Source organism: Rhinatrema bivittatum, chromosome 2 (assembly GCF_901001135.1).
Source record: "Rhinatrema bivittatum chromosome 2, aRhiBiv1.1, whole genome shotgun sequence".
Lineage (NCBI taxonomy): Eukaryota > Metazoa > Chordata > Amphibia > Gymnophiona > Rhinatrematidae > Rhinatrema > Rhinatrema bivittatum.
In genome coordinates this window covers 536,660,104-536,732,192 of record NC_042616.1, presented here as the reverse complement: position 1 = coordinate 536,732,192, position 72,089 = coordinate 536,660,104, and the positions used below count along the sequence as shown (strand labels likewise).

Below are 72,089 nucleotides of genomic sequence, written 5' to 3'. Positions count from 1 at the left end.
TACCCCTAGTAAGTCCGAGGAGGCTGAGTAGCTGAGGTAGAGTAACCTTTGCTTACTCGCGGAGGCAGAGTAGCTTGGAAAGTCGAAGCAAGTCCATAGTCATTCCTTGCTAACTCGATGTGTTAGCAAAATCTAAGACCTTAAATATCCATCGCGGGTGACGTCATCTTCAGGGTCGCCCACGAGGTTCGCACCATCGTCTGTACTTCAGTCGGGGCAGCGCCGTGTGTGCGCCCCTAGGCCTCCAGGAAACATGGCGGTTTGCAGCGACTAGCCAGTCCGGGGATGCCAGAGGACTTTGGCAGAACAACGCCTTGGCAGCCAATCTTTCCATGGACGAAGAGGGAGGCGCCAAAGAGGTAAGGAGAGGGCATCGGGAGCCGATGGACACAACAGAAACAGCAAGCCATTGGCATACATTTATCAAAGTAGTAACTGTTCCAAAAGCAAAAATCCCAAATAAGAAAACTATCAGGGTGAACCAAAAGTAAACAGAATGCTGACTCAATGTCCACTTTGGCCAACAAAACCCCCCATCCACAATTACACACCAACTGAACCACAGAATCAAAATTCACATAGTACATTGTACAAAATTCCCTGGAAACAAAATTATTCACAGATTGAACCTCAGGGAAGGACAAATTGTGAATCAAAGAAAAGGCTTCAGGCTTCCTTTTTGGCACCACCGCTAGAGGAGAAAAAAATCATCCACAGAAATGGGGGCATCTGAAATGGTCCTCCAATCCTATCCAATCACAACTCGTCCCCCAATTTATACTCCATCACATCAGCAAACCTATGCATGGAACCAGAATTACTTCCCTCATCAAAGGGCCAACATAAGGAATCCTAAATCCACAACTGAAACCTTCATCCAAAATCACAGTAGCCTCCATCAATGGGTAAAACTGCAGCAATGCACGCACCTCTTCCACAACAATCAGAGTAGGAACCCTGCTGAAAACAGCGTCACTTAGAGCTACCCACTGATCCTCCAAACCCCAGTGGGGACATTTAGAAGCTGGTTGATTTGAGGAACAGAAGGAACACAAATGCTTAAATTTACAGTCCTTAAAGGAACATCCAGATCTGTTGAAATGCAAACAGACATCAGACTTCCCAGCAGAACTCTGTCTTGAACCAGTGGGCACCCATGTACCCTGAAAATGCTTACCAGCTGACATAGAGACAGTTGCAGAAGCAAGGTTACTCCCCCATTGCTCTCTTCATCATCTGTGTGAACCATAGGCTCACATCCTGAGTGTCTCAGAACATGAACTTATTCTCCTCCATTTTGTCCTGAAAACATTCATCATAGTTGAGTCAAGTCTAACCATCATAATCCTTCTGGGCATGTATAATATTGTTAGCATAAGTCAACAATGCCTCATACAGGGAGGGATGATAAGAACATAAGATATGCCATACTGGGTCAGACCAGAATCCTGTTTCTAACAGTGGCCAATCCAAGTCACAAGCACCTGGCAAATACCCAAATAGTAAATAAATCTCAAGCTACTATTGCTCATTAATTAATAGCAGTTTATGGATTTTTTCTCTAGGAACTTATCTAAATCTTTTTTAAACCAACTTACACTAACTGCTGTAACCACATCCTCTGGCAATGAATTCTAGAGCTTATGTGCTGAGTGAAAAATATTTTTCTTCGTATTGACCAATCACACTAGCCAAGTGCAGAAAACACCTATTCCATTTCAAAATTATCCGAGGCACCCTCTGCTCAGTACCCTGAATGTTCTTCTTCTCGTTCTTTTTCTTCTCCTTCTTTTATTTCTCCTTACTACCCATTCTTCCCTCAAGCAAGTAGAAAATCAATATACTTCCTCTGCCATATCTTTTTCCAATACGATTGTGACAAACTTTTCCACAACTCCAAAAGTGCCATCAGAGCTGGAGCACTCCTCTCCACAGCATGATCAGCAGAAAGGGCATTCTGCACAGGACTAGGATGTGAGGAGGAAAAAGAGGAACTATAAGAAGAATCCAAGCTCAACAAACTTGAAGAATCCTGAGCACCCCTCTGTCTCTGCTTCTTCTTAACCTTCAATTTCACACCAGATGACAACTTACCTTCCACAACAGACCCCTTCTGCCCCTCCCACACCCCCACCTCTCCTCTAGATACTGAATTTACCACACCAGACTCACCAGACACTGAAATATTCAGAGGCACCACAGACCCCAGCACAAACTGATCCACACCCTACTACACATTATCACAACATTGAGCATCCTGCTTCACCACACCTGAACAACCTCTCTATTCCTCCTGCTGCAATGTCCTCGGAAGCTCAGTCATAACATTTGTCTCAACACTATGTGGACCAATCTGTAAAAGTGTATAAAACAGGCACATTCTTCCCTCCACCTGCCACAGCCCCCAGAAGGAAAGAAGGTTCCCATGTCCAGGCAACAAGAGGCCCACCAACCAAAGAACTAGCCAAGCCCACAGACAAAACATCATAACCAGTGGGCTGCATCCCAGGAAACGAAGACTCCTGCCCAACAGTACCACCCAGGAAATTGGGCCAAAAACCAGGTTCACCAGCCACTCCACCATAGAAACTACAATAAGATGCCAGTGGACAGTCAGATCCTGGACCTCCCAATCAACCCATCGAAGCATCAAGTTCAGAGACCATCCCAACAGCAGTACCAGCAAATTGCTGTACCTCAGAGGCAACAGCGGATCCAGTCATCACCACATGTGCCCCAGTCTCTTCTCCCACCTCCCCAGCAGGAGAGAGCACAGTTAACACCCCTGTAGCAGACCTGGACAACCCAGTTTGAAACACCCCCCCCCCCCCCCCACCAAGCCCAGTCTGCTCTGCATCCAGTGGGCCCAAAACATGCAAGGCCAAACAAGCAGTGCCCCGACACTAAAGCAAAACAGTCCCCTTCTTATATGGCCCCCTTTGACTACACCCCGTGCTAGACAATTAACACCGCCCTCCTCACATGTTGCTCTGCAGCAGAAATGGCGACCTCCAATCTCCCAGCACCCGAAAAAGGAAACGCAATAGAGTCCTGACCAATAGCGCTAGCCAGAAAATACTCCTATGCTTGCACCATAAGCCTCCCCTGCCCTTGCACAAACCCCCATAGGCCACCGCAAAGATGATCTCTTTATGCAGATTATAGCCTTGTTGATCTTTCTTGTCATGTTTTTCATTTTGGGTGTCAGATTCATGTTAGGTAGTCTTTCACTCTCCTCAACCCCAGTGGAGGAGTAGTCTAGTGTTTAAAGGAGCAGGCGGAGAACCTCAGAAGCTGGGATTTGGATCCTACTTCTCCTACAGATGGTCCTTGTGTCCTTGGGCAAGTAACTTCACTCTCCATTGCTTGAGGCGCAACTTAGACTGCAATTTCTCTTGGGCATAGAAATAACTACAGTAACTAAATTGTAAATTGTCCTAAGCATGGATTTGGAAAAGGCAAGTAATTAACTCTAAAATCCAAATCTATTTCCATATAGGCGAGAAGTTCAACCATTAATTCCTTCATCTCCTAATCCCTCTCTCTTGCCTTTCCTCTTCAGGCTGCTTTCTTTCCTGCCTTATATTGCTTTCTAGGGATGTGAATCGTTTTTTCACGGTTTAAAAAAATCGTCAGATATTTTTTAAATCGTCAAAAATCATTAGAGTCACGATACAATAGAAATTCCCCCGATTTATCGTGAAAAATCGTAAATTGGGGGAGGGGAGAGGGCGGGAAAACCAGCACACCAAAACAACCCCTAAACCCACCCCGACCCTTTAAAACAAATCCCCCACCCTCCCGAACCCCCCCAAAATGTTTTAAATTACCTGGTGGTCCAGTGGGGGGGTCCCGGCGCGATCTCCCGCTCTCGGGCCATCGGTGCCATTTTGGTTGCCACTAATAAAAATGGCGCCGATGGCCCGATAAAAAAAAAAAAACACCCGACCCTTTAAAATGACCCCCTTGACCCCCCCAAAACCTTTTAAAATTACCTGGTGGTCCAGCGGGGGCGCGATCTCCCACTCTCGGGCCATTGGCTGCGTTAATAAAAATGGTGCCGATGGCCCTTTGCCCTTACCCTGTGACAGGGCAAAGGTAGCACCGGCGCCATTTTGAATATTGGCAATATGGCCTGAGTGCAGGAGATTGCTCCTGGACCCCTGCTGGACCCCCAGGGACTTTTGGCCAGCTTGGGGGGGCCTCCTGACCCCCACAAGACTTGCCAAAAGTCCAGCGGGGGTCCAGGAGCGACCTCCTGCACTCGGGCCGTATTGCCAGTATTCAAAATGGCACCAGCGCTACCTTTGCCCTCACTATGTCACAGGGGCCGACTGTCGGCCGACGGTCGGCCCCGAGTGCAGGAGGTCTCCTGCACTCAGGCCGTATTTCCAATATTCAAAATGGCGCCGGCGCTACCTTTGCCCTGTCACAGGGTAAGGGCAAAGGGCCATCGGCGCCATTTTTATTAACGCAGCCGATGGCCTGAGAGCCGTTGATCACTCCCTGCGCTCCCACTGGACCACCAGGTAATTTTAAAACCTTTTTTGGGGGTTTGGGAGGGTGTTTTGATTATCGGATCAGGCGCAGCCGATAATCAGAACTCAAATCGGGCTGGGCGATAAAATTTTAAGATTTGGATCGGAACCGGAACCGATCAGATTCCGGTTCCGATTCACATCTCTGTTGCTTTCAAGTTGCTCTATTCTCATTCACTTCAGTCTCATCCATTACCTCCTACAATTGTTCTGGCTCATGATTTGCACCATTCTCATTCATCAACATCTTACTCCTTACCTCCTCCACTTGCTATTGGTTTTCCAATGCCTTTCTTCCAGTGTTCCTTGCCTGCTCCTTTACTGATCCAGCACTTCTTTTCTGACACCTCTCTCCAAATCTCTTCAGTCTCAATTTCTTTTTCTACATCAGCCATTGTTTTAAAATGTTATCACTTACAAACTTTTCTTTAACTTTTGCTATTAAAGATCTTAAATTTTGGTCATTTGCTTTTGAATATTATTCCTCTTTCCTCCAGTGTTTGCTATGCTCTCTTTATGAACCTTCTTGATTTAAATATTGGACTGCGGAAAAAAAATAGCAATACATTATTTCTTTTCTTCAAGGGTCCACATAACTATATCTGTTGCGCATGAAGTGGACCCATGGCCTGGGCAGAGTTGGTCCAGCCCTCCGGTCGGACCTGGAGGGTGCCTGCCACCAGGAGGCAGAGTACAGGAGGAGATGATCTCAGATGGGCCTCGTAGGATCTCAGATGAGACAGTTCAGGATAGGCCCACCACCACAAGGGTGCGCGGTCGTTGTCCACGGAGGAAGGCCGGAGGTCATGGGAGGCCAGCAAGAAGAGTCCATAAGGAAAGCAAGGGTTGGTAACAAGAGATCAGTCCAGAGTAGTCAGCCAAGGCAAGGTTAGGTTCCAGAAGGCAATCAGCGTAGTCAGGTCACAGGCATAGGTCCGGGCAGACGACAGGCAAGAATGGTCAAGGAACAGGAAAAAGGTCAATACCGGGAAGACAGTCCAGGGGTACTACCTTGGAAGGCGAGACATGGAAGTCACTGAAGACACAAGGATGCTGGAACTGAAGGTACTTGGAAAAGACACTGAAGACACAAGGACACTGGAACAGATGGCACTTGGATTAGTAGCCACCAGAGTGGCAACCTGGTGAGGGATCAACCAGAGCAAGTGTTCCTCCAGACATGGGTCCCAGCCACCACAGAAGTGGACGCTGGATGGAACGGAAGTCCCAAGAAGCAGTCAACCAGGACATGGGATACTGTTATAATTAGTGAGGTTTGGGTGGACCCTTGGACACTGTGGCAGCTGACCATGCCCACAGGGGGCAGTCCCATGAGGGGCCACAGGTCAGGCTCAGCTTAGGACACACAAACACAGAGATTGATCTTTTATTAAACAATGTGGTGAAGCCATCAGAGGTGGCAGATGTGAGTAGTTGAAGTAGCCTGGCTGGGCTAGTATCCCTCAGGCGCTGGAACAGCGACTCCTCCGGTAGCAGTGCTGTAGTGGAAAGAACTGAGAATAATGAGTACAGTGGAATAGGCACAAAGCCCCAGTATGGAGAACCCCAGGATAGGGTGAGCAGGCCCTCGAGGAGCAAGTACCTGATCCCTGAGAGCTGAGAGGCTTGAAAGTAATGTACTCATACAGCAGTTCCACGTAGGAGATGGCACCAGGGCTGGAACGGAGGCAGGCCCTCAAGGAGCGAGTACCTGGTTCCAGGGAACAGCTCTGAGGTGAAGATGGTAGTACTCACTGATGTTGAAGATAGCGAATCCTTCCAGGCAGAAGAGAAGGTAGAAGCAGGCAGTGAGTCAGGGAACATGGGCCCTCAAGGAGTGAGTACCGGTTTCCTGATAGTGAACTGAAAAGCAAGTGAGGCCACCGAGGAGCGGGTACCCCATTAGTGTTAAGAGTCCAATGGTATATTGGAGGCAGAGTAGCTGGGTACGGAGAGCGAATCCCATCCATAAGAATCCCCTTGCTAACTCAAAGGCTAGCAAATAAAGTAGGCTTTAAATATCCGGGCAGAGTGACATCATCACAGGGGGACACCCCTGAGGTTCACGCCAAGTAGGAAATAAGAGTGAGGGCCGTGCGGTGTGCACGCTCTAAGGTACAGGCGGAGCATGGTGGGAGGTAGCGCCCAAGCCGGTCCAGGGATGCCAGAGAGGACGGCAGGCAGATGCCGTGGCAGCCAGGTGTCCATCAACAGCAAGAGGAGGTGCAAGGAAAGAAAGGTAGGCGGAGTGAAGCCGTCGGGAAGGGACAGTTGCATCAGATATGGAGCAACACTGAACCAGGAGTAGTGGAACGACCCAATTCCAAGGCGAGGACTGAATGTCCACGGAGCCCTTTTATAGGGCTAGAAGAGGAAACTCCCTGGGAGGAGCTTGGAAGGAATTCAGGAGCCACACCTGCACTGTCCATTTAAAAAGGGAGGAAACGCGGCCTCGCCCCCTAGGAGGAAGGGGGCAAGACCATGGACAGTGGCCATGCTGCCGCTGCTGCACCCTGTGGCAAGTCCGAAAAGGCTTGGAGTAGTTGGAGGACCACTCAGAAATCACCATTGCGTTGGTGGCCTCATGGGCGTGCAGGTCAGTGGAGGATCCGAGGCTCCTGACTCCCAGACTTGGACTGTTCACACTGCAAGGGCACACCTTCTCCTTGTTCCATGCTGGAGAACTCCCAGTTGCGCTCCATCCTATCGTCAGCATAACAGGATTTCCAAGCCTTGAGCATCCTGAGCTCAAAGCCGACACAAGCTCCAACAGAAATGCCAAAGCCTTGTGCCCGGTGGGACTACCCTTGTCCCAGGTCCTGTTCTGGACTCCAGAAAAAAAATGTTGAACTTTCTCCATGACCTGCTGGAGGCGCCAGCTCTTCTGATAGTACGATCTGCTGGAGGTACCAGCCGACTGGTTTCCACGACCTGCAGGAGGCGCTTGCATCCAGACTTTCTTGATCATTCCCAGGTTGGGTTTCTATGACCTGCAGGAGGCACCTGCGCCCCACCTGATGTTTGCTGCCATAGCCTGATCCCACCCTGGATTCCTATCCATGTCTTTTTCCTTGTCTTGTTGTTCTCTTTTATTTCTCTTGTTCCTTGCTCTCTTGTTGTGTTTCTTCTTGTTCTCTTGTTGTGTTTCTTCTTGTTCTCTTGTTGTGTTTCTTGTTTTCTTGTTGTGTTCCTTGTTCCCTCTTACTCCACTGTTCCTTGTTCCCTGTGCTCTGCTGTTTCTTCTCTTGTTCCTGTGCTCCACTGTTTCTTGTCTTGTTTCTTGCTCCACTGTGTGTCTTGTTCTTTGCTCTGCTGTTTTGCTTGTTCTTTGCTCCAGTGATTTGCTTGTTCTTTGCTCCGTGTTTCTTGTTCCATTCCATGTTTCTTGTTCCATTTGCCTGTTCTTGCTCCATTTGGCTTTCCTTGCTCTGTGTTTCCTTGCTCCGTGTTCTCTTGTATATTCCCCTGTTCTGTGTTCTTTGTTCCGTCTCCTTGTTCCTTTGTGCGTTCCCTGGTTCTGTGGTCCCTTCCACGTTTTTCTTCCTATGACCTGCAGGAGGTACCTGCACCTTGCTCTCTGTTCCAGTTGCCTGATCCTAGACCTCCCAAAGGAGGGAGGGGACCCCCTTTGAGGGGGGGTGGGGGTGCTGTTGCGATCCTGCTTTTACCTTCGGCCCAGAGGCTGCAAAGCAGGGGCCTTTCCCGCAGTAAGGTGCTGCCTCAGTTCCACAGCCCGGAGGCCACAGAAGCCCCTGCCTTGCCTGCAACCTGGAGCAGCCAATGTCCTCGGCACGCCGCAGCCTGGCAGGCCTCAACCTCAACCTTGGCTGTGGCTGGTGCCGCCTTCAGCATCTTCCCCGGCAGCCAGACGCCATCACTCCTCGTTGGGACCTGCACTGAGGCCCAGCTTCCTCCACTCCATCTCATATCTTCACAGCGGCAGCATGGCCACTGTCCAGGGTCCTGCCTCTTCCTTCCTAAGGGGTGGGCCCGAGCCTTCCTTCTACATTTAAAGGGCCAGCCAGGTGTGGTCCATCTGAACTCCTCCCAGGGAGTTGCCTTCTTCCAGCCCTATAAAAGGGCTCTTGAGTAAGTTCCAACTTGCTTCAGCAAGGGGCTAGTCCTCCCAAGGACTTCTCATCTCCAGCTCCTAACCAGGCATCCTGATCTTCGTCCATGGGCTTTCCAATATCTTCCTGGTCTCTGTCCTGATGTTTTGTGATCCTCCTGATGTTCCATGATGTCCCAAGTTCCATAATGTATCTGGTCCTAATGTTCCAGGTTTTGTAGGACCCGTACCTCCAGAGTCTCCTTGTTTTTATCCGTGCTTCCAAGTTCCAAGTGGGTCTATGAACAGAGTTATCATAACCTATAGTAGGGATGTGCAGAAGGGACGGATTTGTCCGATTCGGTATTTGTATTTGTCGGGACCCAAACGTTGCATCCGTTTTCGGGGGAACCTGTTTCATCCATTAGTTACATACGGTATTCGTTTCCCATTAAAGTTGAAAAAATCCCCATCCCAACCCTTTAAATTTAATTAACTACAACCTTCCTGACCCCCCCCAAGACTTGACAAAAGTCCCTGGTGGTCCAGCGGGGTTCCTGGAGTGATCTCCTGCACTCGGGCCGTCGGCTGCCGGTATTCAAAATTGCGCCGATAGCCTTTGCCCTTACTATGTCACAGGGGCTACCGGTGCCATTGGTCGGCCCCTGTCACATGGTAGGAGCACAAGGTGGTGCCGGCCATTCATTGCTCCTACCATGTGACAGGGGCCGACCAATGGCACCGGTAACCCCTGTGACATAGTAAGGGCAAAGGCTATCAGCACCATTTTGAATACCGGCAGCCAACGGCCCGAGTGCAGGAGATCACTCCAGGACCCCTGCTGGACCACCAGCGACTTTTGGCAAGTCCTGGGGGGGTCAGGAGGGTGGGAGTTTTATTCGTTAATGATACATTGCATTTGTGGGGTTTCGCCATACGTTTCGGGAACCCACGAATGCAACGAATAGGGTCCTATACGTTGCGGATTGCGCATTCGTTCAAAACGAATGCATATCCCTAACCTATAGCTATACTAAGGATCTTCACCTGAAAGGCCTGTACTATCATTACCAACATCATTAGCCTTAGTGCTGAAGTTGAGGGTGGGCACCTTTTTTATCCTGGGCAATGTGCAACTAATATGAATTTTTCCTCTTGGTTCCTGAAAATCACAGCCTCTTCCTTACTTCCACTTTTGCTAAGATAAAACTCATGCACCTGTCTTTGGTCCTCTGGAACTACTCCTAACCCTAAAAACTAATTGAAAGCGTCAGCCAGTATAGCTGCCAGGACTTCTCTAAGTTCTCTTAATAATCTCAGATGAATCCTATCAGGTCCCTTTGCTTTATTTATTTTAAGTTTAGCTAACCCCTCACAAACACACTTTTCTGAAAATATTTTGAGGTTTTCTTCACTTCATTCTTATTAGTGTATGTTTTCTGTGAACCTAATCCTGGCCCTTTCTTAGTAAACATCAAACAGAAAAATTTGTTAAGCAATGTTGCTTTTTTTGTCAGTCTCTACATCTTCCTCCAACTCTCCTCAAAATGTCTCACAATGTTGTTTTTGCACTTCTTCCTTTCTCTCATATGCAAAAAAAAGGGTGAAGGCCAATATATAAAACGGAGTGTCATACAAATGTTTGTTTAAAATCCTATGAGATTCTAGGTCCATATTTTTGCTTTAAGTTTTCTTATGCTTTTTTTTTTTTAAATTCTTTGGAGTGGCCTACCACATCTCCTTATCTCTGTGGGATCAGGCTAGATGCCATAGAGGGAGAGATCTCTGTGGGTGGACTCTGCTGGGCAAGATAAGAAGTGGAGCCCAGCTGGGAACAAGAAGCCCCTACATCTCCAAGTAGAGCTCCTGAACCCTCTCTTTAAAAGGCAATGGCGGATGTGCTCTACCGGAGGTAATCAGGCTACCTTTGTGTAAACTGGAATCTTGTACAAAGGAGACTGGAGTAAGTGTGGAGTGTGTCTCCAGCCTGACGTTTTGCTCTGCTATCCCACATATGTGTAGGCATTGTTTTGGAAACACCACTTTTTGAATTGCAGTTGAATGATGACTGGAAGGCTACTGTTGCAGGTATAACATGTCAAAACTTTGCCAGGGTCGATCGACAGTTGTGGAAGGAATTGACAACCATTCCACTTTCTAGTTAGTGTATAGATTGAGACATTTGAACTGAGCTAAATATTTACTCACTTTTGGTAGGAGACTTCATATGTTTTATTTGCATAAAATGACAACACAAAAAATAAGTACTGACAAAAGTCTTTATTTTGAGATAATCACTATCTTGATATATGAGTGCTGGATCAAATGTATATGGCTACTTGTCTTGTTTGTGTTAGCAAGCTCTGCTGTTTTGTGACTAAAAGTGCACTATTTATGATACCAGTCTCAGCTTGTCACTAAATGCCTGGTTTAAATATTATTTCATTTTTTCCCCTCACCTTTTCATGACCTTTAAGAAGGCTCTTCAGGCACACTTGTTTAAGCTGGCATATAGTACTAAAGTGTAATCCAGTCCCTGCTTGCTTTTTATTGTGATATTATTTTACCTTTGTCCTTTAATTTATTGATGTCGTCATCATACTGCTTGTTGTACATTTTATGAATGCATTTTATACCCCACTTTGAACTATGGAATAGCAGGTAGCAAATATTTTAAATAAATAAATAAAATAGATATGAGTTTTTGATGTGAGTGTTATTTTTCGGTTTCCTTTTGTGGGAGTAATTGCTTCCTCCTATCACTAACATATCTGTATTTGCTATTTTTTCTCCATTTTCATCTTTACTCTCCTGGCTACTTTCCCAGCTTCTCTTATCTGTTCCAGATATTGTAGCCTATCTCCCTATTTCTATGATCCTTTCTAGTTTATGAACGCTAACCTTGTTTTCCTTATCTTTTCAGTTATTTTAGAAAACCATCACAGTCTCTTTTATTCTGTTACCTATATTTAATTTTCTAACAGAAGATTGAAATTACCTAGCAATATAGCACCTCCGCTTTCCTAGGAAAAGGGGAATATCCTCCATTAAATCTCCTTCCATATCTTCTGACTGTGAAGGAGTTATGTAGATTAGAGATATTGAGAATGTTGGGTCATATTGCTTCAACAGTGCACTTGCATGGCACATCAATAAATCAGTCAAGCCTAATGCACCCTAAAGTCACAGTGAAATTAAGCCAGCCAAGGACTAAGGGAGTGCACTGTGACACTGAACAGCTTAACATCGCCCTATCTTGGGGGCTTTCCCATGCCGGTCTGGCTTTGAGTTTACAGTTTCAAATTTCACTTCCAACCAAGGCTGGGGAGTTCATATTCAGAAGCTTCACACCATGGGGCCTGAGATATATTTCATAAAACTCCACAGGTTGCAATGAACATTCTTTTACCATGAACTTTGTACAAATTTCAAAGGGAATGTTCATCCATACGTTTCCTTTGAAAATGGCTATGGATGCTAAATATTGGGGAATTTTGCCCCTGCTTTTAGAGCAGGCACAATTTTACTGAAAAGTAATATGTGTAGATATGAAACTTCAGTTTGCATGCATTATATTCATATTCAGTCCAAAACATACCCTTTGGAACACTTCCCCTGATACAGCTAAAAATACCTGCACTGTGGATCAAGAGAGGACAACTTTCAGTCAGCTAATTAACTTGAGTAAATTTCTGTTTAGCAAAGGTAAAAGGCTTTGAAAATGGCCTTCAACAAATTTGTTTTAACTACCAAATTGTTTTAACTACCAAATTGCTTATCAAATCTTATCTTTTGGTTGTACTGCTACTTTAAGGACTCACATAAATATATATACATGTATATATATATATCTATCTATATATACACATATCTATATATACACAGAGAGAGAGAGCAAAAAGTAAGTTACTGGTTCTTCCCTAAATTTTAGGTATATATCTAAAAAACTACTAAATATATGTAATATACCCAATTGTCCTTCTATCAAACTTTTATATAAATCTTTTATTTGGTTCTGCTACAAAATTTATACTTTTAAAACTTGCACATTATAATGTCCAACCCCTTCTTTTAAACCATGCATACACACCTCATATATACCAAACACACTACACTAAGGCCCACACCATCAAACACACTTCTAAAAGTCAAACTTTTATTATCATCCAATATATATAACACCTTACAGTTTTCACAGGGTAACATACTATGCATAAATTATCACATTATCTCAACATAGGCCCAAGTTTAACAACATAAGAACATGCCATACTGGGTCAGACCAAGGGTTCATCAAGCCCAGCATCCTGTTTCCAACAGTGGCTAATCCAGGCCATAAGAATCTGGCAAGTACACAAAAGCTAAGTCTAACCCATGCTAATGATGCTAGTAATAGCATTGGCTATTGTCTAAGTCCACTTAATTAATAGCAGGTAATGGTCTTCTCCTCCAAGAACTTATCCAATCCTTTCTTAAACCCAGCTATACTAACTGCACTCACCACATCCCTTGGCAACAAATTCCAGAGTTTAATTGTGCGTTGAGTGAAAAAGAACTTTCTCTGATTAGTTTTAAATGTGCAACAAGCTAACTTCATGGAGTGCCCCCTAGTCCTTCTATTATCCAAAAGAGTAAATAACCAATTCACATTTACCCATTCTAGACCTCTTATGATTTTAAACACCTCTATCATATCCCGCCTCAGCCGTCTCTTCTCCAAGCTGAACAGACCTAACCTCTTTAGTCTTTCCTCATAGGAGAGCTGTTCCATTTCCTTTATCATTTTGGTTGCCCTTCTCTGTAACTTCTCCATCACAACAATATTTTTTTTGAGATGCGGCTACCAGAATTGTATACAGTATTCAAGGTGAGGTCTCACCATGGAGCAATACAGAGGCATTATGACATTTTCCATTTTATTCACCATTCCCTTTCTAATAATTCTCAACATTCTGTTTGCTTTTTTGACTGCCACAGTACACTGAACAGATGATTTCAATGTGTTATCCACTATGACACCTAGATCGCTTCCTTGGGTGGTAGCTCCTAATATGGAACCTAACATTATGTAACTATAGCATGGATTATTTTTCCCTATATGCATCACCTTGCACTTATTCACATTGGTTGCCCAATTTTCCAGTCTCACAAGGTCTTCCTACAATTTATCACAATCTGCTTGTGATTTAACTGTTGTACTGGGAGGTGGACCCTTGGCCTAGTGCAGGATTGGTAGGCTCCCTGGTCGGGCTCAGAGAGCACCTGCCACCAGGAGGCGGAGCACAAGAGGAGACAGAGGCTAGCTGGAGCTTTGCCACTAGCAACCTGGGGTTCCCGCGGGTTGAGCCCTTGGTTTCCCGGACTGCCTGTTCTTAGGTGGGCCTTGCAGGATCTCCTTGAGAGAAAGTTCAGAGGTGTGACCACCCAGGATCAAGGGTGCACGGTTGATGTTTAGACTAGAAGTCCGGGGTGCCAGAGAATGCCAGAAGAGAGTCTCTGAATGTATGGCAAGGATCAAGAAAACAAAGAGGTAGGCGATCTATGATACCGTCAGGTGAACACAAAAGGAATAGATGCCGTTATCTTTTCCAAATACTTTATTGATGCAGAGACGTTCCAGATAAATTGCCCTTGCTTTTGCAGTTTGTAAAGGAGAAAAGTTTAAAATCTGTATTACATCCAGGTATCTTTAAAGAATTAGTCTTCATATTTACTTTGCATACTATGCAGTTCCCACATGGGCGGTGACCTGGCGGTCTTTTATCATAAATGATTTTCCTGGGTAAAGCAGAAGGTGCCAAGATATCTTTGAGATTCTTATCTTTCTTGTTGGCTATCATGATCCCTTTATTCTTAAAAAATGGTAAAACTTGTACTATTGGCCAAAACTTCCTCAGAATGGTACTAATTTGATAAGACAAATGTGTAAACGTGATAGGACAAACAAAGCGATCCTTAGCTTTTTCAGATTTCTTTCCTACTTTCAATAAGGCTCGCCTATCTTGTTTTTTCGCCTTATTTAAACCATTTTGTACAAATTGTAACGGATAATCTTTTTCTAGAAATCTCTGTTTCATCTGTGTTGATCTTTCATCAAAAATTTCTTCAGTTGTGCATAAACGTCTAAGTCTCAAAAACTGTGAATAAGGGAGGTTTTTCAACAAAGATCTGCTGTGGCTGCTGGTGTAATGTAGCAATTTATTCGTATCGGTAGTTTTTCTGAATATATCAGTGACAAATTTACCATCTACCAAAGATATTTGTATGTCTAAGAATGAAATAGATGAATTACTATGATTCATAGTAAACCTGAGATTGTGATCCAATGAATTCAACCAGTTAAAAAACTCAATCAATCTCTCCATGCTTCCTTTCCACAATAAAAAAACATCGTCGATAAATCTTTTCCAAAGGAGTATGTTATCGTTAAATATATGTGATCTTAAATTGACCTTTTCAAATTGTGCCACATAGAGGTTTGCTACCGAGGGTGCCATCTTAGACCCCATTGCTACCCCTTTAATTTGTTGATAGATTTTCCTATCAAAACTGAAAAAAATTTTTGTCAATGCCAGTATTGCTATTTCATTCAAAAATTCACATGGAATCCGCTTATGTATTGTGCGAGACTGAAAAAATTGAGTCAAGATCTCTAATGCTGCAGCTTGGGGTATATTCGTATATAATGACTCTATGTCTAACGTTACCATAATAATGTCATTTGAATCATCGGAAATCTCCACTGATTCTAGTGTGAGAATAAAATCTGAAGAATCTCGGATATAGCTTGTTGTTTCTGAAACATATTTTTTAAGGAAAATATCTAAAAATGAAGAGAGTGGTTCTAATAGAGATCCTATTGCTGATACTATCGGTCTCCCAGGGGGATCTGTTAAAGACTTATGTACTTTGGGTGGAATATAAAGAGTGGGCATAATTGGATTATCCACTTTAAGATAGCTTATTTCCTTATTGGTAAGAAAACCTCTATCGTTTGCAATCTTTAACAAAGTATCTATTTCTCCTTTTATTGTATTTGTTGGATCTTTGTCAAGTTTGAGATAGAAAGTTTCATCTAATAATTGCCGTTCCACCTCTTTAATATAATTTACAGTATCCATAATGACTATGGAGCCTCCCTTTTCTGCAGATTTGATCACGATGGAACTATCCTTCTTCAAATTATTCATGGCTTCTCTTTCTTTTTTAGTTATATTAAAAAATCTTTTGTTCAATGTCTTATTTTCCATCTTCTCAATCTCTTGTAAGATGAGACTCTCAAAGGTTTGTATCACAGGATTGGAGGTTCCAGGAGGTATCCAATTACTTGATTTTTTAATCACTGAAATATCAGTATATTCTGTTTCTTTGTTTGAAAAGAATTCTGCAATCTTAAGTTTACGAATAAATTTAAACAGTTCCACCCTGGTTCGAAATGAATTATAGGAGGGAGTGGGAATGAAGGATAGGCCTTTGTTTAGTATTTTGATCTCTTCTTCATCTAATGATCTGGAGGATAGATTAATCACTCTGTTTTCTTTTAATATTGGAACCTCCGATCTTGATATGTCTGAAATCGGTTGCTGTAACTGCCTCTTCTCCCCCTCCCTCTCCCTCTCCCTCTCCACTCCCCTCGCCCCCTGAAAAAAGAAGTCGAAGGTTTATTTACTAGGGGTGCCTCTAACTCTGAATCTTTTCCTTGATCTTTCACTGAGTCTTTCCTCCAGAATTTCCCAATTTCTTTAACTCTATTCGATGGTCCTTCTTTATTATTAGTGGTAAATAGGGATACAGAGGCATCTAGATCTGCATCCGTACTGCTTCTTACACGCTTGGCATTTCTGTCTAGATTCGGACTATCTTGTTGTCTCTTTTCTTTCCTTTCCTCTTTACTGTATGTTCTGTTGTCATTATTAATACCATAATCTTGTTTGTTTTTATTATAATTTTGCTTATTTGAATATTGCCATGAATAAATTTTATTGCTTTTATAATCGTCCTCATCTCGTTTAAACTTATCATATTTCATTGTTTTCAAATCTTTAGTGAAATTATCAACATTTTTCTTATAATCCTCGTGTATAATTTCAAAACACAAGTCATGTTTTTTTAAATAATTCAATTGTTCATCTAGTTCTCCTTTTAGTTTTTCTTCCCTTAACTTAGATGTCTTAATAATTAATATCATTAGGTCAAGGGAACATTTATTGAGAATTGCTTCCCAACAATTCATGAACGTAGAATCATCACGAAACATGCTTGGTGGTTTATTTATTCTTAAACCTCTGGGAATGCGTTTATACCGGCAGTAGTCCAGCAATGTAGATGCGTGTAATGAACTTCTTATTAAACCTTTGCTGATGCTAATCGTTTGCTCCCACTTCTTGATGAAGTCATCGAAAACATCATCTTGTTTGAAGAAAGGTTCTGGAGGCAGGAGATCATTCAATTCGCCATCTGTGAAACTAAGTACGTCTTTCCAAGGCGAAAAAGACATGGCCCTCAACAGGGATGGTCCAAGAAAACAAAGAGGTAGGCGATCTATGATACCGTCAGGTGAACACAAAAGGAATAGATGCCGTTATCTTTTCCAAATACTTTATTGATGCAGAGACGTTCCAGATAAATTGCCCTTGCTTTTGCAGTTTGTAAAGGAGAAAAGTTTAAAATCTGTATTACATCCAGGTATCTTTAAAGAATTAGTCTTCATATTTACTTTGCATACTATGCAGTTCCCACATGGGCGGTGACCTGGCGGTCTTTTATCATAAATGATTTTCCTGGGTAAAGCAGAAGGTGCCAAGATATCTTTGAGATTCTTATCTTTCTTGTTGGCTATCATGATCCCTTTATTCTTAAAAAATGGTAAAACTTGTACTATTGGCCAAAACTTCCTCAGAATGGTACTAATTTGATAAGACAAATGTGTAAACGTGATAGGACAAACAAAGCGATCCTTAGCTTTTTCAGATTTCTTTCCTACTTTCAATAAGGCTCGCCTATCTTGTTTTTTCGCCTTATTTAAACCATTTTGTACAAATTGTAACGGATAATCTTTTTCTAGAAATCTCTGTTTCATCTGTGTTGATCTTTCATCAAAAATTTCTTCAGTTGTGCATAAACGTCTAAGTCTCAAAAACTGTGAATAAGGGAGGTTTTTCAACAAAGATCTGCTGTGGCTGCTGGTGTAATGTAGCAATTTATTCGTATCGGTAGTTTTTCTGAATATATCAGTGACAAATTTACCATCTACCAAAGATATTTGTATGTCTAAGAATGAAATAGATGAATTACTATGATTCATAGTAAACCTGAGATTGTGATCCAATGAATTCAACCAGTTAAAAAACTCAATCAATCTCTCCATGCTTCCTTTCCACAATAAAAAAACATCGTCGATAAATCTTTTCCAAAGGAGTATGTTATCGTTAAATATATGTGATCTTAAATTGACCTTTTCAAATTGTGCCACATAGAGGTTTGCTACCGAGGGTGCCATCTTAGACCCCATTGCTACCCCTTTAATTTGTTGATAGATTTTCCTATCAAAACTGAAAAAAATTTTTGTCAATGCCGCTGAACGACCTCCTGCAGTCGATCTCCTGCCGGCGCCATTTTCCGTACGGAAAACGATTTGCGGCAGGAAATCGCTCCCGGACCCCCGCTGGACCCCCAGGGACTTTTGGCCAGCTTGGGGGGGCCTCCTGACCCCCACAAGACTTGCCAAAAGTCCAGCGGGGGTCCGGAATGACCTCCTGCAGTCGAATCATGTTGGTCTATGGCCGCCGCCATTTTGCACCGCCATTTTGCAAAATGGCGGCGCAGAATGGCGCCGGCTGAAGACAACACGATTCAATTGCAGGAGACCGTTCCGGACCGCTGCTGGACCCCCAGGTAATTTAAGGCATTTGGGGGGGGGGGGTTCGGGAGGGTGGGGGATTTAATTTAAAGGGTCGGGGGTGGGTTTTAGGGTGTTTTAGTGTGCCGGTTTTCCTGCCCTTCCCCTTCCCCCGATTTACGATTTTTTGACGATAAATCGGGGGAATTGGTATTGTATCGTGGCCCTAACGATTTTTGACGATTTAAAATATATCGGACGATATTTTAAATTGTCAAAAAACGATTCACATCCCTACCAAGGAAGGCCCAGTATGACTGGGTGTGTGGAGTGTTTCAAGACGTACAAGAATATTTCTTCCTCGTGGAGGGTTCCCTCGGTGAGGCGGAAGGCCACCATGCAGTGAGTGATATGTACGGGGACATGTTCCCCTTGGATAGATGTGACGTGAAGAGGTACCTCTAGGAGTTGTATGGGGATTTTCAAGAGGTTGATGATGTCGTCCATGATGAAGCTGCCACTTGCTGCAGTGTCGACAAGAGCAGTGGTGGCGAAGGAACGGGACTCAATGGAAATGGAAACTGGAAGTAATAGTTGGGGGCCAGTGACAGTAGCGCCCAAGCTCGGGACCCCCACCAGGCTTAGACCTTGAAGTTTTCTGGACGGACCAGACAGGACTGCCTCAGGTGTCCAGAAGCACCGCAGTAAAGACTGAGGTCCTGCTTCTTGCGCCGAAGATGCTCTTCAGGAGACAACTGCCCACGGTTGACTTTCATGGGTTCCTCGATGGAAGGAGGTGGTGCCAGTAGAGCCTTCAACTGAGGTCTTGGGGCATGTGCTGGACATTGAGCAGGAGGCCAGGATTCCTTCACTTCATGGTGCCATTGCTGGAGGCAATGGCCAATTTTCCCAGCGAGGGAAATCAGGTCCTCTAGAGACATAGGAATCTCACGAACAGTGAGCTCATCTTTGAGAGTGGGAAATAGACTTTCTAGATAGAATGCCCGGAGGCAATCATATTGCCATCCCAGTTATGTGTCCAGTGTCCGGAACTCTACCATAAACATGGAGAGGGATCTTGAGCCTTGACGGAGGTGGAGAAGGTGATGACCCGCAACCGCCTGACAATCAGGATCTTCAAAGGTCCGCTTGAAAGCGATGATTAACTGGGACAATTGCATGAGAATGGGGTCTGAATGCTCCCAAAGTGCAGAAGCCCATGCTAGGGCCATCCTTTCTAGACAAGAGAGGATGAAAGTAATTTTTGTTGATTCCTTCAGGAACAAGGATGGCTGAAGGGCAAATTGAATGAAGCACTGGATGAGGAAGCCTCGAGGTGGAGCAGACAGCATCAGTGATACTCTCGGTAGCAGGGCAGAATTTATGCCCACAGGATTTGCCAATGCTGCATCCTGCATTTGAGAGTGGAGTTCCTCCACAGAAGAGGCTAGAGTCTCTATGGCTCATCATTGCTCTTGGATAGTTGTGGCCAGACCCTGAATGGTCCATGAGGTGGGAGACTCCGCCAGGTCCATGGCCTATGCAACCTGTTGCGCCAGGAGGTTGACCCTTGGCCTAGTGCAGGATTGGTAGGCCCCCTGGTCGGACCCAGAGAGCGCCTGCCACCAGGAGGTGAAGCAAAAGAGGAGACATAGGCTAGCTGGAGCTTAGCCACTAGCAACCCGGGGTTCCCTCGGATTGAGCCCTTGGTTACCCAGGTCGCCTGGTCTTAGGTGGGCCTCACAGTATCTCCTTGAGAGAAAGTTCAGAGGTGTGCCCACCAGGATCAAGGGTTCGCGGTCAATGTTCAGACTAGAAGTCCAGGGTGCCAGAGAAGGCCAGAAGAGAGTCTCTGAATGTATGGCAAGGATCAAGGCCAGAGTTAAGGTAACATGGTCAGCCAAAGCAGGGGTCAAATACCAGTAGTCAGTCCATGGATAGTCAGCCAAAGCAAGGGTCAGGTTCCAGGCAGCAGTCAGAGGTGGTCAGGGATCAGGCAGAGGTCAGTTCCAGGCAGTGTGCAGATGTGGTCAGTAATCAGGTAGAGGTCGGTTCCAGGCAGCGTGTAGACGTGGTCAGTAATCAGGCAGAGGTAAAATTCAGGCAGCGATAAAAGTAGTCAGGAACAGGCAGAGGTCAGTACTGAGAAGACAGTCCAAAAGGTACTACCTGGGGAGACAAAGGAACAGGAGGACACTGGAACAGAAGGACACTGGAACAGAAGGACGCTGGAACAGTAGGATGCTGGAACAGGACTGGAACAAGACTAGAACAAAGACTGGAAACGCAGAAGCAAACTAGAAATCACAGGCGTGATTGACCTGATTGCCAAGGCAAGGAAGTGATGGCAGGGACTTCCTCTTGTACAGCATTCAATCAGGGCACTCCGCGGAGCTGGGACCTGCCTCTGGCCCTTTAAGGGACCGGGAGGTCCATGCGCGTGCATCTAGGGGTGGGGCCAATGCCATGGAGGATGCTGAGCCTTGCCGTGAGGCCTGGATGGAGGTGGAAGGCCCGGCGATCGCCGCCGCGAGACGCCAAGGCCTGGTGGTACTCACTGCTGCAGCTGGAGAGGATGATCTGGGACCCATGGAGGAGTTTGTGAGGTGAGCAGGCCCGGGTGCGGGCCAGACGTGGATGGGACGCGCAACATTAATTACTCTGAATAATTTTGTATCATCTGCAAATTTGATAACCTCACTTGTTGTATTCCTTTCCAGATCATTTATAAATACATTGTAAAGCATGGGTCCCAGTACAGATACCTGAGGCACTCCACTGCCCACTCCCCTCCATTGAGAAAATTGTCCATTTATTCCTACTCTCTGTTTCCTGTCTTTTAGCCAGTTTGAAATCCACAAAAGGACATTGCCACCTATCCCATGACTTTTTACTTTTCCTAGAAGCCTCTCAGGAGGAATTTTGACAAATGTCTTCGAAAATCCAAATACACTACTGGTTCACCTTTATCTTCATGTTTATTAACCCCTTTAAAAAAGTGAAGCAGATTTGTAATGCAAGACTTGCCTTGGGTAAAGCCATGCTGACTTTGTTCCATTAAACCATGTCTTATTATATGTTCTGTGATTTTGACATTTAGAAAACTTTCCACTATTTTTCCTGGCACTGAAGTCAGGCTAACTGGTCTGTAGTTTCCCGGATCACCCCTGGAGCCCTATTTAAATATTGGGGTTACATTAGCCACCCTCCAGTCTTCAGTTATAATGGATGATTTTAATGTTAGGTTACAAAGTTTTACTAATAGATCAGAAATTTCATTTTTGAGTTCCTTCAGAACCCTGGAGTGTATACCATCTGGTCCAGGTGATTTACTACTCTTCAGTTTGTCAATCAGGCGTACCACATCTTCTAGGTTCACCGTGATTTGGTTCAGTCCATCTGAATCGTTATCCATGAAAACTTTTGTCCAGTATGGGTATCTTCCCAACATCCTCTTTAGTAAACACCGAAGCAAATAAATTGTTTAATCTTTCCATGATGGCCTTATCTTCTCTAAGTATACCTGTAACCCCTCAATCATCTTATGATCCAACTGACTCCATTTCAGGCTTTCTGCTTCAGATATATTTTAAAAAGTTTTTACTGTGAGTTTTTGCCTCTATGGGCAACTTCTTTGCAAATTATCTCTTAGCCTGTCTTATCAATGTCTTACATTTAACTTGCCAACACTTATGCTTTATCCTATTTTCTTCTGTTGGATCCTTCTTCCAATTTTTGAATGAAGATCTTTTGGCTTCTTCAGGGGAACTCCATATATTGCACCAAACAATTCCCTTTTTTTAAAATCATCACACTAGAAAATGTCCATTTATCTTTAAATGTGACACTTTTTCGCTTTCCAGCACATTTCATCCACAGTCTATTTATCATGCCACATCCATCTTGCTTCAGGTGTTCTGTTCTTTATCGATTGGATAAAAATATATTTCCAAGTGGAGGGACTGGACAATGTTTGTCATGGATAACCCAGCTTTGTTGTCCTTTTTCAGACATGCGATATCTTATGGGACCACAATGGTTACTGATTGGGATTCACACTACCATTTACTTCTAATCATACTATCTCTTCACGGTGAGAATAGATCCCTTACATGCACTGCACCTCTCTGCAAATATATATATATATTTTAGTTCATAACAGCTTATGGTACCAGCAGCTAAAAGCCGCTGGCAATCTATGTGCATCTTATAGAAATGCTGAGGGTTGTCATAGTAACCCTCTGTCACTTCAGCATGGGAATTTCAGTATGTGTAATGATATAACATTTATGTTATTCATACTAAGCAAACATTATACTGCTTTACCATTTCTACTGTCAACCACATAGAACTTCATTTACTAAAGTGTTAAAACATTTCTGATAGAAATAATTTATTATTTAAGGGAGAAAATTCACATCCCACCTTAACTTTTCTACTGCCAGGTTTTTGTCAGCCATCCAGTCAAGTAATGCTGCATTTCATTTTTAATTTTCAAATCATACCAACTTATTTTCTGTAGCAAATTGTACATTATTTTTTTTTAGCACAAAGAATTTTCATTGGTGCAAACCTCTAATGGTTTCCATGTAATATTTATCCAGAATGCCTCTCAGAACTGATGTGTTGCTCAGTATTAATTCTCTACTTCAAAGAAGATTACATAACATTACAGGCATAGTAACAGTCACCTATTCCTGAAGACCCCATTTTAGACAATATAGCCAGTTTAGGCACTGTCTACATAGATGAAATTGGAATTGGGCGTTAAATAGCCATTCATGTACACCTATTACTTTCCTTCTACTGGTTTTCACCTAAACAGTAAATACCATAAAAAATGTATATTTCTGAAACTAAACAAAATATGAATTTCAGAAACTGGTGAAAGATGTTTCTGTTGCAGCATTTTTTTTTTTACCCATAATTCCTCTTGAACTAAGAGAATAGTGTAGGAGTATAGTGCTTTTCTTTAATAGACCTCTAATCCAAAATGGATTATGGGTAAAATAATTGTTGCAGGTATTTTCAGGTAAATCTAACTTGTAGCAGGATGGCTTATTGCATAGATATTGTTTTCATGGGGAGTAAAGCCTTGATTTACCCTATTATCCCCCATCTCTTGGCTCTGTAAGTCTGCTACTGAAACAACTACTTTTTCTGAAAGTACAGAGAATGTGAATCTCTCTTGAACAAGAGCAAAATGTTTAGAACTACAGTCTTGACTAGTTTTAGGAAACATACTATGTGATAGGATTCCTTATTGTTAAACACTGTTTTCATAAAGAATAGAAAGTCAGGACGTAAATATGTTTCTAGGTGATCTGCAAACCACAGCTGCATGTTTGGAAGCCATCTCCTTTTTCCCCTGTAAAAATCATAACTGAACAGTTCAACATTCTACCACATGTTATTTTTGCTGAAGCTACACAAAAAGAGGATCTCAGAAATAAGTAAGATCTTATTCTCTCAATTTTTTAAAATTATAAATCCTCTTGAGCATAAGAACATAAGAACATGCTATACTGGGTCAGACCAAGGGTCCATCAAGCCTAGCATCCTGTTTCCAACAGTGGCCAATCCAGGCCATAAAAACCTGGCAAGTACCCAAAAACTAAGTATATCCCATGCTACTATTGCTAATAATAGCAGTGGCTATTCTCTAAGTCAACTTAATAGCAGGTAATGGACTTCTCCTCCAAGAAATCCAATCCTTTTTTAAACACAGCTACACTAACTGCACTCGCCACATCCTCCGGCAATAAATTCCAGAGTTTAATTCTGCATTGAGTGAAAAACAACTTTCTCCGATTAGTTTTAAATGTGCCACATGTTAACTTCAAGGAGTGCCCCCTAGTCTTTCTATTATCCGAAAGGGTAAATAACTGATTCACCTTAACCCATTCTAGACCTCTCATGATTTTAAACATCTCTATCATATCCCTCCTCAGCCGTCACTTCTCCAAACTGAAAAGTCCTAACCTCTTTAGTCTTTCCTCATAGGAGAGCTGTTCCATTCCCTTTATCATCTTGGTCGCCCTTCTCTGTACCTTCTCCATCGCAACTACCGGTATATCTTTTTTGAGATGCGGCGACCAGAATTGTACCCAGTATTTAAGGTGCGGTCTCACCATGGAGTGATACAGAGGCATTATGACATGTTCCGTTTTATTCACCATTCCCTTTCTAATAATTCCCAACATTCTGTTTGCGTTTTTGACTGCCGTAGCACACTGAACCGACGATTTCAATTTGTTATCCACTATGACGCCTAGATCTCTTTCTTGGGTGGTAGCTCCTAATATGGAACCTAACATTGTGTAACTATAGCATGGGTTATTTTTCCCTATATGCATCACCTTGCACTTATCCACATTAAATTTCATCTGCCATTTTGATGCCCAATTTTCCAGTCTCACAAGGACTTCCTGCAATTTATCACAATCTGCTTGTGATTTAATTACTCTGAACAATTTTGTATCATCTACAAATTTGATAACCTTACTTGTTGTATTCCTTTCCAGATCATTTATAAATATATTGAAAAGTAGAGGTCCCAATACAGATCCCTGAGGCACTCCACTGCTCACTCCCTTCCACTGACAAAATTGTCCATTTAATCCTACTCTTTGTTTCCTGTATTTTAGCCAGTTTGTAATCCATGAAAGGACATCACCACCTATCCCATAAGAACATAAGAACATAAGAAATTGCCATGCTGGGTCAGACCAAGGGTCCATCAAGCCCAGCATCCTGTTTCCAACAGAGGCCAAACCAGGCCACAAAAACCTGGCAATTACCCAAACACCTAGAAGATCCCATGCTACTGATGCAATTAATAGCAGTGACTATTCCCTAAGTAAACTTGATTAATAGCAGTTAATGGACTTCTCTTCCAAGAACTTATCCAAACCTTTTTTGAACCCAGCTACACTAACTGCACTAACCACATCCTCTGGCAACAAATTCCAGAGATTTATTGTGCGTTGAGTGAAAAAGAATTTTCTCCGATTAGTCTTAAATGTGCTACTTGCTAACTTCATGGAATGCCCCCTAGTCCTTCTATTATTCGAAAGTGTAAATAACCGAGTCACATCTACTCGTTCAAGACCTCTCATGATCTTAAAGACCTCTATGATATCCCCCCTCAGCCGTCTCTTCTCCAAGCTGAACAGCCCTAACCTCTTCAGCCTTTCCTCATACGGGAGCTGTTCCATCCCCTTTATCATTTTGGTTGCCCTTCTCTGTACCTTCTCCATTGCAACTATATCTTTTTTGAGATACGGCGACCAGAATTGTACACAGTATTCAAGGTGTGGTCTCACCATGGAGCGATATAGAGGCAATATGACATTTTCCGTTTTATTAACCATTCCCTTCCTAATAATTCCTAACATTTTATTTGCTTTTTTGACTGCTGCAGCACACTGAGCTGACGATTTCAATGTATTATCTACTATGACGCCTAGATCTCTTTCTTGGGTGGTAGCTCCTAATATGGAACCTAACATCGTGTAACTACAGCTAGGGTTATTTTTCCCTATATGCAACACCTTGCACTTGTCCACATTAAATTTCATCTGCCATTTGGATGCCCAATCTTCCAGTCTTGCAAGGTCCTCCTGTAATGTATCACAGTCTGCTTGTGATTTAACTACTCTGAATAATTTTGTATCATCTGCAAATTTGATAACGTCACTCATCGTATTCCTTTCCAGATCATTGATATATATATTGAAAAGCACCGGTCCAAGTACAGATCCCTGAGGCACTCCACTGTTTACCCTTTTCCACTGAGAAAATTGACCATTTAGTCCTACTCTCTGTTTCCTGTCTTTTAACCAGTTTGTAATCCACGAAAGGACATCGCCTCCTATCCCATGACTTTTTAGTTTTCGTAGAAGCCTCTCATGAGGGACTTTGTCAAACGCCTTCTGAAAATCCAAATACACTACATCTACCGGTTCACCTTTATCCACATGTTTATTAACCCCTTCAAAAAAATGAAGCAGGTTTGTTAGGTAAGACTTCCCTTGGGTAAATCCATGTTGACTGTGTCCCATTAAATCATGTCTTTCTATATGCTCTACAATTTTGATCTTGAGGATAGTTTCCACTATTTTTCCCGGCACTGAAGTTAGGCTCACTGGTCTATAGTTACCCGGATCACCCCTGACTTTTCCTAGAAGCCTCTCATGAGGAACTTTGTCAAACACCTTCTGAAAATCCAAATATACTACATCTACCAGTTCACCTTTATCTATATGTTTATTAACTCCTTCAAAAAAGTGAAGCAGATATGTGAGGCAAGACCTGCCTTGGGTAAAGCCATGCTGACTTTGTTCCATTAAACCATGTCTTTTGTATATGTTCTGTGATTTTGATATTTAGAACACTTTCCACTATTTTTCCTGGCACTGAAGTCAGGCTAACTGTTCTATAGTTTCCCGGATCACCCCTAGAGCCCTTTTTAAATATGGGGGTTACATTAGCCACTCTCCAGTCTTCAAGTACAATGGATGGTTTTAATGATAGGTCTGAAATTTCAGTTATTTAGTTCCTTCAGAAGCCAGGGGTGTATACCATCCAGTCCAGGTGATTTACTACTCTTCAGTTTGACAATCAGGCCTACCACATCTTCTAGGTTCACCGTGATTTGGTTCAGTCCATCTGAATCATTACCCATGAAAACATTTGTCCAGTATGGGTATCTTCCCAACATCCTCTTTAGTAAACACCGAAGCAAAGAAATTGTTTAATCTTTCCATGATGGCTTTATCTTCTCTAAGTACACCTGTAACCCCTCAATCATCTTATGATCCAACTGACTCTCATCTTATCAAAGTTTCCCTTTTGAAAGTTTAGCATGAGAGGAGCACGAAAGGGAGCACTGAGAGGAGAAGATCACTTTGCTGGTGGCTGAAAGGAATCAGTAAGTTTTTGCTTGGGAAATTTTCTTTTTTAAAAGTTGGAGCACTGAGAGGAGAGGATCACCTTGCTGGTACCTGAAAGGAATCAGTAAGTTTTTGCTTGGGAAATTTTCTTTGTGAATATTATTTAGTGAGTTTGTGCTTTTAATAGTCAGTAAGGCAGGGAATAAACTGAAGTTAGACTGTTTGTATTTTTAGTCAGTCAGTAAGGCAGCTAATAAGCAGTAGTTAGTGTGTTTATTTTTAATAGTCTGTAAGGCAGCAGATATTAGAGTGTTAGGGGTGTACATTCATTTGCAATGTATTGGCAATCCACAACATATAGGGCCATATTTGTTGTATTCGTTGCGTCATGAAACGTATCGCAATTTTCCACGAATACAATGAATCTTCACCAAATTATTTGGCTGCCTAAAGGAGCGAATTTAAACAAAACCCCCACCCTTATGACCCCCCAAGACTTGCCAAAACTCCCTGGTGGTCCAGTGGGGGTCCGGGAGCCATCTACTGCACTCACGCTGTCAGCTGCCGGTATTCAAAATGGTGCCGATAGCCTTTGTCCTTACTATGTCACAGGGGCTACCGGTGCCATTGGTAAGCCCCTGTCACATGGTAGGAGCAATGGACGGCCGGCGCCATCTTGTGCCGGCGCCAATCCATGTCCATATTATCCTTATAGGAAAATAGTCTGTGCACCCTATATGTAGGTGCTGTGAAATATGAGCTGCAATTACCCTTTCCCCCCCGCCAAAAATAATACTCTGTAAAGTCGCAAATTTATTATTTGCAGGTTTACATATAATTACCATCTCTTGATAATGAAGCTTCTTATACATTGTTAGCAGGTTATTGCATTATTGTGACTGTGCCAAGATAGTTATTGAACAGTTCTGAATAAAATACCTTACATATCCATTATGATTTACATACTGTAAGATACATTTGAAATATAATGGCTAGCTAACTTGCAGCTCTAAAAGGACAAAACTAATTATCTTTTGATTTCATAACACATAATATACACAGTTCAATAGTGAACACACACACAGCATAATTACAGAAACGTCGTGCCTTGTAAAATAAATTAATACTGCTAGTTTCTGGCAGGAACGGTATTCATCTAGCAGTGAACTGAAGTAAGCCAAGTTTTGAAATGAAATAGGCAACCAGCCATATAGCCCTCAAGGGAAGCACTAAAATAATGAAGTGTGAAGAAGGTCAACCTAAGTATTGCCTCTTATCCCAATAGTTACCAAGTGGATCTAGACTCTTCCAAATGGGGCAGGGGGAGCAGTGAGTGGTTGAGAAGAAAAATGGGGGTGAGATGTTGCCTCCACCTCATTGCTGCTTCTACCCCCCTCCCTTCACTTACATCCTCATTCTCTCACCTCTGCCAACCCTCACCCTTCCTGATCCTCTATTCTTAATTATTCCCCTTCCTATCATGATCCTTGATCCTCTCTTCTTATTTCTGATGCACCCAGCATAATCCCATCCCCTCAATCTCAGGTTCTTTCTTTCAAGACCTCCCACCATGATCACCTATCCTGCATGCTCTTCTGTCTTGTAGCCCTCTCTGATGTAATCCCTAGTCCTATCTACTGCCCCCCTGGCCGGCCAGTATAATCATCACCTTCTTTTCTCCTTTCTCTCCCCTACAGTCCCAGCATGGGATTCTGTCATTGTTCTTTGGTTCTCTCTCTCCTTTTTCTCCCTTGTTCCCCCCTCCCCCACACACAGTGTGTTTTATTATTCTTTCTCCCTCCCTTAACCCATCCCCCAGTCTGATCCCCTGTCATCACATCCCCTGCTGATCCCAGTTGATCAGTGTTCTTCGTGCCCTACGCTGATGGTTTCCTGCCTCATGCTCTTGCAGTCTTCTCTGATTTATAAATCATGAGAATTATGCCAGAATAGCGTGAAATCTACTATGAACCCTTCATGGTTCATATAGCAGGACAGGACTGCAAACATCTGACACTTGCTGATATCACCAATCAGCAGTAGGAGTAACAGCATCACCTGTGAGAGAGCAGCAAGAATGATGTGTGTGTATGTGTGCAGAGGGTAATCCACATTTGGGGGGGGGGGGGGGTATACCTTTAAGCTCCTCCCAGTGCTGCCCCTGTTAGTTACTAAAGAGATTTCTTTTTCATGCATGTGAAATGCCATAAGTCAGGATCAAATAAGGCAGTGATTTGTGCGACGTTGGTTGTATTGTGTGAGTTATGGCTGGTTTCCGCAGCAAATGAGCAAAAATTGTGTTTCCTAAAAATATCCAGTTGAGACACATGACCCATACACAGAAACACAGCGTCTTATTGATACAGCTAAATGTGACCTTTTAGAAGGCAAGCAGATGCATAAATGAGCTAATCTTAAAGAAGAAGGCCAGGAGAGATGTTGACTTCCCAAGAAAACACAAACCAAATGAAAATGTCATGAATGTGAGACCTTGGGTTGTGATGTGGTCGACGCAGCCTCGCAGGCATACTTACCTCACTCATTCCGACAGCTGGTGGACTCGCTCTTGCAAGGCCTGGAACTGGGCTTTACCTATACCAGCCCCGTTCCCCGCTGGTTGAGCCTTTGGGTTCCAGGTGCCGGCAGGGCTTAGGCAAAAGTCCTGCAGGAAGCAGTTGTAAGAAGTTAAGACATGGGAAGGGGTCAGGGATGACAGCAAGCAATCAGTATTCAGGTCCAGGCTAAGATTGGGGCAGGAGGCAAGCAATCAGTATACGGGTTCCAGGCAAATGTTGGGGCAGGCAGGACCGTGCTCCGAGTATCTGGAACACTTGACGCACAAGTTGACAGTGTAAAGGCAGGTTCTGGGAGTAGACTAACACTTCGTTGAGGTAACCAATTACGCAGGAGGTTCGAAGATCCTTTAACACCTGATTTGTACGGTGTTGGGACACCGGCGGAGCGTTACTTAAGTCCAATTTTGTGAAAATTTTCGCTCCCTGGAGCCTATTGAGGAGCTCGGGGAATAGCGGGAGAGGGTCCGGATCCCGCTTACTAAAGAAACTCAAAGCTCGGTAGTCTAGGCACGGTGTCGGGGACCCGTCTTGCTCGCTAACCATGAAGGAGCCTGCCCCTACAGGCAACTCGGGCGGATGATGCTGCGGAAGGATCTCCACCTTGGTTTGGGAAGAGGCATCCGTAACTTCCTCAGGAGGTGCAGGAAAACCTAAGGCAGAGTGCATCAACGGAAGGGTAGGACTCTTAAACACTTTCATACAGTTAGCTAGGCAAAAAGGACTCCATTTGACAATCTGTAGCGTATCCCACTGAATCGTGGGCAAGTGTTTCTGTAGCCACGGCAACCCTAACACCACAGGGTGGACAGCCTTCTCCAATACTAGGAAAGCTATCTCCTCTGAATGGATTGCCCCAGTGCAGACCGTAATGGGTGCCATGGACATCTGGACAGGTCCAGGAAGGAGCTTCCCCTGGATAGAGGTGATTCGTAATGGGACCTCCCGTCTATGTGTAGGAATCTGCAACTGGGAGACTAAGTATTGCAGGATGAAATTACCTCCGGCTCCGGAATCCAGGAACGCCATTGTCTCAAAGGAGCCTCCAGGATATTCCAGGGTAATAGGAACAGTAAATTGAGGAGCTGTTGCACAGCCTAAGAGGAGCTCCTTCCATCCTCCCAGGCTCTGGCTTTTTTCCTCACGCTCCTGGCAGCGTGCCAGGAAGTGACCCTTCTGACCACAATATAAACACAACTTCAATGAATGGCGACATTGCCTTTCTTCAGCAGAAAGCGGAGCCCATCCCAGCTGCACGGGTTCGCAGATGGGAGTGTCTGGACAAGAAATCTTAGGAGAGGGTGCAGGTCTTGGCCCGCGAGCTGAACTATAGCGAGAGGAGCGCTGCTCCTTGGCCCGTTGCTGTAGACGGTGGTCAATACAAGCAGCCATCTCAATCAAGGCGTTGAGGTCTTCCGGCAGAACTCAAGCCACAATCTCATCCTTTATGCATCCGGAGAGACCTTCCAGGAAGATGGCCTTAAGACTACCATTTTGCCAACCTACTTCCTGGGCTAAAGTCCGAAACTCCATTGCATAATCTGCCAAGGAGCGAGCCCCCTGACGAAGTTGCAGCAGATCAGACGTAGCTGTAGCTACTCGGGCGGGCTCATCAAAGGCCTGGTGAAAGTTCGTGATGAACTGCTGTAAATCCGTTAGCGAAGAATCATGGTTTTCCCAAAGGGGAGAAGCCCATATCAAGGCTTTCCCATCGAGCAAGGACAGAATATATGCCACTTTCACTGCATCCGAGGGAAACTGCCGAGCAACAAGGAGAACCATACAAAACATTGGTTCAGGAAGCCGCGGCAGGTCCTTAAATCACCAGCGTAGCGGGAGGGTGCCGGCAGCTGGGTCACTGACGTGTCTTGGCCCTCGGGTGCTGGTTCTGGGGCTGACGAGGCCCTGGCATCCAATTGGGCCGACAACTCCCTTACCGAACCAGTAAGCACCTCGAGGCATTGTTGTTGATACCGCAGCTGCTGGGCCAACCCTGGCAGGTCCAAGGGAACAGGCGCATCTGCCGAGTCCAGGGCCTTGCATTCTGTTGTGGGAGTAAGAATATAAGAACATAAGAAAATGCCATTTTCTGGGTCAGATCAAGGGTCCATCAAGCCCAGCATCCTGTTTCCAACAGTGGCCAATCCAGGCCATAAGAACCTGGAAAGGACCCAAAAACTAAGTCTATTCCATGTTACCATTGCTAATGGCAGTGGCTATTCTCTAAATGAACATAATAGCAGGTAATGGACTTCTCCTCCAAGAACTTATCCAATCCTTTTTTAAACACAGCTATACTAACTGCACTAACCACATTCTCTGGCAACAAATTCCAGAGTTTAATTGTGCGTTGAGTAAAAAAGAACTTTCTCCAATTAGTTTTAAATGTGCCCCATGCTAACTTCATGGAGTGCCCCCTAGTCTTTCTATTATCCGAAAGAATAAATAACCGATTCACATCTACCCGTTCTAGACCTCTCATAATTTTAAACATCTCTATCATATCCCCCCTCAGCCGTCTCTTCTCCAAGCTGAAAAGTCCTAACCTCTTTAGTCTTTCCTCATAGGGGAGCTGTTCCATTCCCCTTATCATTTTGGTAGCCCTTCTCTGTATCTTCTCCATCGCAATTATTTCTTTTTTGAGATGCGGCGACCAGAATTGTACACAGTATTCAAGATGCCTTCTCACCATGGAGCGATACAGAGGCATTATGACATTTTCCGTTTTATTCACCATTCCCTTTCTAATAATTCCCAACATTCTGTTTGTTTTTTTGACTGCCGCAGGACACTGAACCGATGATTTCAATGTGTTATCCGCTATGACGCCTAGATCTCTTTCTTGGGTTGTAGTACCTAATATGGAACCCAACATTGTGTAATTATAGCATGGGTTATTTTTCCCTATATGCATCACCTTGCACTTATCCACATTAAATTTCATCTGCCATTTGGATGCCCAATTTTCCAGTCTCACAAGGACTTCCTGCAATTTATCACAATCTGCTTGTGATTTAACTACTCTGAACTACTCTCAGTTTAGTGGACCCTTGGGCCGACCTGCTGGAGACTGGGAATAGATAGTCATTGTCTCTAATGAATAGCAGGTCGGGAGGCAACTGTTCAGGCGGGACGTAGATGCTCTTCACCCTGGAAGCTGGTACTCCCCCGGGAGGAGTCCATAGGAGCCCAACCACTGGGACATAGGTGGCATCACCCTTGGAAGACGAAGCCCCCCTGGGAGGAGCCTGTAGGGGCCTAGCCGCTGGGACTCAGGCGGGTTGTGGATCAGGACAGGTAACTGGAACCAGACTAGGACAGTAGCAATACTGTAACTGGGTTCGGGTTCTGGAACCAGGCAGGAACTATAGCAGGTCTCGGACACTGGAACCAGGCAGGAACTGTGGCAAGTCTCGGGTACTGGAACCAGGCAGGAACCGTAGCAAGACTCGGGTACTGGAACCAGGCTGGCTCTGTAGGTGGCAAGCCGGAACCAAACAGGCACTGTAGGTGACAAGCAGGAACCAAGCTGGCACTGTAGCTGATGAGCAGGGACCAAGCAGGCTCTGTGGCTGGCAAGCAGGAACCTAGCTGGCACTGTAGCTGACGAGCAGGGATCAAGCAGGCTCTGTGGCTGGTGAGCAGGAACCAAGCTGGCACTGTAGCTGATGAGCAGGGACCAAGCAGGCTCTGTGGCTGGTGAGCAGGAACCAAGCTGGCACTGTTGCTGACAAGCAGGGACCAATCAGGCTCTGTGGCTGGCGAGCAGGAACCATGCTGATACTGTAGCAGGTAACTGGAACCAAGCAGGTGCTGTAGCAGGCAGGCAGGAACCAAGCAGGTACTGTAGCAGGAACGGAGCGACGAAGCCAAGCGAGTCACTCCGGGGCATAGTGCAACAGGAAACCGGGAAGCTAACCCATTGCAAGGTGAGGACTGGATGGCCGTGGCCGGCTTATCAAGGCCGCAGCGTCTGACGTCAGGAACTGGGCGGAGTCACCACTGGCGAGAACCAGGCTAGAAAGGCGCCCAAGTGGCACGCACGCGCGCCTAGGTGCAGGGCATCCTCAGGCACCTTCGCGGTGGTGCAGCCCCAACGGGGATGCCGCCAAACAGACCGCAAGCCAGGGCTCTGGAGGTGGGAGCAGATCCTGGAACAAGAAGGTAAGGACCTGGCCGTGGTGCTCGCGAGCAGGACCGCAACAATTATAATTTACATGAACAAGCTGCATGGAACCATGAAACTCACATTACCCAAAAACAAGCATAAAGCTATGATTTCTAAGGGGATAGTATCAGTTTATCAATGTGAAGTAAAATCTGCAATCTTTTGCCCATAATGGGCTTCAAACTGTAGTCATAAATTGCTTTGGATGTTGTAATAATTTACAATCACGTCTTATTACAAAAACCTTCTTAAAATGTTGCTTTTATGATCTATGCAAAAAAACCCTTCCCAAAGCAAAGAGGTGAGAGTGGAAAATGAACACTATATTTACATGATCCACCTCATCAATTATTCCGGTAGCAGTAAGTTAGACCATCATAATAGGCTTCATCAGGAAAATGTAATCAAACACTTTAACTGTCTTCAGCCTTATATATAATCATTGGTCTGTCAAACTGTCCCACTTTTTTAATATTATGCAATTTAATAATGTAATATAGACTAAATACTGATTTCTCAAATCAAATAATAGTCCAACAACTTATCTTGTATAGTATCACTGATGGTGGAAAACACCAATAGACACCGCAGGATGATTAATCCAAAAAAATGCCCAGCTTTTCTCAGTCTGACACGAGATCGTGTTTCTTCATCAGGGTGCAATCTTCAAGTGCAGGTCTAAAAACAAAATACTATAATCAATCTTTTACTTTTAAAGAAATTTAAAAAGTTACCATCGCAAGGAAGCTCACTCGCATAGTGGCTCTAAACCGAAAGTGATGCCAAACATTTTCCTTCAAAGAGACTGTTCATTTTTTAAAAGTTCCAACATGTCAATCAACCGACGTCATGCAATACCAAACGGAGACTCTTTAAAAACTAATGGCATATCACATCACAATAACGAGTACCAATCAATCTCATTATTGAGACCATCAGGTTGTACAGTATTAAGGTGGAAGATCCAAAACTGTTCCCTGTAATTTAGCTGGTATGTTGGAGCCTCACCTCGTACATTGCCACACACTTGTTCAAACACACTACTCTTGAGCTCTGTAAACTGATGAGAATAATCAACTCAATGTTGAACCTGAGGGGCCTGCAACTTTTGAGTAGATATACAACTACGATGTTCAATTATGTGTTTGTGAACAGAATATGAATTCCTTTCAATATATATTTTTGCCACAAGGACAAATAACCATGTATACAACATTAGAAGTCATACAATCAGTATGATGCCATGTGTAGTATAATTTTCCTGTGACTTCATCACGCCAGGTAGGACCAGCGATAGGCTGTCCACAAATCGAACAGCCACTGCACCCCCAGTGACCCTTCTGGATAGAATCTTCTTGAATACTTTCTGTTTCAGTATCAGATAGCCAAAAATATACCACATAATGATGTACATTTTTCCCACATCTGTAGTCTATCAAAGGATTACTCAAAAAATTAGTGCGTAGCTGTAAGAGTGGCCATTATTAATAAATCAACGAGGCTACAGCAGATGCTGTTGCCATGTATTTTAATGCACACACTAAATTCTCATGTGATCCAAGAGGAGCCATTGTCTTTCAGCATGAAGGGACCTCTTGAACGCTCACTTGATAATCTTGAATGGATACCCGTGATTCAATAATCTTCTGAACAAAAAGTCAGATTGTTGTACAAAATCTCGGGAAGAAGAGCAAATCTGCTTGAGCCTTAAAAACTGGACCATAGGCAGATTTTTCTTTAAATGGTATGGATGAAAGCTGGTGAAATGTAACAGAGTATTTCTGTCTCTGGTCTTCCAAACTATAGTGGTACTCAGGGTGGTTCCATTCTTGAATATAGTGATATCTAAATAGCTGATAGACTGAAAATGATAAGTCATGGAAAACTCTAAATTAGAATCTAAAGAAGTCATCCAAACCATAAAGGATTCTAACTTTGTGACATCTGATCACCTGATGATGCCTATTATGATGGTTTAACTTATTGCTACCGGAATAATCGATGAGGTGGATTACTTAAATATAGCTTTTATGATATATACAGGGATGGTAAATTTCAAACTAGCTCATGGGTGCACTTTGGCAAATGTGCATTCACGTGCACCCAGATATGCAGCCATTTTATAACTTGCATGCACATACGCGCACATTATAAAATAGCCTGACAACACACATATATGAGCCCAGATTCAAGTGGGCACGTGCCTAGACACATAAATTCAATTCTTCTGTGTAAATCAGGGTATTTTATAATGAACGTGCGACCACATCATTGCCATTTGCACCAATTTGTCCACCAGTTCACTCAGTTAAGAGCTAGATCCTCCAAATACCCTTCTTTGATAGCCTGCACTCCCTTCAGTTACCCTAGATCATTTAAACCCAGCAGAAATAAATGGTTCTAATTTTTTTAAAACTTACACCTTCTCCCTAGCAGAAGTAAACTTACATGGTAGTGGCGCGAAAATATTTATGTGCATGTCTCTTGACCATGTCCTGAAATGCCCATTCCTTGCTCAGACCATGCCCACACATGCCTCTTTTTGAAATCAAGTGGGAGCTATGCACACATTTGGGCAGCTTTTAATATTTGTCAGCACATGTAAGCCAGACTTGTGAAGCGCATCCCCCTAATTTACGCTCAGTCCAGGCTTTAAAAATTCATCTTATTATTTCTACAAGACTATATTTATTTATTTATTTGCTTTTATATACCAACATTCGATCGAGATATCACATCGGTTTACATATAACTGAAAGAATAAGGCAAGATCTGCTTATTTTACATTGTAACACGGTAACATGGTAACTTGTATAAAATAAACATTGTAACCTGGTAACTTGTATAAAATAAAAGAGAGAATAGTATATATTAAAACATTATAACATTATAACTTGGGAAGATAAGTTATAAATTACGATCTGGGGTAGTGGGAAGGATTTTGGGTTTTGGAGAGGATAATTTGTGTGGAGGCTTTGGTGGGAAATAAATAGAACGTAGCTAGGAGGGGGAGGAGGGAGAAGGAGGAGAGGGGGTGGGAAAGAGCGATAAAATGTGGGGTCTGATGGTGAGTTTCGGGTGGGGGACGGCAGATAGGGTTTCGTTTTCGAGGTGGCGATGAGCCCGAGGCAGCGATGAGCCACTTAGCCTGAGGGGGGAGGGGCTAAGTGTCTGGTGTGAAAGCTTTTCTGAAGAGCCAGGTTTTGAGTTGTTTTTTGAATACTTGTGTGGAAGGTTCATTTCGGAGTAGGGGTGGGAGGGAGTTCCAGAGTGTGGGGCCCGCCACTGATATGGCTCGTTTGCAGGTCGAGGTGAGGTGTGCTGTTTTGGAGTTGGGAATGGTGAGAAGGCCAGAGTCTGAGGATCTGAGATTTCTCTGTGTGGAGTATGGGCGTAATGCAGTGTTTAACCAGTTCATCTTGTTGTTATTTATTTTTTGTGGATGAGGGTGAGGGTTTTGTATTGAATTCTTTGGCTGATGGGAAGCCAGTGAAGTTCTTTTAGTGTGGGTGTGATATGGTTGCATTTTTTAATATTTGTGATGGACCTGGCGGCGGCATTTTGTATTATCTGGAGAAGTCTGATGGTGGTTTCGGGGAGGCCAAGGAGTATGGTGTTGCAGTAGTTGAGTTTTGAAAAAATTATAGTTTGCAGTACTGTTCGATAGTCCTGAGCGTGAAGAAGGGGTTTGAGCTTTTTTAGTGTTTGCAGCTTGAAAAATCCATCTTTGATCATGTTGGAGATGTGGAGCTTGAAGTTTAGATCATTGTCAATAGTCTCTCCCAGATTTTTTGTGGATGTTGTAAGTTGTACCCCGATGTTTTTAGAGGTGTTGATGTTGAGAGGGGCTGTCATTGGAGGAATGAAGTATTTCAGTCTTGTTTTGGTTGAGGCAGAGTGATAATTGTGATAGCAGATGAGTTATTTTCATACTGAGTTGGTTCCATCTGTCTAGGGTGTGTTCGATGGTTTTGTTTATGGGGAGTAATGATTGTATGTCATTTGCATATACAAAATAAGTTAGGTGTGCTTCTGAGAGGAATTTGCAGAGTGGGAGGAGGTAAATGTTGAATAGGGTGGAGGATAGGGAAGATCCTTGTGGGACACCTTGTGTAAGTGGTATTTGGGAAGATTCTGATGTGTTTAGCTTTACTTTGTAGGATCTGTTTGTGAGGTAAGATTCAAAGATTGTGGTGTCTCGAAGTCCAATTTCTTTGAGTCTAATGAGGAGTGTTCTGTGGTTGATGGTGTCAAAGGCGGTGGAATTGTCGAGGAGTATCAGTAGGTATGATTGGCCATGGTCGAGTCCTCTGAGGATGGTATCGGTGAGTGTAAGCAGGAGGGTTTCTATGCTGAAAAGTTTTCTGAAGCCATGCTGTGCAGGTTGTAGGCTGTTATGGGTTTCAAGGTGTTCCGTGAGTTGATTGACCGTTTTTTTCAAGTATTTTCGCTATGAACGGAAGGTTGGATACTGGTCTGTAGTTAGCTGGATTGGATTTATCGAGTTGGGGTTTTTTGATGATTGGTTTGACTATGGCGTTTTTGAGTTTGTCAGGGAATATTCCTTGCTCGAGTGATAGGTTGATGTCGTCGGTGATGGGTTTGGTGATAGTCTTGCTAATGAGTTTTAGTGTTTTGATGGGGATGGGGTCTAAGGGGTGGGAGGCAGGGTTGGTTTTTCTGTTGATGGGTTCTATTTCTGTCGAAGCCACAGGGGTGAATTGTGACCACGTGGAGTTGAGTGGGAAAATTTCTGTTGCATCAGTGTGGATTTGTGGAATCTTGTCAATGATGGTGTTGACCTTGTCTCTGAAGAAGTGTGCTAGTTTTTCGTTGGAGATGGTGGGGGAGTCCAGGGTTGAGTCATTCTGGGTTGGGTTGGTGAGGTCTTTGATGCAGGAGAATAGGGTCCTGAGGTTGAATTGGTATTCATGTATCTTTGTAGTATAGAAGTTTCGCTTTGCTGTGTTGAGATCCATTGCATATTTGTGGAGTAGTGTTCTGTGTCTATGTGGAAATTGAAATCCCCCGGTATAATGGCTGGCTCTTGTATATTGATGTGAGTAGTTATGGTTTCGATTAAGGAGGAAAGGTTGTGTTGGAGGAGTCCAGGGGGTGCATAGAGGAGGAGTATTTGGAGGTTTTTAGATTTGAATAAGTTGGTCTCAAAAGGGGAGGGGGGGGAAGATTTAGTGTGTGTGATGAGAATTTGTGCTTTTTGTGCACTAGGAATAGTAGGCCACCTCCTTTTCTTTTGGGTCTGGGGATGGGGAATATGTTGCAGGTGTTTCTGGGCAATTGATTCAGTAGTACAGTGTCGGTGCTTTTCAGCCAGGATTCTGTGATGCAGAATATGTCAGGAAGGGAGTCGATGAGCAGGTCATGTATGATGGGGATTTTTTTGGTGATTGATTGGGCGTTGATGAGGAAAAGGGTGAGTATGGTGAGTGCAGACCTGAGGATGTTAGGGTTGAACGGAATGTTGGTGAGGTGTCTGGTGGGGATGGTTTTTTGGGTGGTAGGGTGGTGGTTGATGTGGTGGGGGAGTTTGGGAATGTAGCATGGTGTAGTCATTGCGGATGAATGAGGTGGGCGAGGAGCAACAACTTTTTCAGTGCCAGAGGTTTACAGTGGGAGTTGCGAAGGAAGTGATGTTCCCGGTGTGTGTGGTCCTCTGGATTTGCGTGTCTCGGAAGGGTTGTAATCTTTGGGTCTGGCTCGGGTTTGGACCCTGCTGGGTCTCCGGTGCCGAAGGCAACGATCCAGGTGTGAGTGTGTGGTGCAAGGTGGAATGGAATAAGTTCGTCGGTCTGGTGTAGAATATTGAAGATAGAGATTGGCAGTGTGAGACTGTTGAAGGCCCGAAGGTGAGGAGGTGGTGGAGTAGGGGGACTCTAAGATTCTTTATTTTCTGTGGTGGAAGGAAGGTGCGCACGAAGGTGTGCACTAGGGGCAGGCCCCTTAGGTCGCGCATCTTCGGCACGCAATGCCTGGCGCACGGCGCCGGGGCTGCAGGCTTGAATTTAAAGGAGTCTGAGCCTGCAGGAAGTGACGCCGGCTGGAAATATATCTCAAGAAAAGATTCTTAATCAAAAATTAAGAAAAGACTTATGAAAACTTATCTTATAACTGGCAATGAAAAGCCTGGGAAGAGATGCCAAAACAGCTGCTTCCAAAAAGATCTTGACATTGCCGATGTTTCGGCTCCTCTGTACCTGCATCAGAGGATCTTTATGCACTACATTAACAAATCTCTTTGTTAATTCTCTAACCATTGAGAGTCTCTCAACAAACATTAAACAAATAGTCATACCTTACTTGCAGGTACTATCTCTAACAGACCAAACTCAAAAAATGGCATTCCTGCATGGAAAAATGCCTTTGAATTGAAAGGGACAAGTCACATGGATCACATCACCCAATCATTGTGTCAACCTAAATGTAGCCAATCATTTTTATTTGGAGAAAAGATTCTTAATCAAAAATACCATCTTTGTGTATTCAAATTTAGCTGAGAGTAGCAGCGTGAGCAGGTCTTGAGTCTGTGGTTTGGGTTTGAGAATTCTGTAGAATTCCGGAAGCTTTGGTGGCTAGCTATCCATGACCAGCCTCTATGATGTGTAGGATGTGCAGTGGGACAGGGTGGTCCGTGACCAACCCATTGGGTTCACTCGTTTCGGTGAACTCTGTAGGGCCCCTGAGGAACAGTGCCCATCTGTCTTTGTTCAAGTCATCCCAGTTCTTCCTGTCTCATCTGGATTTCCCATGGTCCGTAAGAGATATCCTTGCCTCGGATTGTTCTGATGCCCTGAGCCTCCATCCACTCTAATTTCAGCTGCCCTCTATGGGTGAGCTTCCTTCTGCTCACTTTTCTGGATGTCCTGATGTCTTTCGTTACTGTTGTCGATGCCTTGTGTTCTACTCCTGAGTTCTGAAGTCTTCGTCTCAGCCTTCAAGTTTCAGTCCTTGTCCGACCTCATCTCCTGTCCAGCCTGCCACCTCTGTCACTACCCAGCGGCAAGTCCGAAAGGGTGTGAAGTAGTTGGTTGGTCTCACTAGGCAGGCAGCTCAGCAGGGGCCTGATAGTCTCCAACCCTAGACGAGGTCCATCTTACCGCAAAGGGGCACACATCTTACCCCCTAGCGCTCCCAGCCAGCGGAGCATAACAGTTTGCGAAGGCCATGTGTCCGGTGGGACTGTCCTTGTTCCGGGTGTCTTCTTGGACTTGCATCTGATTTCCAGAAAAATTGTTTTTGGTACTTCCTTTACAACCTGCTGGAGGCACCAGCAGTCTGAATCCTACGACCTGCAGGAGGCGCCTGCATCCAGACCTTTTCATTCCCTGCCAATTCCAGGTTGGGGGTTCCACGACCTGCAGGAGGTGCCTGCACCCCACCTGATGATTGCTACTTCAGCCTGATCCCACCCTGGATTCCCTCCCTGGTCTTCCTTGTTTGTTCCTTGTTCTCGTGCTTGGTTCCTTGCTTCCATGTTTCCTTGTTTCTCTGCTTGTTCTTTGTGTGCTGCTCCGCTTGTTTGTCTTGTTTTCCTGTTGTGTTACTTGTTTGTGTTGTTTTGTTTTCTTGTCGCTTGTTTGTGCTGTTTTGTTTCTTTCTCACTTGTTTGTGCTGTTTTTGTTTCCTTGTCGCTTGTTTGTGCTGTTTTGTTTGCTTGTTGGTTTTTGTTTTGCTTTTTGGGGCTTTTTGCCTTTTTGTGTCTTGCGATGAGCCGCTCCTTTGGACTGCCAAGAGCTCATGTTTTTCTGGGTTCATACGACCTGCAGGAGGCACCTGCACCCATGGATGTTCAGCTCCAAATGCCTTATCTGTTTTTGACCACCGAAGGCGGGAGGGGACCCCTTGAGAGGGGGTTACTGTTGTGATTCTGCCCTCATGGGCAGCCTCTTACCTTCTCTCTGCCTGCCCTGCAGTACTGAGGCCACAGTCCCCGGTCTTCCTTGCGGCTGGAGCTGCTCCTCAGTCTGCCCTCTGCGGCTTGAGAGCTGCTGACAATGCTGGGCCTGTTCCTCGGCCCTGCCCTGCTCTTCAGCATTAGCAGCAGCATGGCCGATGTCCATGGTTCTGCTTCCTGTTTCCTGCTTCCTTCCTAGGGGGCAAGGCCGTGTCTTCTTTGGTGATTTAAAGGGCCAACATAGGAGTGGCCCACTGATGACCTCACATCCTGGAAAATCCCTTTTCTGCCTATATAAAAGTCTTGGATTCATTCATGCCTTGTCTTTGCAACATGATAGTCTTCTGAGGAGTTTTTCCTTCCTCTTGGACTCTATGTTCCTGCTCTTGCTGGGTGTTCCAGGTTTTCAAGGGATCCCTCTTCATTTTGTCTCTGCTGTTCTTGATCTCCGTCTCTGATGTCCTGATGTTTACGAGTCCTCTGCCTTTGATGTCCTGATGTTCCCGACATCCTCTGTCTCTGCCATCCTGATGTTCCGGAAGGCCTGATGTCCTAGATGGCTAGAGGCCCTTACATTCCTGATCTTCCTGATGTCTGTTCCTGTGATGTTCCAGCTCCTCGAGTTCTCCAGATGTCCACCCCGAGGGTTAATCTGTTTCGTCCGGTTCCTGTTCTCGGACATTGGAGCCTCGGTTAGTTGGATTCCTTTCCTGAGCCTGCCCCTCTCCCGCGTGGTCCATGACCAGCCTCTAGGGTGTGTAGGGCGCACAGTGGGACAGGGTGGTCCATGACCAGCCCATTGGGTTCACCCGTGTCAGTGGGCTGTGTAGGGCACCCTGAGGAACAGTGCCCATCTGTCTTCATTCAAGTCATCCTAGTTCCTCCTGTCTCATCTGGATTTCCCAAGGTCCGTAAGAGATATCCTTGCCTCAGACATTTCTGATGCCCTGAGCCTCCATCCACTCAAGTTCCAGATGCCCTCTATGGGTGAGATTCCATCTGATCGCCTTTCCGGATGTCCTGACATCTTTCATTCCTGTTGTCAATGCCTTGTGTTCTACTCCTGAGTCCTGTAGTCTTCGTCTCAGCCTTCAAACTTCAGTCCTTGTCCAATCTCGTCTCCTGTCCAGTCTGCCACCTCTGTTGCTACCCAGTGGCAAGTCCGAAAGGGCATGGAGTAGTCTGTGGACCACTCAGAGACCAACCATGTTTGGTTGCTCTCACTAGGCAGGCAGATCGGCAGGGGCCTGGTAGTCCCCAACTCTAGATGAGGTCCATCTTACCGCAAAGGGGCACACATCTTACCCCCTAGCTCTCCCAGCCAGCGGAGCATAATAACAGCAGAGTTGGTTCTCTTTTCCCTACTTCATACACTTTACAAAACCAATAAAAGATTCTGCCTCTCTTACACAGAGAATCTTCCAAAATCTTTGAGTTCTGTAGGTGAGGTGTCCTTAACAGTTTGTTGAACTTGTCATTCTAACTAAACAAATAAAAGAATAATAAAGAGGATCTTACTCTAGGAGGAAGAACAGTGTACCCTGAATCACATGTGCGATCAGATTCTCTTTTCCACACTCATACCTTCGTTACTGCTCACACAATATACTTCTTTTTCTTTGCTGCTTTTCGTCACTGACTTTGATCTAGGTCCAGTTTTACCCTTGGTGTTGTCTGAAAAGTGTCTATCCCTTTACACTTTAATTAAGATGGATTCTTCTCTAGCACAAACCACTGTAATGCCATCATTTTTATTTGGAGTTTGCGCTACATTTTTAGAGCTAGAGTCCATCTCAAGTCAGGGCACACAAGAGCGCAAAAGTTATCAAATGAGTTATTAATTTCGCTTGAAAATATAAGAGGGGATGGCTTTCTCTCGCTTTCTCGGTGTGTCAGCTGATTCCCAGAAGAGTTAGGAATCTTTAGTCCCTCTGACGTCTCCAGTCAGTCATTTCAGGCTTGCATACTTCTCTGAAAAAGCTGTGTAAATACCCGTGTCACATCACAATTTTATCTACAGTTTATGCTAGCCTGAACACTTCTTACCTTGACTGGAATTCCATAGCTAAAACAAACTCATTCACATATCACATTCTTTCTCTCAATGTGTTTCTCACTGTTCTTTCCATCAAAAGTTTATTTTTCACATTTTTTCTGGGCCTTTGAGAAAAATTCAAGAACATCACTCCTGCTGAGTAGAAATCCCAACGTTGCTCTGTCAAAATTCCAAAACGGTCACCTACTCCTCTTGTCTGACAGATTCCTGTTCTGCTGATTTCATAAGAAGAAATATCTCTTTGCACTGACTGAGATTCTAATACATGCACTCATATAAGATTTTTTTTTCTTTTTGCTTCATTGCATCTAGTCAGACAGGTAAAATTTAAGACCCGCGCACATGTACACATGTGTGTGCATTTGCCGTCGTACGCATATGGACACATCATTTTTATAATCATACGTCCGTATATGCACACGTGTTATAAAATTGGCTATCCGCGCATACATGCATGCAAGATTTTATATTGGTGCATGCCTGTGCATGCAAATGCCATTTCGAGCACGTAAGTGGAGGGAATTTTAGTAGGTACGTGCGGCAATGCAATAGGCCTTTCCCCACTTCCTTCCCAGTTTTCCCTAGTAAAGGAGAGGACTTCCTAAACCCCCTAGCTAACTTGCCTAACTTTTACCCTATTAGTCCCGAGCCTTAAAACCCCACTGACTAGTCTCGTTTTTTTTGTTTTATGATTTACACGCCATCGATAGCAGAAGTAAAATTATGCGGTAGGGGACCCCGGCGTGTGCTTTTGTGCCTGTAACTACTTACGCACTGACTTCATCGTGCAGTCCCGGCCTGCCCATGTCCTGCCCACGCCCCGCCCCGCCCATGCCCCTGCCATGCCCCCTTTTCAGAAAACCTTTCTGTGTGCATACCGGGAGATACATGCATACCCGCGTGATTTTTAAAATACACATGGCATGCGCCAGCCTAGTCATCTCCTAGCTTTGGCACACGTAAGGCTTTTAAAATCGACCAGAGAGTATATTTTTAGCAACTTTTAAATCCCTTTAGATATACTACGGAGACAAGGAAAACTTGGGTGTAGCCATTTGCGTGTCCTTCCCTTTCACCCCATCATTAAGCTGTTTATAATCCAAGCCTCCGTCTACTAGGGGACAGCTTTGGAATCACACTTGTGCTCATATGACGGGGCTTATTTTCTTAGGGGAAACTCAGACTGGGCTATTGAAAATACAATGGAATGGATCATGTTTGACAACAAAATTCATTTTTAACCTCCTAAAATCTTCAAGTCATGTTTCACTAATGGCTAAAACATGTCCACCCTCATCTTTTAAAGAAACCAAAACCCAGAAAACCCATAAACCACCTGCTGGCATTGATTCCCACTGTTTAAAATCCATAATGTTTACATTTAAAATAACACCTGAATGCATATCCCTAGGTTCTCTCCTGGTGCCCACTACCAACATGTAATTAATTTTCTGTGCTTTTAGGCGTTTTTACCTGCAAAATAGCTAGGGATCAAATGGGGTGTTTTTCATTTTTAAAAAGTGCACTTTTGGGACTTGGCAGGGGCATTCTCCATGTGCCTGAACACTATTCACCTGTATCCTGTCTTTATTTCAATTTATTTTTACTGGATTGCTCTTTATTTTTGTTAATTTTTTATGATCCCCATGTTGGTCCATGGATGCCTGCTAATATTATTGATGACATCAGCGGCATTGGGTCCTGCTCTGGGTCTCCAGGCTGGGGGTTTCCCAGGGCTCTGGGATGCCTTATAGTGCCTCCTCCAGCCTTCCCACAGTGGCGCTCAACTTCTTTGATTCACTGCCATGGCCAGGATAGCAGTGGATGGGCTGTCAGTGGCAGCGGCCTTTTCCTCAACTGTTCGCTCTGGCTCTGCCCCTCAGCAGATCGTGGGAGCGAGAAGAAGCTCCCCACGGCCCTCAGATCTGGCCTTCTCCACTCCACGAGGAGCACTGTCTAGCTGTTCACGGAAACAAAGAAAACCTGGCACTGGTGTCTGCCTCCGAAAGCTTATATTGGAAATGTAACTCCTGGGTCTGAAGTAGAATAAGCTCATATTTCTGGTGGCCAAAGTCATTTTATTGCTGTGCCCAGAGTGGTAGGAACAGCTAGATGCTACCACATGTCTATAGCAGTAGAATATCATGGACATCACAAATGTGAGTTAACTTTTACTCCACTTCATGCCAAAGAGTTAACAAAACCCAGGAGTAAGGAAGTAAGTGCTTGATATTGGATGGAGTGTGACCAAAATGATGCAAGATTAGCATTGGGCATCCCAACTTGGGCACAATCTTGCATCATGGCTATTTGAGCAATGCATGCCAGTGAAATCAAAGGGTAAGCTCTCTGGAATGGGCCATTAGGGATGTACAGCACTAAGGGTCCCCTTCCTCAAGAGCTTACCTTTTGATTTCATTTGATATGTGTTGCCCAAATGGCCTTGTATGCATGATTGTGCCAAATCGGGATGCTCAATGCCAGTCTTGCATGCAAGATCATTTTGGTCATAGTCTTTCCGACTTCAAGCAATTACCACTTTACTCATGTTTAATGCACTTTTAAAAGTACTTTTCTGCATTAGTGCAGTTTTTTTTCAGGTTAACTTACATTTTAGCACATATTTTGCATGTAGCGTGCTTTTTAAATCACTTTTAAATTTACATCCCATTAGCTTACTTCATCCCAAAGGGACCCCTGTTTTTAACACGTTTGTTAAGTAGAAAACACACTAAATTCAACTCAGATTTTAGTGCAGGTTTTATTACATCAGTCCCATAATGCTCCTTTTCTCCTCTTTTTCTCTGTTCTTTACTATCTGGCCACTATCTGCCTTAGTACCTAGTGATAGGCTTGCCAACTGGTTCCAGATTTTTAGAACAGATTGATCCAATCCTGATTTTAACTCATTGCACGCTGGGACTTATTTTGATTTCCCTGTTGCATTCCCTAAGAAAAGCAAGACTATAAGTACCTCCATGCAGGGGAGTAAAATTGGGACTGGATCAATCTGTCCTGAAAATCCGGAGCCAGTTGATAACCCTACCTAGTGACCTCTCCTCAGGAATGACCCAGTTCTCTTTAATCTATTCCCTTCTTACTCTATCCCTTTCCACTTTGGGCAGCTGTAGCAAATAATATAGCAGTTATTTTGGATGGAAACTTATGCATCTGCATATTAAATCTATGATTAAGACAAAATGTTTCAAGCTCCGTATGCTCCATCGTATTAAGCCATATTTGTATCCCTGTGACTTCTATCTTGTACTTCAGGCCCTTATATTGACAAGTTGGATTACTGTAATTCTGTTTTTATTAGATTATCTGCTACAGCCATCTGAACACTTCAAATAGAGCAAAATTCCGCTGTAAGAATACTTACCGGTATATCTCTACATGAGCATATTACTCCTGTTTTGGCTGCCTTCCATAGCCTTCCAGTACAATGGAGAATCAAATACAATTTAGCATTGTTAATTCATAAATTACTACATATAAATGCTTATGTTTGGGCCTGTACTACACTTCGTATTTACATGCCAGTTTGGGCACTCAGGTCATCTGAGTTAAGTTTGCTTAAAGTGCTGTCTTGTCATTAGGCCCTGATGGAGGAAATCTGGGACACGGATTTTTTCCTTCGCTGATCCCATTTTATTGGTTCATTCTACCTGATTTCCTAAGAATTAATGAGGATACATATTACTTTAAGAAGGCTGTGAAGGATTGTCCCTGAAAACTCTTCCTAACCATTGCTGGACTAGGCATCTAGCCTGGTCCACCTTAAAAGCTAGAGACACAGGTAGCTGAATGGGTGGATCCCAGTAAGCAGGAATAAGAGTTTGGGCCCAGCTGGGGATAGGCTTCAGGTCTCAAAGAGAAGGCAGCTTTTGTAAGAATTTAAACTATGAATGTGAATACTGAAAGTAAGTCCTGAGACATGAATAGTGATGATAAATGCTGAGTGTGAATGTAGATGAAGGTAAGCCACTTGTGTAAAGCTCATAAAAGAAAAGTCAGAGTCCAAAGCATGTCTGTCTTCTGGGGAGTTACAGATCATTTGCGCTTTCACAAAAGGACTTTAAAAACATCTATTTCAGCAGGCCTTCGGATGAGTTTGTGAGAAACCTGTCCTTAAAGCTTATTGAGAACGCATAGCTTGCTCAGAGGACTTAAAATGTACTTATTTCTACAGGTCTTTGGATAGGTCTGTGAGCAGTTTTCTTTTCATCAAGTCATGCAGCTGGTTATGATTTATTGTTTTTTCTTATGTTGAGTTGCTTTATTTGTAAATACAAACTTAGATTCTGAGTCCTCTTGGGACAGAGAAAAAATAACTACAGTACCTGATTGTAATCTGCTTTGAAGTGCCAAAAAGAATATTAAAAAAAATCAGATAAAATAAATAAAAAAATCAGATAAATACAGTTGTTGTCCACTTTAAAACCTTGGACACATGTGGGCTATAAGTTCTTTTAAATATATTAGTAATGCATGGGTGGACCTTGAGAAATGTACTCATGTGCCATGCAAGGATCTTACTACTTGCAAGGCTCCCTCTTTAGACTGTAAATCTGCACCAAAGAGGTCCACTACAAGAATCATGAGCATATGTTGTCTCATAGGGCTATCTTGGAAGGATTCTGTGTTATTGTAGGGTGAGTACTAAGTTAACTAATTTGAAGAGATTAAGAGAATTTGTATAGTGTTATTATGCAAGAGGACTATGGAGTAACTTGAGGAGATGTATTGGGTAAAACTGTACCATTTAGGAAGTACCTGTAATTGTGTGTAAGAGTAATATTTGACAATAATTTGTTTATAAAATTTGAAGTGCTACTGCCTAGAAGTGGGAGCCTGTGAACCTCTGATTCACTTAGGGCCAGATTTTAAAATGTAGGCGCAGGAGAAGATTTGTGCGCCCAACCCGGCGCGCACAAATTTACACCCGATTTTATAACATGCGCGCGCATGGCCCGTGCGACGGCCGGCCCGTGATCCCGGGCACAGCAGCAAATGGCCTCTGTGCCTGGAGGCTCCGCCCCACCCCACCCATGCCCCGCCCCTTTTTTCAAACCCCGGGACATACATGCGTCCTGGGTCTTGTGCGCACCACCGAGTCTATGCAAGATAGGCTCAGTGCGCGCAGGGGCAGCTTGGGGCAGCTTTTACATATGTTACGCGCGTGACCCTTTGAAAATCTGCCCCTTTTAATGCCTTTTTTGTAAACTCTGACTGCTGACTGCTGGAAACCCCAGAGAACAAATGTTTGATTAATTTTATTTATTTATTTATTTAAAAACTTTTATATACCGGTATTAGTATGCATACATCATACCGGTTTACAATGTAACTTAAAAGGCAGAAATTACAATGAACAGGGAGGGCGAACAAGGAGGAGTATACAAAGAGCAGGAGGTGGAGGAATTAAAGCAATAAATAAAACCGCAACGGACTATTTACAGGAATATACAAGGCGTAGGCAAGATACTTGCGGAAGTCAGTGTATTTAATCAGGGTAGGCTTGTCGGAAGAGCCATGTTTTAAGTTTTTTTCTGAACTTGGCGTAACATGGCTCTAGCCTGAGAGTGGTAGGGAGGGCGTTCCATTGTTTAGGGCCTGCAATGGATAGTGCACGGTCCCTAGTAGAGGAGAGGTGGGCTTTTTTCAAAGGGGGAATGGAGAGGGTGCCTTTATTGACAGTGCGAGTGGGTCGTTCAGTGCGTATAGGACGAAAGGGTTCATCCAACCAATTGGAATTGTGCGAGTGGATGGACTTGTGCACTATGGTTAGAATTTTGAAGAGAATTCGGGATGTGATGGGGAGCCAGTGGAGTTCTTTGAGTATAGGGGTAATGTGATCAGCTTTCCTTGAGTTGGTGATGACCCTGGCGATGGCATTATGGAGCATTTGTAAGGGCTTGGTGGTGGAGGAGGGTAGGCCGAGGAAGAGGGCATTACAGTAGTCCAGCTTTGAAGAAAGGGTGGCTTGGACGACGGTGCGGAAGTCATGATAGTGGAGGAGGGGTCTGAGTTTCTTCAGGATGTGAAGCTTGAAGAAACCTTCTTTGAGGATGGAGTTGATCTGTTTTTTGAGATTGAGTTGTTGATCTATGATAACCCCAAGGTCTCTTACTGTGGGTTGGGGTGTTATGATGTTGAAAGCTGGATCGTTGGAGATCGGTGGTTTGGGAGGGAGGTGAGGAGAGATAAGGAGCAGCTCTGTTTTGGAGGAGTTTAGAGCGAGGTGGATGTTGGTGAGTAAGTCATTTATGTTGGCAAGACATGTGTTCCAGAAGGCAAGGGCATCTGAGAGAGAGTTGTGAATGGGAATGACGATTTGAACGTCATCTGCATAGAGGTAGAATTTGGGGCCGAGGTCTGTGAGGAGCTGACATAGAGGTGTGAGATAAATGTTGAAAAGGGTGGAGGAGAGGGAGGAGCCTTGTGGAACACCTTGAGACAAGGGGTAGAGTGTGGAGTTGGCGTTTCCTATCTTGACGGAGAACTTTCTGTTAGATAAATAGGATTTAAACCATAGTAGGGCTAGGCCTGAGATGCCTATTTCAGATAGCCGGTTGATGAGGAGGTTGTGGTTGATGGTATCAAAGGCAGCTGAGATGTCGAGTAGGGCGAGGAGGTAACAGTTGCCTCGGTCCATGCCTATGAGTAAGTGGTCCGTGAGGGAGAGCAGGAGGGTTTCTGTATTGAGGTATTTACGGAAGCCGTATTGGGCTGGATGCAGAATGTTGTTGCTTTCTAGATATTCTGTAAGTTGGATGTTTACAATCTTTTCCATAATTTTGGATAGGAAGGGCAGGTTAGAAATAGGGCGGAAGTTAGCGGGGTCTTTAGGGTCTAGTGTTGGTTTTTTTAGGAGGGGCTTGACAATAGCTTGTTTGAGAGCATCTGGGACAGAGCCTGAAGAGAGGGAGGAGTTTATGATGTCTGCAATGGGTTTGGATATAGTATTCGGGATGGAGAGGAGGGATTTTGTGGGAATGGTGTCTGAAGGGTGGGAAGCTGGTTTGAGTTTTCTGAGAATAGATTCCACTTCTTTAGCGGAAGTCAGGTCAAGGGTTTGGAGGGTGGGTGAAGTGGGGGAAGGTTGGAGGGAGGGGGGAAGGGGAGGTAGATGGAGAAGGGTGTTGAAATCTGCGGAGGATGTTGGTGATTTTTGTGAGGAAATACTGGGCGATTTCTTCGCTCTTAGTGGAGGCATCATTCTCAGGGATAGTGGGCTGAGAGGATTTGGTGAGGTTGGCAACATAATTGAAAAGGGCTTTCGGGATGTACATGTATTGGTGGATCTTAGCTGAAAAGTAGTCTCTTTTTGTTTTGAGGGTGGTTATTCTATATTGGTGAAGGGTAGTTTTGAAACTTGAGGCGAGTTGAGGTGAGGGGGCTTTACGCCAGCTTCTCTCTCGCTGCCTGAGGGTATTTTTTAGGGATCTTAGTTCAGTCGTGTACCAGGGTTGATGATTTTTTGTGGGTTGGGTAATGTTACGTCTGGAGATGGGGCATAGTTTGTCAGCAATTTCAAGAGTCATGCTGAGCCAGGATTTGATGGCAGTCTCTGGACTAGAGCAGTCAAGGCTGGTGGAGGTGTTGGAAATGGCAAGAGCCAGTTCATCTCCGGAGCAGGGTTTCCTGAAGGTGAAGGTGGTGTTGTTTGAGGAAGTGGGTGTAGTGGGGAAGTTAAGGGGGAGGAGGGCTTTTATGAGGAAGTGGTCGGACCAAGGTACAGGGGAGCAGGTGGGGGGGGGTGGGATGGTAGGAAGCAGTGGTTGATGAATATGAGGTCAAGGGAGTGACCAGCTTGGTGGGTGGGGGAGGCAACAATTTGTCTAAGGCCTAGAGCTTGGAGTGCAGTAAGGAATGCCTCACAAGAAGGGGTAAGGGGGGTGGCATCGACATGGAGGTTGAAGTCTCCTAGTATGATGGAAGGGATTTCAATGTTTATGTTGGCAGATAAGAATTCAATTAGGGGGGAGGGGTCCCGTTCGATGGATCCAGGGGGGGCATAAATGAGACAAATTTGCAGTGAGGGGGCTTTGAAGAGGCCAATTTCTAGCTTGGAGGGTGATGTGGTGTGGGAGAGTTTGAGATTAAGGTGTTTCTTGAAGGCTAGGAGGATGCCACCTCCTCTTTTCTTGGGTCTTGGAATGGATAGGAATTCGTAGGATTGTATAGGTAGCTGGTTCAGGAGGACAATGTCTGTTTCTTTGAGCCAGGTTTCCGTGATCGCACAGATGTCTGGCTTGGTGTCAGTGAGGAGGTCATTTAAGATGGGGGTTTTTTTGGAGAGTGATTGGGCGTTGAACAGAATGATGGAGAGGGTAGTGAGTCCAAGGAATTGGTTGAGGGGGGTAGTGAGGATAGGGAGGAGGGATTTGTAGGGGGGGGGTGGGACGGGGGGGGGGGGATGGGAATGGGGGCGTCTGTGGGGGAGGTGGATGCGGTTGATGTGTTGTGTGGTCATGTTAGGTGAGTAGGCAAAAGGAGGAGGGAGGGAGAGGGGTAGGTAAAAATGAAACTGAGAGGATATAGGGTAGTACAAAGGCGGGGATTAAGGTATCAAGGAGTTGAAAACTGAGGGAAGGGCACAAAGCTGATTAGGTAGAGTAAGAGGTGTAAGTAGTGTACCATGCAGGTCAGACAATGCAGGTTATACAGCTTAGATAACATGTAGATAACATGCACATACCACAGAATAGAGCAATTTAGGGTGTTAGGGGGGTAGTCCAGTGGCTGGGAGGCAGGCTCATGAACATCTGAGAGAGGGGAGATAGGCACTTTGGGGAGGTGCCCACTCACTCCGAGGTCCTGGAGCCTGGAGCAGGATGGGTCTTGGCTGAGAGGCTGGCAAGTGAGCAGCGATACCTGAGGGTCCAAAGGGACTGCTGGGTGAGAAGGAGGTCCGTGTAGTACTTTAGGGTCTTCCAGGGTCCTTCAGGGCAGTCCGAAGGGGCTGCACGAAGGGGCGCTCAAAGGGACAGGCCCCTTTGTCGCGCTCCTTCGGCGCGTGACGCTAGGCGCGTGACGCCTGGCCTGGTTAGATTTTTATAGATGACTCTTTTCTGTGATGCTCAACAGTGATGTCATTAATATGAGTCTTGGCTTCCAGCACGGAGATTTAAAGGCGGAGTCGTTAGAAGCAGGGCAGTCTTCCAGCTGGGGGAGGGGTCAACAGCCATGAGGTGGAGGAGGAGGAGAGGGTCCGATGGAGGGCTGGGTGCAGGAAAAGGCTCGATCCAAGCCCTGGATCCTGGCTTGCAGAGTAAAGAAAAGCAAGTACCTGTACGGAGATTTAAAAGCACATTCGTTAGAAGCAGGGCAGTCTTCCAGCTGGGGGAGGGGTCAACAGCCACGAGGTGGAGGAGGAGGAGAGGGTCCGATGGAGGGCTGGGTGCAGGAAAAGGCTCGATCCAAGCCCTGGATCCTGGCTTGCAGAGTAAAGAAAAGCAAGTACCTGTACGGAGATTTAAAAGCACATTCGTTAGAAGCAGGGCAGTCTTCCAGCTGGGGAAGGGGTCAACAGCCACGAGGTGGAGGAGGAGGAGAGGGTCCGATGGAGGGCTGGGTGCAGGAAAAGGCTCGATCCAAGCCCTGGATCCTGGCTTGCAGAGTAAAGAAAAGCAAGTACCTGTACGGAGATTTAAAAGCACATTCGTTAGAAGCAGGGCAGTCTTCCAGCTGGGGGAGGGGTCAACAGCCACGAGGTGGAGGAGGAGGAGAGGGTCCGATGGAGGGCTGGGTGCAGGAAAAGGCTCGATCCAAGCCCTGGATCCTGGCTTGCAGAGTAAAGAAAAGCAAGTGGGTAGGTAAGTGTCCTTTTTAATTAAATATAATTCTTGAGTCCCTACTTTATCTCAAGGTGTGGATTTTCCAGGTGCATATATCAAGGAGAGGTAGGGGAAGAGCAGTCAGAAGAGGTTCAAAGAGAGGAGGCCTATTTTGCTTCTGGGCCTGGGTCCAATACACCATTTTATAATCTGACCCAGATACTGGTGTTGTGCTCCTCCATAGGCACCAGACCCTCTATCATTTTATGTGCCCTGTCTGGGGGGTTTATCATACATATAATTTAAAGCATTCACTTGAAACTCCTTTTTTGGAGGATTTATGCTCCTTAGGGCACACAACTAATTTATATTTTCAGGGTCTGTTCTGGCTAACCATTCCATCACTCGCTGACTCTTAATCCTGGGGGGAAGCTCTCGCTTATGGCCCAGATGATGAGAAAAGATCATCAGTGTGTCAGAACTATAGGTGCATCTCACGGGGTGAGAGGCTGAAATGATTCAGTCCTGGGTATTAAAATAAAGTTTACGGATTGGAAATCATAAATTAAAGTCCATAATCCAGAAGTGAGAATTTACATCTGACTGATTGTACAGGTATAATTCTGGGTAGGTAAGTGTCCTTTTCCCAGACCTCTGGGTAGACACCCATGGTGATTATAATTGTATAAACTCTCCCAGCAGCAGTCTGGGAATCCTAGTGGAGGTGTCCCCCAACTATACTGCCAAAAATCCTACCTTTAGATTTCTTCTTCTCAGATACCCAGCTCATCCTGGGCCTTTGATGATAGAGATCCGGATGGGGGTTTCCTGTTTTATTCTTCCTTCCTTAATGATTCTTTCATCTCTATTCTCTGATCCTTCTAGGGAACTCCTCTTGGGGAAAAGTCTATGGGATCAGGTTAATTCTCCACTCCGAAATCCCAGTGGGGAAGGAGGATCCAAAAACCTCCCCACTCTTCTTAATTGCAAAAAATACTTTAAAGCCTAACGTGGATATCTCTTCTGCCTTCACTGTCTCCCGCAGCAGGATCCATCACTGGTGCTTGCCTACCTAGGATTTAGGGAAGGCTCACAGGTCTTTGATCCCCTGGTGAGCCTCTGGTGTATCTCTCTGCAAAGTATAAGAAGGACCCTCAGGCAGGGAGCGCACTGGGAGATATCACATCTAAAATAAACTCCTCTGAGTGAAGTGGGTAGCCCCCCCCGCCCCCCCCCCCCCCCAGAGTGGGGAAAAAATACATTTTTACTCCTTGACTGCTTCCTCAAACTGAACCCCACCGTACATTAATATGGCTGGGATAAATAGCATTCAGGCATCCAATACAGCAGACCTGGGCAAGGGGCGGCCCGCGGGCTGAATCCGGCCCGCCTACGGTCTGAATCCGGCCCTCCCACTGCTGAGAGCAGACGGGGAATGAGGCACGCTGCCTTCCCTTGCAGAGGGAAGGCAGCAGTTCATTCTCCGCTCCCTCGCTCCCCGATTGGCCGGCCAATCGGTGAGCGAGGGAGCGGAGAATGAACTGCTGCCGGCCAATCGGGGAGCAAGGGAGCTGCCGGCCAATCGGGGAGCGAGGGAGCGGAGAATGAACTGCTGCCGGCCAATCGGGGAGCGAGGGAGCTGCCGGCCAATCGGGGAGCGAGGGAGCGGAGAATGAACTGTTTTTTTTTTTTACAGCGTCCGGTGGGGGGAGGGAGTGACTCGAGCGAAGGCACGCTGTCCGATTGGCCGGTGCTGGGCAAGTGCTGGCCAAGCCTTGCCCAGCACCGGCCAATCGGGCAGCGTGCCTTCGCTCGAGTTTCTTTCCTACATACCGGTATGTCACAGTTCCGCCTTTCGTGGTCTTTTTTCAGGGGTCCCCAACCACCGGTCCGCGGGAGTTTTTTGCCGGTCCGCGGTCTCCCGGTCTCTTCCGCTGCCGTTGCCGCTGGGCTGTCAGCACGTTCAAGCCCAGTGGTAACGGCAGCGGTGTTAGAAGTGTGGCACCCGCGGCTGGCCTTTTCTTCTTCCCGCGCCTGCACCCCCCTCCCGTGACCCGGAACAGGAAGTGATACACGGAGCGGTGCGCGGGAAGGAGAAAAAGCCGTGCCGCATCGGCTGCAGCGTCGGTCCCCGAGCAATTAAAGCAGCCGGTAATCGAGAAGGGAGTCAGCAGCATGAGCCTCCCGCGGCCGATGGGATTCTTCTTTCTTGGCCTGCGGGGGCTGCTGCAGCTCCCATTTGTGCTCGGGGGGGGGGGGGGGAGAGGAAGTGAGTAAGAGAGAGTGAGAAGCAGCCAGCCTGCGTGTGATTGAGAGCATGTGTGTGAGTGAGAGAAACTGGTCAGAGAGCTGATGTGTGTGTGTGTGTATGTGAGAGACAATGAAAGTGATTGCTCAGGGAGATGACTGATGTGTATGTGAGAGTGTGAGACATTAGTCAGGGAGGTGACTGATGTGTGTGTGTGTGTGAGAGAAAAAGCATGGAAGTGAGAAGTCTGGGTATGTGGGAAAGCATGAGCGTAAGAAGCCTGGAGTTGTGGGAGTGAGAAACCTGGGTGAGTGTGCATGCATGAGAGAGAGAGACTGCTTGGTAAGGAGACTGTGTGTGTGAGAGAAAAAGACTGGTGTGTGTGAATGTGAGAGAATGTGATTCAGGGAATGAGAAGCCTGTGCACGTGGAGAGTGAGCATGAAATTAGAGAGACTGGTGTGTGTGTAACAGAGAGAAAGTGAGTATGGGAATGAGAAGCCTGTGCATGTGAAGAGAGTGAGCATGAGAGTGAGAAACCCGGGTGTGTGTGAGACACAGCATGGGAGGGAGAAGCCTGTATATCTGAAAGAGAACATGGGAGTGAGAGACTGGTGTGTGTGTGTGTGTGTGTGTGAGAGAGAAAGAAAGTGATTTTGGGAATGAGAAGCCTGTGCATGTGGAGAGAACAAGCATGGGAGTGAGAGACTGGTGAGTGTGTGTGTGAGAGAGAGAGACAGAGAAAGTGATTATGAGAGTGAGAAGACCATATATGTAAGTAGAACACGGGAGTGGGAAGCCTGTGTGTGTGTGTGTGTGTGTGTGTGTGTGTGTGTGTGTATGGCATGAGAGAAACTGTTCAGGAAGGTGACTGGTGTGTGTGTGCCAAAGACTGTTTGGGAGATGATTGGTGTGTGAGAGACAGAAACTGGTCATGGGGGCATGACTGGTATGGTGTGTGTGTGAGAGACATGGGCACTAAGGAAGAGGACCATAAGTATAGAGCTTAGCTTCTACTGCTGCTTCTGGTGTGTGCCACGGCCTGCAGGGAAGGGGAGTAGGAGAGCTGCTGGAGGGGGTAAGTAAAGGTGGCTTTAAGTTTATTTTTCTTGACTGCCATTTTAATTGTGTGATGTCTGCTTTTTTGAAATATTTTATTGGTGTTTGGAGAATGTTTAATAGTTTTTATGAGTTTTTAATTGTTGGATGTTATTCTGTTCATAGCTGTTTTGAAACATTTATTCTGCTTATTAGTATAGTTTTACAATTATTTCTGTGTAGGGATCTATTGTGCTTGCTAGTTCTGTTTTCCTAATAAGAGGTGTATTGGTTTTTAGGACCTGATTTAATATTTGTAGTGTTGCCTTTTCATAGATAGGGTTGCTCCTGTTTGAGTGTATTCCATAATACAGGTGTAACTGTGTGCGGATTAGTTTATGTGCATTACTACAGATCCTGGGAGTATGTTAGGTCGGTTCTGTGTCTGTTACCGAGATGAGATATTTTGCTAGCATGTAAGCGTTTGTATTGGTCTTATTTGTTGTGTTTTCTCAGAGGACATGCATTGGTGGTAAACTGCTGTCTTTTCATAAGTAGGGCTATTGAGAACTGAGTTAATTATATTAGTCCGGCCCTCTAAAACCATCCCAATTTCTCATGCGGCCCCATGGGAAAATTAATTGCCCACCCCTGCAATACAGGCTCTCCAGGTAGGAGGGACAGATGGGAATGGATGGCTCCTTACAAAGGGTTTTCTAAGACAAGGACATAGACCTATGGTAGCCAGACTGGGAGGGTTTGCCTTACAAAAATTACCTAATCCTATTATTTTTTCTGCTTTTAAAGATTTACTAAAGCTTTTCCTCCATATTGTGTCTACGGGAAAAATGTGTAGTAAATAGATCTCTTTGGCCTAGATTTACTAAGCCACTATATATATGTTTTTGCAGGAGGGACCCCAGATCACAGGTGGGTGGTCCCATGTTATCTTGCCCTTCCCTGACAAGATATTGCAGCAGCATTATCGCGTTTTCTTGTCTCACGGAAAAAGCCCTTGAGACAAAAAAGAATGCGGTTGAGAACTATTCAAAGTGCAACAATGGCCCATAGCGCACAGGGCCCGTCATCATTTTAAAGAGCCCTGATTCCCAACATAGCTCCCGCCACAGATAAAGAAAAAATCATGGAGGGTCCTATTAGATCCAGCACCCCCACCAAACTCAGAGCCATCAATCAAAGTGGCCCTACCAAAAAAAAGAAAATAGATGAAGATGGCCTGATGACAATGACCCTCTCCCAGCCAACTCCCTTCTTATGCACTCAAACTCCTCCCCAAAGATTGAGCCCCCACCAACCTGACCCCCCTTTTCCATATAAATATAGGGCACTAGTGGCCCCCTCAACATCCCTGCCCTTCCACCACCCAATTCATCAAAAATCATGTTGGTGGACTAGTCGTCCCCCCTCACACCCCAGACTCCCCATCCCATTACCTTAAAATCGTGATTGGTGTTTAGTTGGAGGACCCAGGGAGCCCCCTAACCCTGGATATGGTTGGCACTATTTTCCAAAATGGTGCTGACCAGAACTTGCCCCTGTCACATCACCCTAGCGCCCAGATCTTGTCCCTATCACATGACCCTAACGCCCAGACCTTGCCACTGTCATGACAGGAGCAAATCTGGTCGGTGCCCTGGGCCCTCCGACTGAACACCAATGATAATTTTAAGGTAATAGGGTGTGCAGGGGGCTGGGGTGGGGTCCACAAGCCCACCAATGTCATTTGTGATGGGTTTGGGGTAGAGAGGCAGGGGATTGAGGGAGGCCACTTCTGGCCTATCATTTATATTGGAAAGGAGGAACCAGGAGGTGGGGGAGCTCACTCTATTGGGGGGGGGGGGGGGTTGAGTGCATAAGGAGGTGGTTGGCTTGGAAAGCGATTGTCATTCTGTGGCACCTTTCATCTATTATTTTACTTTTTATTGGCTGCCCCAGGATGGGCAGATGGGGGGTCTAATAAGACCCCCAGTGACTTTTTATTTACTATTGGAGGGGAGCTGTGTCAGGCCAAAGACTCTTTAATTCTACCAGAGGAGCATCGGGACCTACCTGAGGGTCGTGGTGCTCCCACGGTAGAATATTGTTTAGTGAAAAAGTGCAGTAAAATGTGTTTATTTCCATTTATTTATTTATAATCTACCTTTTATGACACTTAAAAGCAGATTACTTTCAGGTACTGTAGATGTTTCCCTATCCCAAGAGGGATTACAATCTAAAGAATTACAAATTTCTAAGATGTGTTATTTTATTTACATAGGATTAGGTATGACTGAACTGCTTTGCAAGGATTTCAAAATTCATACATGCAAATGCCATGCAAAGCAGTTTATTGTAATAGAGACCCGAATATCATACTATATCATGAGATATACAGCATTTATCACATCTCAAAATTTTTACTTCTCTTCATCTCTTCTCATGGTTCATATTTTCCTCCAACTTTTCTCTTCATTTTTTATTCCACTATCTCCTCTTCAATATTCCTCCACATCTACTCTCAGCACTCCAGTTTTCTGTTTCTCCCTCCTAGCCCTCTTGTGAATTCAGACCAGGATCTCAGTTTCTACAACTGGAATGTCCTAACCAATATCAGGTAGATTAAAATTTCTTACCAGCAGTATATGCCTTTGACTAAAGGTCTATTCAGCTGTTTTGCTATTCAGCACTGATATGCTCTAGATCATATCAGTGTAGGAGAGAAAAGGGAGGAGTGGCAGTGAGGAGCTGTAGAATGGATGCACTTGCAGGTGAGTAAAAGAAGCTTCAACTGTATGCAGGAATGCATAAGGTGCTAATGTAATGACTTGAGGGATTATATGGGTGTAGTGACATTGTCAGAAGATAAGTCACAGATTAATTTTGAATAGATTGCTGAAAGGTTCTTGGTCTGCTTGAAGAGAGCTTCTTTCTATTTTTCTGCTATTTTACTGCTGTGGCCGCACTGGTGTATTTAAATTTATTATAATCTGCTTTGAGGCCATTCAGAATAAAAATAAGAAGATCAAATGTCAATAAATAAATACATTAATTAACCCACTACCTGAATCAAGTCTTGCGGTTCCATTTATCATTTTCTGATGAGAAACCCTAACCTCATAGAAGATTCAAAGGTTGACTGACTTTCATTACCACCCAGTGAATAATAGGCCTCAGGAGCCAATGCACTAAACCGTATTAATATCATCTATTAACATGCATGAACATGGTAGGGTAGATTTTTAAAGTTATGCGTGGGCATAGATTTGTTCGCGCAACCGGCACGAACAAATCTATGCCCGATTTTATAACATGCGTGCGCTGCTGCGCGCATGTTATAAAATCCAGGGTCGGTGCACGCAGGGGGTGCACAATTGTGCAACCTGCTTGCGCGGAGCCGAGCAGCCTGCCTCCGTTTTTTTCCGCCCCCCCCCCCCCCCCCACCTTCGCCTCCCTTCCCCTACCTAACCCACCCCACAGCCCAAACTAAATCCCCCCTACCTTTTGTGCAGAAAGTTACGCCTGCCCGACCCGGCCAGCTGCCGGCACGCCATTTCCCGGCCTGGGGGCAGATTCGGAAGCCTCGGCCATGCCCCCGGAACGCCCCCGGGCTGGCACCACAGCCACAGCCCTGCCCCCGAATGCCCCGCCACCCCGACATGCCCCCGGCACCCCCCCCCCAAGCAAAGCCCCGGGGCTTTGCGTGCGCCGGCAGCCTATGCAACATAGACGGACCGGCGAGCAAGTCCTCTGCGCGTGTAAATCCGGCTGGATTTACTTGTGCAGGGCTTTTAAAATCTCCCCCGTGTGTTTTAATGCTCGCACATTTTCATTGTGCCAGTAGGTAATGAGCTGTTTTGCAAATTTCTGCATCTTGTTACCACATTACCATAAACTGTGGAGGATAACACAGGCACTTAACAATAATTCAAGAATTAAATGCGCATTAACACACTTTAGTATATAAATCCTTAAGAGTAATCCCGGAAACAGGAAATGTATCCAGATAACTTTAAATGAATTATCAGCGGAACATACCTGGATAGGTGTTCCTGTGAATATAGGTGGATAAAGCCATCTGGGTAAATTTAGGACGGGTATTTCTTCCACCAGTTATACCTTGGCTAACTTTGGGTAGTGCTTAGTATCAAAACCGTCTAGATAAAGTGAAACTGCACCTCAGGAACGCACCCAATGCAGCCTTATTGTGTACCCAGGTAAATTTTGGTTTGGTAATGCGTTGAAAAGACAAAATATAGCAGGAGAGCAGGGGGATATATTCAGAATCTTAGGTTTTGTGCATGTAACTCCAAAAGTTACCCAGACAAATTCTTTAAATATCAACCTCTTCCTGGCACTAAATTTCATCAGAACAAGGTGGTGTGTTGCATGCCTGCATCCGTCACCTTCCAAATTTCTTCACACATACATTTGCGAAAGAGAAATACTGTATTTCACATATCAGTTCGAAGGAGGGTTTTGCCTTCTATCTGGAGTGGAATAAAGCCCATTTAAAATGTACCTAGTTTATTTTTTATTTTGCTCTTAAGACGCTGGGCCTCTCAGTGACAAGGAATGTTTTTCCTAATTGGGTAACAGATTATGTTTTCATTGTTAGGCCCTCACAGGTTTGACCTTTGAGAAGTTTGTCAAGGCCCAGGCTGTAAGGATCATAGTGAAAACTGATTGCCAAGCTAAAGTCTTCCTCTTCAGAAGAGATGGCTGAGGGGGGATATGATAGAAGTCTTTAAAATAACGATAGGTCTTGAACGAGTAGATGTGAATTGATTATTTACACTTTCAGATAATAAAAGGACTAGGGGGCACTCCATGAAGTTAGCAAGCAGCACATTTAAGACTAATTGTAGAAAATTATTTTTCACTCAATGCACAATTAAGCTCTGGAATTTGTTGCCAGAGGATGTGGTGTTCAGGATTTGTAGTATATATGAGTGTTGAGGGTGGATCCTTGGCCCAGTGGCAGATGACCACGCCCCAGGGGAATGAACCCGAGAGGGACCACCGGTCAGGCTCAGAGTTAGGAGACAAACACACACTAGTTCTTTATTAGACAGAATACTGAACCACCAGAGATGGCAGTAGTGAGCAGGTAAGCCCGGCTGGGCTGTAGTCCCTCAGATACTGGAACAGCGATCCTTGACGGCTGAGCTGAAGAGAGACTGAGATATAGTGAGTAGGCAGGGTATGCAGATAGTAACACTCACACAATGTCCCAATGAAGCCCATGAGCTGGAAAGTATAAGCCCTCGAGGAGCGAGTACCTGGTTCCAGGGAAAGCTCAGAGAGAATGATGGTAACTCACTGATGTAGCTGATATAGTTGGTAGTGAAGACTTCCAGGCAGAGGAGTATACAAAGCAAGTCTGGGATTAGGGCCCTCGAGGAGCGAGTACCGGTTCCAGACTGTCTCCTGAAAAAACAAGGAGAGAGCGAGGCCCCCGAGGAGCGGTTACCTCTGGTAAATCCGAGGAGGCAGAGTAGCTTAGGTAGCGAAACCCTTGCTAACTCGATGTGTTAGAAAATTCCAAGACCTTAAATATCCATCGCGGGTGACGTCATCTTCGGGGGACACCCCTGAGGTTCGCGCCAATGCTGATACTTGAATCGGGGCCACGCTGCGCGTGCGTCCCTAGGCCTCCAGGAAACATGGCGATTGCAGCGTCGAGCCGGCCCGGGAACACCCGAGGACAAGTGGCAGGAGAATGCCGCAGTAGCCAGGACGGAGAGAGAGGCGTCAGAGAGGTAAGGAGGGCGTAGAGAGGGCATCGGGCACCGAAGGACACAGCCTGTGGTTAGTGCAGTTAGTGTAGCTGGGTTTAAAAAAAGGTTTGGATAAGTTCTTGGAGAAGTCCATTAACTGCTATTAATCAAGTTGACCTAGGGAATGGCCTCTGCTAATACTGGCATCAGTAGCATGGGATCGTCTTAGTGTTCGGGTATTTGCCAGGATCTTGTGGCCTGGTTTAGTCTCTGTTGGTAACAGGATGCTAGGCTTGATGGACCTTTGGTCTGAACCAGCATGGCAATTTCTTATGTTCTTGTATGTTCTTAGAAGAGATTTGCAAGGCTGCAAGACAGTTCTAGCTGGACATTCTTCAGTTTCTATTGCCTTGCTACAGCCTCTCATTGGGATCCTAGCTATAGACTGTCTATCCTAGAAAGCATGGTTGCAGATTAAAATCAAACTTTCCCCTTCCAGGGTCCATTTTGATTGGTTTTCCAGGTTTGGTTTACATCTTTGTATCCCATGTTATGTTAAAAACATGGATAAGAGGGTAAAAACCCTCTTATCCTTTGAACCTTCCTCCTCCTTGGAAATAGAAAACATCTTAAAAAAGATGAGACCTTCCTCCCACCCTTCTGAAACCATCCCCACCAAGCTCCTTATATCTATTCCCAAAGCAATTGCGAAACCTCTTTCTGACATATTCAACCAGTCATTGGAACAAGGCACAGTCCCCCCACATCCTAAAACAAGCCGTGGTGAAACCCATCCTAAAAAAAACCCACCCTTGATCCTACTAGTTTATCTAACTCCTGTAGTTTTTGTTCTATGTAAAGGCGTCTGCCACTGCGGCGGCTGTCCTTGTTCAAGTTGCAAGTTACATGTAAACCGATACGATGTGCAAACGGTTGTCGGTATATAAAAATGTTAAAATAAATAAATTAAAAAAAACATAAACAGGGTAAGGATTTGCACAAAAGATACTGCTACCAAAATCATCTGTTGGAATTTGTTCATATCTTGTCTTTCCCTTGTTTTATTTTGAAGGCAACCTTTAGCTAGGTTAGGTAAGTCCCAATGAAGATGTTCTAGGTCATCATCCTGGAAACCTTTTGAATCTGCTTCCTTTTCCTCATTGCAGATGGAGTGGAAGACGAAGGATGCCACATGCCCTGACTTGGCACCCTTTTCTAAATTTGTTTTTTAGTAAATTACAACTGGGTACTTTGTAGCTGTTTGTCATGCAAGGAAAGGTAAAATTACTTGACTGTAATACTTTTATTCTGATGACAGGAATGCAATGAGTTACACAGCCCATTCACCTTCCCTTTTGGGGGGAGTTCTTTCTTGGTTCATTTAAATGACTTTTCTTATTAGCTCAATTATGCAGCAATCTGAGGTGCATGCATAGCAGATTTAATGGAAAGCTCTGAAAGAATCCTCTGCTCAGACATGAAATGAAGGCACATAGCCCTTCTGTGTGGATCACTGTACTGCTGTCATCGGAGAAACACATTTACAAGTTGGCAATTACTTTTAATACAAGGGAAAGGCTACTCTTTCCTCTTGATGGGAGAGGTGTTTGTTAAAGGTCTAGAGTCTCAATATTTTATTTTGGACAGGATAAAATGGGCTGAAAAGCACATAACACTGAAAATTCTTCCAGACTCTCACCTTTGCTATTGATCACTTCCTGGTCTCTCTTTTATAAAGCATCGTAATGAATGAGTTGGATACTAAACCAAAAATTGTATTATATTGATATGTAGATATGTGCAGTTTTACTATGGCAAAAGCCATGATATGCTAACATATAGCATCAAACAAAATAACTTATTTGAGGAAGAAGTCTTTGCTTTGTGTAAGTGACTGTGAATCATTGAAAAACTGCTGTATACCGTATGTCATGCATTCAGCATATTCCTATGCTGGTCAAGGCTTTGAATTCTGAAAAGCAGCAACATCAGAGAAAATTGATAAGGGTCTGATGAATTACTGCTGCTGTCCTCATACATTTTTCACAATGATAAATATTAATATTGAAACATTTGCACAGAGAGTATAATCTCACAAGCAAAAAAATAAGCCCATGTACTTAGTCTTATTACAGTACTTTAATTCCAAAATCTTTTCATGTACTCTCTACTACTTTGGTAGAGACTTTGATCTTGGCTCTTCACCATTCCTTTAAGAGACTTCTCTGATTGCTAGTTAATTTTGACACCTAATGATTCCTATAAATATGGTAATTTTGACATTAAGCAGCTAATTTAGCTTTTAAAGCTTTAACTGGGCTACATGCAAGCAACTGTAGATAGCAACTGATGCCTAGTGAATGCTAGTATCTGAAACAATGAACTGTATGTTTTTTTTTCTACTGATTTTGTAGGTTGTCTTTAAAGTGCCCTCTTGTGGCAATGAAAAATACAGCAAATTAAAGTTGTCTTCACCTGCCTTCCCATGGTATGTTTCCATCTGAACACATGTAGCATATAAAATCAACTAGATTCATATTGGCATAGTGTAGTTATTGAAAGGAGAGGAAACAATGTCTTCCTGATGAATACAACCTAATAATAGCAAGAAAAAAGGGTACGCCGCCTCCTGATGTTAAAGAAAGCATTCATTAGATAATTGGTGAATATTAGAAGCATCGGAAAATGAGAAATAGTACATTTCCATCAAGAAAAAAAAAGGTATATGTGCATTCATTTACATATAATAATAAATGTACCGGTGTTAAAGCCCAACATTAAATGTTTTTTATTTTCTTTTGGGGGGAATTTCCTATGATGACCGCATTCTTTTTTTCTCTGATAAATTAAGCTCTATTTTGACATTGCTCATTCTTTCATACTCTTATCTTGGCTCCTGGTTTAACTGAGACCATTGTTTAGTTTTATAATCATTAAGGAATGCACATGGCTGTTGTGTTCATGGACCCTTGAGCCGGCAGGAAGATGTTGAGAATGCACTGCGGAGAGGTCCACAGCGAGGATTGTAGCCGGGAGGCGGATCAAGGCCAGGAGACCTAACAGGAACTTCACCACTGGAAGCCCGAGATCTCCCCCGAGAGGAGCCCTTGGGGACCCGAGCCGCTTGGACTTAGGTGAGGCCTCCTGGAGACAGGAGTACGAAGAGTGTCCCAGAAGTCCTGAGCTGGGAGATGAGACGGACCCAGGGGACCAACAGGATCTTCACCACTGGAGGCCCGAGATCACCCCGGGAGGAGCCTTTGGGGACCCGAGCCGCTTATACTTAGGTGAGGCCTCCTGGAGAAGAGAGTCCGAGGAGAAGTCCGAGTCATGGCAGGCAGCGAGGAGTACAACGTGGAGACAGACTGGCGGTCAGGGCAGGCAGCAGACAGCAGAAACCAGAATCAAGCCAAGGATTGAGGCGGGCAGCAAAGCAGAATATCCGAGGACATACCAAGTCAGGAGCCAGGAAGACAAGCCAAGGGGAAGCAGGAACAGGAGCAGGAGAAGACGAAACTGGAGACAGGACCAAGCTGGAACCGAGCTGGAATCAGGGACAGGCTGGAACACAGGCAAGGCTGGAACAAGCAGAAGACAGGAACAAACTGGAACAAGGCTGGAGCAGGAAAAGGCTGGAGCTGGAATGAAGCACAAGGCAGGGACAAGCAACTAGTAACTCTAACGAGACGACCTGTTGCAAGGCAAAGAAGAAAGCTGGCAGCCAGGTTTAAATACCAGAGGACATCTGATGTCATCTCTGGAGCGGAGCCATCTTTCCCACACTGGTCCCTTTAAATTGTCTGCCCTTGCGCGCACGCGCGCCTAAAGGGGCGGGCCCAAGAGCTTGGAATCGGCGGCGTCTCCCTCGCATAGGGAGTGCCACAAGAAGGCCCCAACCAGGCCAGACACACGTGGGGAACGCCGGAAAGCAATGCGTTAGGTAGAGGGACCGGCCGCGGACACCAGCTGGCCGGAATCTTAACAATGGCAATGCTGATGATGACTGAGAAGTAATATCAAACTGTTGAAAAAAGGGTGATCTCGGCACTTTTGCAGGGTGAAACAGGTTTAAAAGTCAATATTACTAACAAAAATGATAAAGATATGAAAAAAAACAAATTTCACAAAGAAAGAAAAAGCAAGTACAGATGTATGATTATATTTTTTTTAGATCTGAGCTCTGATCCAAGTAGAATTGAATTTTTGTAAATAAAAAATGATCCAGAAGGGACAAAGCCACAGAAATTCGATACACTTATCATTCTAGTGAATTGGGTGATTTCCAGTTCTAACATATGCAATCAAATACTGCAGAAAAAAAGTTTTATTATTATTGCATTTCAGCCTCTCTACTGCCTAAGCATGCTCAATCCAACCTCATTTCAGAGCTGAAGGAAATAGGTACTGGGAAAAAGCTAGAGTCAGGAAGCAAGGCGACAAGAAAGTAAAAAAGGCGACCAGAAATTTATAGAACAGAAAACGTGTTTAAAGAAAATAATAAGGAAGAAGAGGGATGGAGAGAGAGGGAGAATGAGAGAAGGGAATAAATCCCACCTAGGTTTAATGCTGTAGACGGCCAGCCTTCCACTTATTAAACAGGATGCCTAACAGTCAGGCCGATACAGTAAAGCGCGGCCACGGTTACCCTGCTTTTAACCCGCTTCTAACTCACAATTTGGCCGCGTAAGTCCAACCAGCGATTCACTATCCCTTTTAACTCATCCTTACCGCTTCTTTAAATGAACCGGTAACCCTTTCCGCCCGCAGCGTGTATATGAGATGTAAACGCTCCGATTAGCTATTCCCTCCCATACAGTAATGTGCGCCCCGACTATCGCCTTTTTAACTTGCAGTTTTGCCACGTGTTTAACCTGCTAACTTACCGCCTACCCTTACCCCTGCATTAGTGTGGAGCGTCAGGTCAGAGACACGAAATTTCATGGGCAAACGACCCCCTCACGCCCCAGGACCCTTACCCTGGCGTTAGTGTGGTGTGACGGCAATAGGCAGGCTCCGGTCAAAATCCCCCCCTCCCGAAGCAAGGCGCAGGGCAGAAATCGGCTCGACATGTCATTAAAACAAAAGTAAATAAAGTGTATTAAAAGTAAACTTACTGCATGTGAATTTTCTTTGAACAGTCCTCTCTCCCCTCCTCCCGATGCGCGCACTGCGGCTCCCCTGCATCCCGGGGGCAGCCGGTGGTGAAAGCGGCTTCCAGCAGCCCCCGCCGGCGAAGGTGGATGAATGGACGCCCGTACGCCTGGATGAATGCACGCCCGCCGGCGAAGGGGAATAAATGAATGCACGCCCGTATGCGCTGGCGGGCGTGCATTCATCCAGGCGGGAGCCGGCGGGTGTGCATTCATTCACTCACCTTCACCGGTGGGCTTGCATTCATCCAGGCGGAGGGAGCCGGCGGCGAAAGCTGCTTCCAGCAGCCCCCGCCGGCGGTGAATGAATGCACGCCTGTGTATGCCTGTGCGTGCAATTTGGGCACTCAAGGCGTGATGTCACGACGTTTGATGTCACGGCGTGTGACATCGGCGTTCGCTAATGCACTGCATTGAGCGCCCAAATTGCATGCACAGGTGTACACAGGCGTGCATTCATTCACCGCCGGCGGTGAATGAATGCACGCCTGTGTATGCCTGTGCGTGCAATTTGGGCACTCAAGGCGTGATGTCACGACGTTTGATGTCACGGCGTGTGACATCGGCGTTCGCTAATGCACTGCATTGAGCGCCCAAATTGCACGCACAGGCATACACAGGCGTGCATTCATTCACCGCCGGCGGTGAATGAATGCACGCCTGTGTATGCCTGTGCGTGCAATTTGGGCACTCAAGGCGTGATGTCACGACGTTTGATGTCACGGCGTGTGACATCGGCGTTCGCTAATGCACTGCATTGAGCGCCCAAATTGCATGCACAGGTGTACACAGGCGTGCATTCATTCACCGCCGGCGGTGAATGAATGCACGCCTGTGTATGCCTGTGCGTGCAATTTGGGCACTCAAGGCGTGATGTCACGACGTTTGATGTCACGGCGTGTGACATCGGCGTTCGCTAATGCACTGCATTGAGCGCCCAAATTGCATGCACAGGTGTACACAGGCGTGCATTCATTCACCTTCGCCGGCGGGGGCAGGGGAGCCAAAGCGGCTTCCAGCATCCCCTGCCGGCGAAGGTGAATGAATGCAATTTGGGCGCTCAAGGCAGTGCATTAGCGAACGCCGATGTCACACGCCGTGATGCCAAACGTCGTGACGTCACTCCTTGAGCACCCAAATTGCACGCACAGGCGCACATTCATTCACCTTCGCCGGTGGGAGCTGCTGGAAGCCGCTTTCGCCGCCGGCTGCCCCCAGGAGGCAGGGGAGCCGTGGTGCGTGCCTCGGGAGGAGGAGAGAGAGGACTGTTCAAAGAAAATTCACATGCAGTAAGTTTACTTTTATTACACTTTATTCACTTTTGTTTTAATTTTCGCCTTGCTTCGGGAGGGGGGGAGAGAGGACTCGCAATCCCCGATGCCCGAGCATAGGAGAACCATCCACTTCCTGGTACCTGTCATTTCAAATGTCATTTGAAATGACATTTGAAATGACAGGTACCAGCGCACCCAGGATGCTGTATAGCGCTCTGTACAGTAAAATGGTCTGCGCTTGCCTAACGCTTCACGGACGCTTCTTGGACGCGGCTTGCATTTGCATGCTATTTAAATACAGTATTGAGCGGTAGGTGATAGGGGTGTGCATCCGTTTTCGACGTATTGGCAATCCGCAAAGTATTTTGTCCTATCCGTTAAATACGTGGGGAGGCGAAACGCATCGCGACTCCCCACGTATTTAACTTATTATCCGTTTAATTTGGTACGCCCAGCGGCGCGCGCTTTTCTTCACCCCCATTAGCTACTAGCTACCTATGATTTGCACAAAATGGCAGCGCCCCTGCCCTACATTCCGGTATCCATGCCGACCTGTCTGACCCTTTCCTGTGAGTCACAGTGACTCACAGGAAAGGGTCGGACAGGTCAGCATGGATACCGGAATGCAGCGTATCCGCGCTGACATTTTGTGACATGCACTGAATGCAGCCAATAGCGCTGTCATTCAGTATTCTCTGTCAATTTTACTGATGAGCCAGCACTATATAAAGATGAGCACGAGGAAAAAAACGCATTTTATTTCCAGCGATGCTGTGGAAGAGGGAGGAGGCTGAACTAAGAGAGATAGGCTAGTTAAGCTAGTTAAGGAAAGAAAAAGCTAATTATTCTTTGTTTTGCTGCAGTGCCAGGGTCAGCAACAGCTAGTCCTGTTTCTTTCAAGCTGTTTATCTTGGTCAACTCTGACTGAGAAGAGAAGCTGTGCTAGGTCAGCTAGCACTGACCACCATTTAGGGTGTTGGGCTGGCTTGGAGAGATATATTATTTTCAATTTCATCCATTTTTCTGGAGTGACAAAAATTCCTGCTTTTTTAAACAGATTTTTTTAAATTCCAATTACTTAGTCTCTCAGTGCACTGGGCTTCACTGGGCAGTTTAACAGGCTGGGTCTGTGCAGTCAAGTGCCCAGGGAGTCTGCCTCTTTTGTGCTTACAAGCAAGCAGCTTCTGTGTGCATGCCACACACATTAGTGCACAGCCAGGCACCGTGACAGTGGGCAGTGGGTAGCTTTAACAGACTGATCCTAACTATTGGGTGGGTCTGTGCAGTCAAGTGCCCAGGGAGTCTGCCTCCTTTGTGCTTACAAGCAAGCAGCTTCTGTGTGCACGCCACACACATTAGTGCACAGCCAGGCACCGTGACAGTGGGCAGTGGGTAGCTTTAACAGACTGATCCTAACTATTGGGTGGGTCTGTGCAGTCAAGTGCCCAGGGAGTCTGCCTCCTTTGTGCTTACAAGCAAGCAGCTTCTGTGTGCACGCCACACACATTAGTGCACAGCCAGGCACCGTGACAGTGGGCAGTGGTTAGTTTTAACAGACTGATCCTAACTATTGGGTGGGTCTGTGCAGTCAAGTGCCCAGGGAGTCTGCCTCTTTTGTGCTTACAAGCAAGCAGCTTCTGTGTGCACGCCACACACATTAGTGCACAGCCAGGCACCGTGACAGTGGGCAGTGGGTAGCTTTAACAGACTGATCCTAACTATTGGGTGGGTCTGTGCAGTCAAGTGCCCAGGGAGTCTGCCTCTTTTGTGCTTACAAGCAAGCAGCTTCTGTGTGCACGCCACACACATTAGTGCACAGCCAGGCACCGTGACAGTGGGCAGTGGGTAGCTTTAACAGACTGATCCTAACTATTGGGTGGGTCTGTGCAGTCAAGTGCCCAGGAAGTCTGCCTCTTTTGTGCTTACAAGCAAGCAGCTTCTGTGTGCACGCCACACACATTAGTGCACAGCCAGGCACTGTGACAGTGGGCAGTGTTACTACTCAGTGACATTACATATAGAAACATAGAAACATAGAAATGACGGCAGAAGAAGACCGAATGGCCCATCCAGTCTGCCCAGCAAGCCTCACACATTTTTTCTCTCATTCTTATCTGTTACTCTTAGCTCCTTGTTCTATTCCCCTTCCACCCCCACCATCAATGCAGAGAGCAGTGATGGAGCTGCATGCAAGTGAAATATCTAGCCTGATTAGTCAGGGGTAGTAGGGGCAGTAACCGCCGCGATAAGCAAGCTACACCCATGCTTATTTGTTTTACCTAGACTATGTTGTACAGCTCTTGTTGGTTTTTTTTTTTTTTTTTTTTTTTTTTCTTCTCCCCTGCTGTAGAAGCAGAGAGCCATGCTGGATATGCATTGAAAGTGAAGTATCAGGCACATTTGGTTGGGGTAGTAACCGCCGTAACAAGCCAGCTACTCCTCGCTTTGTGATTGCGAATCCTTTTTTTTCTTCACCCCTGTCGTTGAAGCTATGCAGGATATGCGTGAAGCATCAGGTTTTTGTTTTTTTTTTTGTTTTTTTTTTCCCCTGCCCTTGAAGCAGAGAGCTACGCTGGAAATGCGTGATGCATCAGTCTTTCTCCCATGCCGATGCAGGAGAGAACCATGCTGGACATGCATGGAAAGTGAAGTATCAGGCACATTTGGTTTGGTGTAGTAACTGCCGTAACAAGCCAGCTACTCCCCGCGTTTTGAGTGCGAACCCTTTTTCTTCTCCTTTGCCGTTGTAGCAGAGAGCTCTGCTGGATGTGTGAAGTATCAGTTATTCTTCTCCCCTGTCATTGAAGCAGAGAGCTATGCTGTATATGCATTGAAAGTGAAGTATCAGGCGTAT

General features: G+C 45.1%; 1 long non-coding RNA gene across 1 annotated transcript; it reads left to right on the top strand.

The window, feature by feature from the left end:
• The first annotated feature begins 47,887 nt into the window (after positions 1-47,887).
• LOC115086204 lies at positions 47,888-65,316 on the top strand. The gene is made up of 3 exons (XR_003855150.1): positions 47,888-48,006; positions 63,978-64,089; positions 65,226-65,316. It is a non-coding gene; the product is annotated as an uncharacterized LOC115086204 (long non-coding RNA).
• The last annotated feature ends 6,773 nt before the right edge of the window (positions 65,317-72,089 follow it).